Below are 72089 nucleotides of genomic sequence, written 5' to 3'. Positions count from 1 at the left end.
AGTGTGAGGCGTGCAGGAGGCAGCTGATCAATGATTCTCTCTCATCATTTATGTCTCTCTCTCTCTCCCTCTTCCTTTCTCTCTGAAATCAATAAAAAATATTTTTTAAAAATAAAACAAATTGATTCAGAAAGGTTAAAAATTTAAGAAAGGGAAAAGGTATACTAGTCAAATGCAAATAAACAAAGCAGAGGTTGCAATCTTAATTATCAGACAAGTTAAAACCTCAGAATGAAAGGCATTAATTAACTGTCAAGGTCCTTAAAAACAAGGAAAGACTGAGCAACTATCCGAGATTGGAGGAGATATGATGACTAAATGCAATGTGGGATCCTGGGTTGGAGACTGGAACAGAAAAAAAGAAAAGGTAAAATCTGAATAAAGTCTGGTGTTTAGTTAATAGCAATGTACCAAAATTAACCTCTTAGTTTTGAAGTTATATATTTACATAAGGGGCAACTAGGTGAAGGATATATCTTTGCAACTGTTCTGTAAATCTAAAATTATTCCAAAATAAATAGCTTTTTATAAAAAAGGCATTAATGGAGGCAAAAAACGCCATGATTCACAATGAGAATATAAAGTTATGACCATTAAAAATTGTTTTTATTGATTTCAGAGAGGAAGGGAGAGGGAGAGAGAGATAGAAACATCAATGATGAGAATCACTGATCAGCTGCCTCCTGCATGCCCCACACTGGGGATCGAGCCTGCAACCCGGGCATGTGCCCTGACCAGGAATTGAACTGTGACCTCCTGGTTCATAGCTTGATGCTCAACCACTGAGCCACGCCAGCCAGGCATGACCATTTTTGTACCAAATAACAGTGACTTCCACAAAGTTGAAATGTCAAAAGGTACAAGGAGGGATTGAGCAGAAAAGAAAAAAAGAGAGAGAGAGCTCATGGACACAAACAACAGTGTGGTGATTGAAGGGGTGAGGGGAGTGAGTGGAGGTAGAAGAGGGCATAGAGGGGACAAATGGTGATGGAAAAAATAAAATAAAATAAAAAAGGTACAAGTAGAAATACAGAGTAGTTTGAAACACACTACAAGCAGGATAAATTTAAGTCACCTTTCTCATTCCAGGACAGGTCAAGTCAACAACAACAAACTACTAAGAATATAGAAAACCTAAACAACAAAATCAATATTAGGCCAAAAGAAAATCTCAGAAAATTCCCAAAAGTGGAACTAATACAATGTTCTTTGAAATGACTGAACAAAACTAGGAATCAGTGTAAAATGGATCTTCCATCTGAGTATGTTAAAAAGTCTCTATCAAACAACTCTTGGGTCAAAGGGGAAACTCAAACCAAAATTGCCGAATTTCATGGGAACCTTTTTTCTGCCAAGGGCCATTTGGATATTTATAACATTCTCAGGCTATACAAAATTCTCAACTTAAAAATTAGCCTGGAGAGACCAAGATGGCGGCATAAGGTATACACCTGTACGTGCGGCTTCTCACAACCACACCAAAACTACAACTAAAAGACAAAATGTCTATCACCCAGAACCACGGGAAAGCTGGCTGAGTAGAAGTTCTACAACTAGAAGGAAAGAGAAAAGAGCATTGAGACCGGGCAGGACGCGCACAGGCACGGAAACTCAGAGGTACGGAGGTGTGCGAATCAGTCTGGCAACTGGGTATGCTGTTTTTTTTTCAATCCGAAGGGAGACACAAGCTCCCACTGCTCTGAACTCCAGTCAGTCCAGGACCCAGACTCCTACGGGGAGAAGCGGGACTGTCTGGCATCAGGTAGGAAAGTGAGGGTGGCTTTCTTGCAGATGTGCGCGTGGGAATCATTGTTTACTGCGCTGGGGTGCGGGACGCGGGGACACAGAAACGCAGAGAAGCAGAGAGGGCTGACTGGCAGCCATCGCTGTTTGCCACGCCCTATTGATTCCCTGAGACCCTTAAAAATTGTTTTACTACAACAAGACTGTGCACTCAGCCCACAAAGGGGTGCACCCAATTTACAAACCCACCCAAACTGTGCGCAGTGGCTTTTGCATATGAATGGCCTGCCCTGTCACAGCATAACCTAACAAACTGCAGCTGGGTCAGCTCCAAAACTTCCAAACCCCCAGCAAAGAGGAGAAATCTGCAGATCTTGCTGTAGTTCCTGCTGGGTGGCCTCAGACAGTAGCTGACCTGCACCTCCTTGGAGATTCAGGAGCCAGTGTACCTAGTGGTCAGTGTGAGACGACACCAGATTTCAACTCCTCACATCCATAAGTGACACACTCAAGAGGCAGGCTCAGTGAGCACAAAAGCCCCACTGAAGCAAGTCCTGCCCCATAAGGGTGTCTCCAGCACAGCAGTTCTTCCATTATAGACACAGTGGGTCCTCACAGCCAATTGGCCTGGAGGTCAATTCCTCCCAGTGTACCAACAGCAATCAAGGCTTAACTACAACAAGACTGTGCACTCAGCCCACAAAGGGGTGCACCAAGAGTGTCCGTGTCCACCTCAGGTGATTGGGGAGGCTGTACCACTGGGCCCTATAGGTCACCTAGCACACAAAGCCACTCCATCATCAAAGGGAAGCAGCCAAAATGCGGAGACAAAGAAACATGTCACGAATGAAAGAAATGGAGGAAAGCAAACTACTGGATATAGAGCTCAAAACCACAGTTATAAGGTTACTCAAGAATCTTCTAGAAACCTCCGAGGAACTTAGTGAGACCTTTAAGGATCCTAATGAGAATGCCAAAAAAATGGAAAAGGACCAGTCAGAAATTAAGCATACACTGTCTGAAATAAAGAATAATATACAGAAATTCAACAGTAGACCAAAGGACCCCAAGAATCAAACCAAAGATTTGAAATATGAGGAAGTAAAAAACACCCAATCAGAAAAACAAAAAGAAAAAGGAATCCAAAAATATGGAGATAGTGTAAGGAGCCTCTGGGACAACTTCAAGCATACCAACATCCGAATTATGGGGATGCTAGAAGAAGAGAGAGAGCAAAATATTGAAAACCTATTAGAAGAAATAATGACAGAAAACTTTCCCTACCTGGTGAAAAAAATAGACTTACAAGTCCAGGAAGTGCAGAGAACACCAAATAAGAGAAATCCAAAGAGGACCACACCAAGACACATCATAATTAAAATGCCAAGGGCAAAAGACGAAGAGAGAATCTTGAAAGCAGCAAGAGAAAAACAGTTAGTTACCTACAAGCGAGTACCCATACAACTGTCAGCTGATTCCTAAACAGAAACTATGCAGGCCAGAAGGGAGTGGCAAGAAATATTAAAAGTGATGAACAGCAAGAACCTACAACCAAGATTACTCTACCCAGCAAAGCTATCATTTAGAATTGAAGGTCAGATAAAGAGCTTCACAGATAAAAAGCTAAAGGATTTCATCACCACCAAACCAGGATTATATGAAATGCTGAAGGGTATTCTTTAAAAAGAGGAAGAAGAAGAAAAAGGTAAAGATAAAAATTATGAACAACAAAGTGACAACAAATACATATCTATCAACAAGTGAATCTAAAAATCAAGTGAATACAAAATCTGACAAACAGAATAAACTGGTGAATGTAATAGAATCAGGGGCATAGAAAGGAAGTGGACTGACAATTCTCCGGGGGGGGGGGGGGGGAAGGGAGTATGAGGGGTGCAGGAAGAGATTGGACAAAAATCTTACACCTATGGATGAGGATAGTGGCGGGAGTTAAGGGCATAGGATGGGAGGGGGGAATCGGGTAGAGGGGAGCTATGGGGGGAAAAAAGAGGAACATCTGTAATAATCTGAACAATAAAGATATATTTTTAAAACATTAGCCTGCACCCTGCTGGTGTGACTCTGTGGTTGAGTGTCAACCTATGAACCAGGAGGTCACGGTTCGATTCCCAGTCAGGGCACATGCCTGGGTTGAGGCTTGATTCTCAGTGGGAGGCATGCAGGAGACAGCTGATCAATGATTCTCTCTCATCATTGATGTTTCTATTTCTCTCTCCCTCTCCTTGAAACCAATTAAAACATATTTTTAAAAAATGAATAAAATACAAACGTTTAAAGAAAAAAAGGAGAAAAGTTCATATAGACCAATTTCCAAGGAAGAAACAGAAATAGTTATAAAGAGCTACTTCCTCCCTAACGCACCATACCATGGATGCTTTCACAGGGGAAAGAACTAAAAAGTAGATAATCTGGATGCTATTTCTACTTTCCTAAGCCTAGATAAAGTAGGAACACTTTCAAATTCTTTTTATGAAATAAGTATAACATTGATACCAAGATCTGACAAAGATCCCACAAGAAAAAGAAAGCGATATAGACCAATCTTCACTTGTGAGTATTAATGCAAAATCCCACATAAAATATTAGCAAACAGAATCCATGACTGTGTGGGTTTATTACAAGAATGCAAGAAGCATTCAATATTGAAACAAATATAAAATAATATTGAATGTCAACTGTAATAAAAAATAAAAAATATAAAATCCCCTTAAAAGCATCATTCAATAGTAGGAATCTATATATATAAAAGCCCAGCGACCAAACGGCGGAACAACCAGAACTACCAGTCACTATGACGTGCAATGACCACCAGGGGGCAGACAATGCAGGAGCTGCCCCCTGGTGTTCAATGTGCTCCCACAGAGGGAGCGCTGCTTGGCTGACCAGGATGAGCGGCTCTCCCACAGCTGGAGCAACCACTCAGAGGGCAGGGCCACAGCTGCTCGGCTGACAGTGATGAGTGGCGCTCCCACAGCAGGCAAATCCCTACAGGCCATGCCCCCACCCAGTACACAAATCCGTGCACCAGGCCTCTAGTCTATATATATAAAAGCCTAAGCAACCTTTACAACCGGTCAACCTAATGACCAGTCGCTATGACATGCACTGAACACCAGGGGGCAGATGCTCAATGCAGGAGTTGTCCCCTGGTGGTCAGTGCGCTCCCACAGCCAATCTCCCACAATATTTCCCCCTGGCCGGCCAGCCCTGATTGGCCCCAATCGCTGGCCAGGCCGGGGGAACCCCACCTGTGCACAATTTCATGCACTGGGGCTATAGTCTATTAATAAAACCTAACATATCATTAAGTCTAAAAAAATCTTATTTTCAGAGATGCAAAAGAATCACTTGACAAAATTCAACACCTGTTATTTATTTTTTAAAATGTATTTTATTGATTTTTTACAGAGAGAAAGGGAGATGGATAGAGAGTTAAACACATCGATGGGAGAGAAACATCGATCAGCTGCCTCCTGCACACCTCCCATTGGGGATGTGCCTGCAACCAAGGTACATGCCCTTGAATGGAATTGAACCCTGGACCTTTCAGTCCACAGGCCGATGCTCTATCCACTGAGCCAAACCAGTTAGGGCAACACCTGTTATTTTTAAAGTGCAAAAGAAAAATATATGGTTTGTCCCTTGATATAATTATGCATGTATGTGCATGTTTTCACATGTCTCCAAATCCAGTTATCCAGCATTTAACTTAACCAGGAAACACTAGCAGCATTTAACTTAACCAGGAAACACTACATGCTAAAACAGATACCAGGTAAGGATATATCCCCTCTCCACTACAATTTAACATTCATATTGGAGGTAGCAAGCATTGTCACTAGAAAGGACAAAGAAATTAGAAGTATACAACTGTAATGGAGGAGGTAAAGCTATCATTATTTATTTTATTTTATTTTTTTAGAGAGAATGGAAGGGAGGGAGAGAGTCACAGAGAGAGAGAGAAAAAAACACATCGATTTGATTGCCTCCTGCACATCCCTTGACCAGGCCTGAGGATTGAGCCTGCCAAGGTATGTGCCCTTGACCAGAATTGAACCTTCAGTCCTTGGGCCAATGCTCTATCCACTGAACCAAACCGGCTAGGGCTATCATTATTTGTAGATAAGATTGTATAGCCAGAAAACCCAAGCAAACCAATTGAAAAGTTACTGTAAACAATTCAGTAAGGTAGCAGGATATAAAGTCCTATATAATAAAAGGCTAATATGCAAATTGACTGAACGGTGGAATGACTGGTCACTATGATGCACACTGACCACCAGGGGGCAGGCGCTCAACACAGGAGCTGCCCCTTGGTGGTCAGTGTGTTCCCACAGGGGGAGCACTGCTCAGCCAGAAGCTGGGCTCACAGTGGGTGAGTGCGGCAACTGTGGTAGGAGCCTCTCCTGCCTCTGCAGCAGTGCTAAGCCAGCAATCGGACATCCCCCAAGGGCTCCTGGACTGTGAGAGGGTGCAGGCTGGGATGAGGGAGCCTCCACACCCTCCGAGTGCATGATTTTGTGCACCAGGCCTCTAGTTAATATATAAGACTTGTGGAAGAGAAGGTTCCATTTATTAGAGCCACAAAAAATATAAAATGCTATCTTCGTCTCCTGGGGCTGCTGTAACAGAATACCATAGACTGGGTGGCTTATAAACAACCTAAATTTGTTTCTCAGAGTTCTAGGGGCTAGGAAGTCCAAGATCAAGGTGTCGGCAGATCCACTGTCTGTTGAGAGCCTGCTTCTGGTTCACAGACTGCCTTCTTCTAGCTGTGTTCTCACATGGTGGAAAGGGCTAGAGAGCTCTCTGGGAACTCTTCTGTAAGGGCACTAATCCCACTCATGAAGGCTTCACCCTCAATACCTAATCCCCTTACAAAAGGCCCACCAATTACTATCACATTGGAGATTAGATTTCAACATATGAATTTTGGGGGCACACACATTCAGTTTATAACAAACTAGAGGCCCGGTGCACGAAATTCATGCACCGGGGGAGAGGTCCCTCAGCCCGGCCTGCAATGATGCCAGCATCCCTCGCCCCGGCCTCTGGCCAGAGGCCCCTTCCCTCCTTCCGCACAGCCTCCGGGAAGATGCTTGTCCCGGGGCCTCCTCAGGGCCCTGGCCCACGACACCTGACAGCTCGGGTGCTCGGGGGCTCGGGCTCCCAGGTCCTGCTTCCCTGCTGGCATGTTGCGCATCAGTTACCGCGGGAGCTGTGCCTCAGGAGCTGCCCCCCTCGGACCGTACTACTTGCACGCGGGGGGGGGGGGGGCGGAGGGGGACAGCCACAGTGGCAGTGCTTTGATGTCTGTAGTGCACCTGCCAGACCCCCCTTCCGCGGTACCATGCTGGTCGTGTCCTCACTGAGGGCAGGGGGCTTCCAGTCTGTGACTGGGGCTGCCGGGCTGCAACTGGGGGCTACCGGCAGAGGACCCCGGCACCCATAGGGCTCTGTCAGCGTCAGGAACTGGGAAGATCCATTTTTCTGGCTCCATCAGCATCAGGAACTGGGAAGATCCATTTTTCTGGGTCCTCCCCCGCTCCAAGCAGCCGGGGCCCCTCCTCTCCCTCCGCGGCCGAGGAGCGGACACTGGGCTCGCATTGCCAGGGCGCTGCCGCCAGCGTCTGCCCCAGCTGCTATGGGCGCCTCCATCTTTGTCACAGACTGATGGTTATTTTGCATATTACTCTTTTATTAGATAGGATACCTAGAAACCAACTTAACAAGAAATGTCCAAAATCTGTATAAGAAAACATTTATAAAACTCTGAAGGGACAAATGGAAAGGCATTTCACATTCTTTTTTTAAGGGATTATAAACTTATTAGGTCATCTGGAAAACCAAATGGGCTGAGCCTCAAAATAGTGCCTGCCACTTCACATTCTTAAGTAGGAAGACTCAAGATTATGAAGACGTCAAAATAATTTATAAATTTAATATAAGCTCATTAAAAATATCACTTTTTTCTTTTCTGAAACTAGACAAGCTGAAGTCAAGTTCAAATGGAAACATAACAAGTAAGCACGGCCAGAATATTTCTGAAAAGAAAGAACAATGATGGGGGACTATTGCCACAATATGCTATGTATCAAAACAAAACAAAACAAAACACAGAAAACGAATATTTATGTAACTTATCGAGTCAATGGGTCACCTGGGAGGGTCTACAATCTGGATCAGGCTCTGTTGATCCCAAGTGGCTAGCTCATGAGTTGGTGGCCTGGCTGGAGGTTGGCTGCTATAGGACGCCTTGGCTGGGAGGACGAGGCTCACTTCTACATGTGTCTCCCATCCCTCCAGCAGGCTAGCCTGGGTATGTTCTCATAGCAGTGGCAGGGGTCCAAGAGAGGAAGCAGAATATGCAAGAGCTTTTTCAAGTCTCTGCTTATAGTTTGATACTATTTTGTTGGTTAAAGCAAGTTATATGGTCAAACTCAGAGTCAGTATGGGAAGGAATTACCAAAGGGTACAGATACCGACACACGTGAAAAATTAGGGTCATTTTGGCTGGGTAAAACTTTATAAACTCTTTTAAAATATATATATATCTTATTGATTTTTACAGAGAGGAAGGGAGAGGGATAGAGAGTTAGAAACATCGATCAGCTGCCTCCTGCACACCCCCCACTGGGGATGTGCCTGCAACCAAGGTACATGCCCTTGACCAGAATCGAACCTGGGACCCTTCAATCTGCAGGCCGACGCTCTATCCACTAGCCAAACCAGTTAGGACAAAACTTTAAACTCTTAGTAAAGATCACAGCCCTAGTTGGTTTGGCTCAGTGGATAGAGCGTCGGCCTTCGGACTAAAGAGTCCTGGGTTTGATTCTGTCAAAGGTACATGCCCAGGTTGTGGGCTCGATCCCCAGTAGGGGGCGTGCAGGAGGCAGCTGATCAATGATTCTCTGTCATCACTGATGTTTCTGTCTCTCTCTCCCTTTTCCTTCCTCTCTAAAATCAACAAAAATATATTTAAAAAGAAAACACACACACACACACACACACACAAAAATAAAAAAAGAAAAGAAAACACAGATAGAAGGTTAACTGAACAAATGAATAGCTATTCCATGCCCTTGGATGGGATGAGTTAATATTTTGATGATGTTAAATCCCCCAAATTAATCTATAAATTCAGTGCAATCCTAACCAATGTTCCAGTTGGATTTTTTAAGAGATTGAAAATTTTTCTCAAATTTATGTGGAGATGTCACTAAGACAAGCCTAAAAGAAGACTAATGAGGAGTGACTTGCCCTATACAGACAATCCGGTGGTGAAGGCCTGGGGGGGGGGCGCGGGGGGCAGGATCTGGGTGGAGGGGGCAATGGGGAAAGGGGGGACACATTTGTAATATTCTCAGCAATAAAGATTTAAATAAAATAAAATTGAGGTAGAAAAAGTGGACCAAATAAACTGAGGAATGGTCAGAGGTATGAGGCAAACAAGGAAAGTGATATCACAGAAGACAAAAGAAGATGTTACAGAGAACATAATCAAGAATGGCAGATATACTGAGGTCCAGTAAGATGAGAATGAAAAGGGAATTCCATGGCTGCTAACATCACAAAAGGAGGGACATCTATACACTATGAGCCTCCTGATGAGAGAACACACCAAAACCTATGAAGTTGTCATGAAAACAAAACAAAAACCTGAATCTGATCAAGCCTCTAGATCAGGGGTGGGGAACGCCCGGCCCGAGGGTGTTGAAATCGTTTAGTCTGGCCCTGCCAAGGCATTAGGGGTGAGTTAATTAAATGTTTTACCAAATATAGCAGGCTAACGTTTAAAATATATTTTTATTAATTTCAGAGAAGAAGGGAGAGGGAGAGGGAGAAACATCAATGATGAGAGAGAATCATTGATCGGTTGCCTCCTAGCAGGCTAACTTAAAAAAATATATATTTTTTCTTGATTTTTTACAGAGAGGAAGGGAGAGGGATAGAGAGTTAGAAACATCGATGAGAGAGAAACATCGATCAGCTGCTTCCTGAACACCCCCTACTGGGCATGTGCCTGCAACCAAGGTACATGCCCTTGACCAGAATCATACCTGGGACCCTTCAGTCCACAGGCCGATGCTCTATCCACTGAACCAAACCGGTTAGGGCCTAGCAGGCTAATTTTTAAGTGGATAATTTTGTATGGCCTGATAATGGTGTTATAAATATCCAAATGGCCCTTGGCAGAAAAAAGGTTCCCCACCCTAGATACTATCTTACAGGTTCCCTACCCTAGATACTATACTGCTCTAGATACTATCTTACAACTAATACATATATGTAGGACCAAGGAACTTTTAAAACTATAACAGAAAGATGAAAAATCCAGACAGTAGAAAACTTTGCAGGACAATGTGTTTTTCCCCCCATAAATAAACTGATCAGGTGGGGAGGGAGGGAGGGAGATTTAGAGATTAAAAGAGACATAAAAGACATAGCAACTAATCTCTCTGTATAGCCCTTATCTTTGGATTTTGTTTAAAAGTGTTAAAAAAAAGTATGACATTTGAACCACACACACACACAAACACACACACAAAGATACATTACAAAGTAAAAACAAGGTGGTGTAAGTGCAAGAACACAAGCAGACCTATGTGTGTGTGTGTTTCGTAATCCTATATAATAAAAGCCTAATATGCTGAGTGTCCGACCGTTCGACCGGTTACTATGATGTGCACTGACCACCAGGGGGCAGATGCTCCGACCAGTAGGTTAGCTTGCTGCTGGGGTCAGGCCAATCGGATTGGGCTAGAGGGGCCGGACACACCCTGGAGCCCTCCCCCAGTCCCTCCCAACCCCGATCGTGCACCGGTGGGGTTCCTCAGCCTGGCCTGTGCCCTCTTGCAATCTGGGACCCCTCGGGGGATGTCAGAGAGCCAGTTTCAGCCCCATCCCCGCAGGCCAGGCCAAGGGACCCCACCAGTGCACGAATCTGTGCATCAGGCCTCTAGTATATGATGAAGTGTTATGGCAAATCAACAAAAAAGGAAGTACTGTTTAGTATTTGTTGGTAGGAAATGTGGCTCAGTGTGTGGAAACCATAAAATTGTATCCTTACCTATCACCACATATGAGAGTGGATTCTAGATGGATTAAAACCAAAAGATGAAAGATAAACTCTGAAGTTAATAGATAAAAGTAGGCAAACATCTTTGTGACCCAGGAAGAGGGAACTACTTTTTATTATTTATTTATTTTTAAAAATATATATTTTTATTGATTTCTGAGAGGAAGGGAGAAGGAGAGATAGAAACATCAATGATGAGAGAGAATCATTGATTGGCTGCCTTCTGCACACCCTCCACTGGAAATCGAGCCTGCAACCGGGGCATGTGCCCTTGACTGGAATGGAACCTGGGACCCTTCAGTCCGCAGGCTGATACTCTATCCACTGAGCCAAACCAGCTAGGGCCGTAGTTGGAAAACTGCGGCTCGCGAGCCACATGCGGCTCTTTGGCCCCTTGAGTGTGGCTCTTCCACAAAATACCACGGCCTGGGCGAGTCTACTTTGAAGAAGTGGCGTTAGAAGAAGTTTAAGTTTAAAAATTTGGCTCTCAAACGAAATTTCAATCGTTGTACTGTTGATATTTGGCTCTGTTGATTAATGAGTTTGCCGACCATGGAGCTAGGGCATAGGGAACTACTTTTTAAATAAAATTGCCCAAACCAGAAACCATAGATCAAACATTTTATAAATTTGAATATAATAAAATTAACAATTTTCTTTTTCTTAATTTCTTTTCAAAGAAGTGTATCATGGGTAAAGTTAAAAGAGGGAGAGAATATTCACAATGTCTGAAACTGATGGAACTAATAGCTGAACTATATAAGGAACTCTAGCAAATCAACAGGAAAGAGGGACCCCAATAGAAAAAAATGGGCCAACTATACAATCAGGCAATTTATACAGCGGTGTTTAACATGCATATGAAGAGATGCTCAAAAATTCATTAGTAATTAGAGAAATGCAAACTAAAACAAAGTATCACTTTATATCTGTTAGACTGGCAAAAACTAGAAATCTGGAAGATGTCAAGTGTTAGTGAGGATGTAGAGATACAGGAATCCTCGTACACTGATGGTAAAACTGGACTGGTGTAGCCATCTCAGAGAACCATCTAGCAGTATTAGTGTTCTTAGTCAGACTAAGTATGTGTACACTTTTTAAAAAACGTATTTTTATTGATTTCAGAGAGGAAAGGAGAGGGAGAGAGATATAGAAACATCAATGATGAGAGAGAATCATTGATCAGATGCCTCCTGCACACCCCTACTGGGGATCGAGCCCACAACCCAGGCATGAGCCCTTGACCAGAATCAAACCTGGGACCCTTCAGTCCATAGGCCAAACCGACTAGGGATGTACATACTTTATGATGCAATAATTTTCTTCCTGGCGATATGTGCCAAAGGAAATTCTCATATAGGCCACTAAGGGGACACGAACAAGACTTTGCATCACAGTATTATTTGTGGTATCTGGGAGCTAGAAGTAATCCTGCTGTCGGTCATTATGGGAATATTCAGGGAAAATGTGGTGAAGGCAGTGTGGTTAGCATGAGCAGTCAGGAGCAATAGATTAGATGTATACATAGCAATGTGGACAGACTTTGAAAACACATGGCTGAATGAAAAAAGTGAGAAACATAATGAGATACCATTTATATAAAATACAATTGCACACACACAAAGCATCCTTCAGCGTGGGACAACCTGATGTTATGTGCCTCCTGAGGTGATACAGTATGAAGTAAATAATATCCCCCATGTATTGTTATTGCTGAAAATATTTCATCTGAATTTAATCGTGTGGAAAGAACAGATAAATCCAGAATGGGGGACAGTTCACAAGAAACTTGTCAAAAATATCAGTGTAGCCTTAGCCAGTGTTGCTCAGTGGATAGAGCATCGGCCCTCGCACTGAAGGGTCCTGGGTTTGATTCTGGTCAAGGGCATGTACCTTGGTTGCAGGCTTGATCTCCAGCAGGGGGGTTCAGGGGGCAGCTGATAGAAGTTTCTCTCTCATCGATGTTTCCAACTCTCTATCTCTCTCCCTTCCTCTCTGGAAAAATCAATTTTATTTGAAAAAAAATCAGTGTAATATAAAACACACAAAAAATACAGGGGTATTGTTCTAGACTGAAAAGGTTAAAGCAATACAACCACCACATATAATGCATAAACCTCGATTAGATCATTGGATTAAAAATAAGAGCAGGTTTAAAAACATTTTGGGTAAAACTGGAAAATTTGAATACAGGGCATTTTTTTATTGTATTATTGAATGATTGCATTTTCTTAGGTGTAGTAATGTTATTGTGGTTATGTAGGAGAATGTCCTTATTCTAATAGATGTGTGCTGAAGAATTTAGGGGTGAAGTGTTATACTGCCTGCAACTTTCAATTGATTCATTAAAAAGGAAATGTATACATACACATATCAATAGAAGTAGAGCAAATTTTGCAAAATATTAAGGGTAAATGGGCTTTCATTGTACTATTCTTTCAGCTGTTCTGAATTTTGAAAAATTGAAAAAGAAAGATTTGGGGGAAATCCTTGCACATAAAACATCCGTGCATATTTTGCAAGAACACATATACACACAAGAGAAGCATACTATACTTTAGAATTTTTGTGTACATTAGGGAAATAAGAGTGGAAAGTAGAGATGAAAATGAATTAAACAAATAGCAAAAACCTCCCTAAAGTAATAGATATTCATTGAATATGTGAAAACACAGGAAGGCACAATGAAAAAAAACTAAATTCACTGATATTCTCATTTTCTCTGTCAGTAGTTCTTAAAATGTAGCACCTGGACTAGCAGCAGCAGCACCATCACCATTACCATCACCATCACCATTACCATCACCATCACCATCACCATCACCACTTGGGAACTTGTTAGAAATGCAAATTCCTGAGCCCTATACCAGACTTACCGAAACACAACTCTGGCCCTGGGGTCCAGCAATTGGTATTTTCACAAGCCCAATGATTCTGCTACTGGCCAAAGTTTGAGGACCAGCGATCTAGATTTAACCACTGTTAATTTCGTTGTAGATCCTTGTAGTCTTCCTGAAAATATTATGAAATCTTTTAGGCATGCAAATAAGTATAGAGAAGAATATAAGACACACCCATGTACCTACTACCCAGATAAACTATTAGACAAACTGTTTCTTTGTTTTCTACCCCAGAGGTAATCACCATTCTGTATTTGGTATTTACTTCCCTTGTTTTAAAAACATTTATAGTTTTATGTAATCTATAAACAACAGTGCATTGTTTTCTAGATTTTAAAAATCTACATGAATAAATGGTCTCATACTTCATGTATCCTATTACAACTTGTATTTTATTTCAGCATTGTGTTTTTGAAATTTATCTGGGTTGATACATGCAACTCTGGCTCCTTTTTCACTGCTGTATAGTATTCCATTATAGGCTGTACAAGTATTTACTTTTTCATTCTCCTGTTGAACTTTTAGATACATATATTTTCTCTATTACAAACAGCTCTGCAATGAATATTCTTGCACATGCCTCCTTGTGCATAAGAATTTCTCTAGGATGTAAAAGTCTAGGGGAGGGATATACATTTATATACACACACACACACACATGTACATCTATGATAGTGGAATTGCTGGGTCCCAGGGCCATCTTTAACTACTCTGGATACTTCCTAATTGTTTTCCAAAGTATAGTAAAACCAATTTTCACTTCTATCAAATATTTCATTATAATTTTTTCCCGTATAGTTTGTTCATTTGAAACTTTGTTTAAAAAGTCCATACCTGGGCTCTGGCCGGGTAGCTCATTTGGTTAGAGTGTTGTCCAGATACACCAAGGTTGCAGGTTCCATCCCGGGTCAGGGCACATACAAGAATCAACCAACGAATGCATAAATAAGTGGAACAACAAATCGATGTTTCTTTCTCTCCCTCTCTCCCTCTAAAATCAATTAAAAAAAAGCCTATACCTGTCTTAGGTTACAAAAATATTTCCCACCCTCTTATGGGGAAATAAGTAGGTATCCAGTTTTATTTTTCTCCTTATGGTGAGCCAAATTTCCCAATGCTATCTACCAAAATGTCCATTCCCCATTGATTTGCGGTATAGGCCTAAAATTTCACCCATTTAACAAACATTTGCCCAAGCCTGCTTATACAAGTCTTGTGCTGGGTCTTGTTCAGTGTTCAAAGATATATGGCCCATAGCCTGTGGAGGTATATCCAAGTAAACAATAACAGTAGTAAGTGATATGTGAGACAGTGTCCTGGGTTTCTAACTCAGCTGGGGAAGTTCTTAGAAGTGACAAGGGTTAGGTATTAAAGAAACAGCAAAGATTTGCTAATGCTGGGGTAAAGGTGAAGGTGACCAGGGCTGGTTTGGGGGTCCAGAGGAGTTTTGCGTGTGTCTAGGGTGAGATTAGAATCCTTCCATGATGTAGGGCAGGGGTGGGGAACGTCCAGCTTGCAGGCCCTACGCCCTATAAGGCCCTCAAAATCATTTGGTCTGGCCCTGCCAAGGCATTAGGGGTGAGTTAATTAAATGTTTGACCAAATATAGCAGGCTAATTATTAAGTTGATAATTTTGTATGGCCCAAGAATGATGTTATAAATATCCAAATGGCCCTTGGCAGGAAAAAGGTTCCCCACCCCTGCTAGGGGCAGTGAGTCCTGTGTGTGTAAGGAGTAGGACTAGGCAGAGGGTGACATTTTCTGCCTGTATTTGGTGGAGGTGGAGGAACATACTCTCAGGGTAGAGGGGCTTGGCCCCACCCCCAAGTTTAGGCTAGAGGAAGAGGAGGGGCTGCAATTCAATGGTCAGAAGACATTTTCAGACTGATATTTACGTTTTCTAGGGGGGGGGGAGACCTCATTCTCCAGCCAGGTCAGGAGCACCTCTAGTTTCTGGAGACACCCTAACCTGCCCCCCACTCGAGATATAAATTAATGAATTCTGCAGACACGGCTCCTGGGTCTGAGGGAAGCGGGGGAAGGAGAGGAAGAGGGCAAACGGGTGGGAGAAGCTTCCAGTTGTTTGGCTCTTGGGCCTGGCCATGGATCTTAGCTTTTGCAGGGAGAGCTGGCAATGGCTGCCAACGGGCCTGTCCGGGCCCTACAAGCCTGGAAGTTTGCTGCAAAGAGCTAACCAAGTCGCTCCAGGTGGGGGATACTCGGCAAGACATGTGACTCAGGCGGCCATTTTCTCACACCCTGCCCGTCGCCATCTTCCACTGTAGACAAAGGTACGGCTCCCCACCCTCGTCGGATGCAGCCCTGGTTCTCGCCTGGCCTTCACGTTTCGGGGAACACGCGTCTTTGACGCCTCGGCTGAGGACCGCGGGGAAAATCTGGGCTTCCAAGTTGGTTAGGTGACCACACCGGTCGCGCCGCCGCTAGCCCCACCCGCCATCCCCTTCCGCATCCCCCTCCTCCCCTGGGCCTGTTTCCTTTCCTTTCGGGGCAGCCGGAGGGCGGGGCCATCGCGGCTGCGGGGGAAGGGACGGGCGGGCGCGAGCTGTCAATCCGAAGCCCCGCCCCTCGCGGCGCACGGCGGGCGGAGCTGGAGGCGGGAGCCTGGGAACCGGAAGTCGGAACCCAGCGGCGCGAGCGCAGCGTCTGGGCCAACTGCGTTGTCTTTCCAGCCTCTCCTCGCAGCTCCCCGCCGGAAGTGGAGGTAAGGGACGACTCTCTTTTTTTTCCGCGCTGAGCACGCGCCCAGCCGGCCGCGCGGTAAGGGTTGGCTCTGTGAGGTGAAGCAAGAGGTGCCCTCCACCCGGGAATAGAGAGGTAAAGAGCCGGCTCCCTTCCAGGGTAAAGGGCCCGGATGAGGTCCGGGATCGCTGTGCACGTGGACATGCGCCCAATGCACTCACGCGGAGCAGAGGAGCACGGCCCCACCCCGTTTAGACAGCTGTAGACCCGGTACACACTGTGTAGACTCTAAAAACCTTTTTAATGTCGCGACCCACAGGTTGAGAACCGCTGCTGTAGAGCCTAAGACCATCGGAAAACAGATCTTTACATTACGATCCATTAACAGTAGCACAATTACAGTTCTGAAGTAGCAACGAAAATAACTTTATGGTTGGGGGTCACCACACATGAGGAACTGTATTAAAGGGTCGTGGCATTAGAAAGGTTGAGAACCGCTGGTAGAGGCATAGACCCCGTTTGTGGGGAAAAGCGTAGAGGGACCTCCTCCCTTCATGATAGTGAGGCTGCATTCCGCACTCTCCGGGTGTAGACAGGTGTCTGCCTCCCTGCCCTAAGGTGTGGCGACATCGACCTCACCCCTGTAGAGACCTCACGGGCCTGACCGGCGCTGACCTCTATGGGCACTAAGGCACACAGATCCGCCTCAACGCACCTCTTCTCTTAGGACAGGGACTTTGATATATTGCCCCCCCCCCCCGCCCGATCACCAGTCAAGTGGAACTTAATATACCCAGGGGGAGAACAGTCCTTCCCTTCGTGTCAAGACCTAGAGACCCCCTAGCCTCGCTCCAGTGTAGCTAATTGATGGAAGCCCGCCCCCACTCCTGCAGAGATTGTAGCTCACCCCTTCCCAAGTGATGCGAGGCACAAGTCTCAGCCTAAGGGGGAACCTAACCGTGCAGATTTCCTCCTCCTAGGCTAGCGTGAGTACCCATTGTGGAAAATTCAGACCACTCTTGAAGGAGGTGCCGATTGACTGAATTTGTGAGGACCCCAAAAATGCCCCACAGCAAACTGCAATAGGCCTTAACCCACAAAGAGACTGTCAGATCTGTCTCTCGTGGGGCTCCCAGTGGGGAGGGGTTTAGATTTGTTCTCCTTTTGAGGTAGACAGAGATCACCCCCCCCAAGGATTTAGAATCATCAAATGTAGCAAAAAGAGCCTCCAAGGGAACAGAGCTCCCCTTCTCTGCAGTGTTGAGAGGCAATGACACCAACTGATGGATCACCCACAGTTCCTGCATATGGGCTCCCCACTTACCCAAGGTAGAGGAGCATAATGTCTCTCCATCCAGGGTGAAGACACAGGACCACCCAAGTTTAAAACACAGGAACACCCCCTGCTCCCCAAGAGTAAGGGCCAGTGCATTGAATTTATAGCTGGGTTGCCACCCCCCTGCTGGGAAACAGATGTCCTATTCCCTTCAATGTTAGTACACTGATAAATAGATCTTCCCCATTCCACCTCCCATAGAAGGGTCTGGAATAGCCCACAGCAGGCAAGGTGCAGACCCCACTCATGCAAAGCAGCATAAGTCCCCCCCTTTGTTAGTGTGGCACTAATGTTACCTTGTAGTCAAGACAGGCATTTCAGTCCCATCCCATAGACCATCGCAGGGCAAAGAGGCCCAGGACCACTCTTTGTACAACTTAGAGATGATCAGACCCACCCTTCTCCCCCAGGCAGCAGAGATACACACAGCCACGGTACCAGTTTCCCCAGTTCCTCTGCACCCATTGTCCCCCCCCCCCCCCCAGTCACCAAGAAACAGACCCCAACCACACATGCAGGCACAGGTTTTCTCCCCTCCCCCAAGGTTTTGCATTGACCTCAGTCCACATACATAAAAAAACCCTATTCTGGGGCCCCTTTTCCTGGGATTTGTCTTTACCAACCTGTTTAGAGTAGATGAGACACAGAACCCTGTACTTGGGAAAAGAAGTACTAAAAAAAACCTAATGTAGAACTAGATTGTTCTTACAACTCCTTCTCTCAGTGTAGAGATGCTTAGTGCTGCTCCCTTACCTACAGGGTGGAGAAGTAAGGACCAAGGGCCCCATCCGACGCATTGTGGCATTGACTCCACCCAGAAAGAGAGGTTTAGACCGAGCTTCCTTTGGGTAGTGTGACCCTGCCTTCCCTGTGTGGACTCAGCCATACCAGGCCCCAGCTTCAGTATAGTCCCTTCTCCTAGTTCCTTATGAATTGTGAAGGCTTCCTTATGTTCTTTAACGTTTGTTTTTTTGTTTTTTTTAAAATATATTTTATTGATTTTTCACAGAGAGGAAGGGAGAGGAATAGAGAGCTAGAAACATCGATGAGAGAGAGACATCGACCAGCTGCCTCCTGCACCCCCCCCACTGGGGGACGTGCCCGCAACCAATGTACATGCCCTTGACCAGAATCGAACCTGGGACCTTCCAGTCCACAGACTGACGCTCTATCCACTGAGCCAAACCGGTTTCGGCATGTTCTTTAACGTTTTATTTTGCCTTTTGGGGGGGGGGGCTCAGAGGAGGCTTATGGCATTGTGGTTCCCCACTCCTGTCTTCAGATTGGTTCTGCTTCCATTCTGACAGGAAGAAAGCCTGCAGATTTGAACCTATCTCCTAAGCTGCTCATCATGATGAAACTTAGACACAGTGAGTTTCTTTGATCACCCCTCTCAATTCTAAATTATAGTGAATATTCATAATGTTTCATGGCAACTTTAAAAAATTGCCCATAATGTACCAGATCAGTCTGAATGTCTTTTATATATGGTACTAGAGGCCCGGTGCATAAGATTCGTGCACTGGGGGGATTCCCTCAGCCCAGCCTGTGCCCTCTCGAAGTCCGGAAGCCCTCCAGGGATGTCCCACTGACACTGAGGCCCGCTCCCCTTAGGCAGTCGGACATCCTTAGTGCTGCTGCAGCTGCGCTCACCAGCTGTGAGCCCGCTTCCCAGGTCCTGCATTGAGCATCTGCCCCCTGATGGTCAGTGCATTTCACAGCGACCGGTCTTTCTGTTTTTTGTTCGATTTGCAAAAATTTCATACACGGCGGGGGCGGGGGGGGTGTGTGTCCCTCAGCCCAGCCTGCACCCTCTCCAATCTGGGACCCCCTAAGGGATGTCTGACAGGAAGAAAGCCTGAAGATTTGAACCTATCTCCTAAGCTGCCCTGTGGTATTGGGCCTAAATCAGCAGTCGGACATCCCTCTCACAATCCGGGACTGCTGGCTCCTAACTGCTCGCCTGCCTGCCTGCCTGCCTGATTGCCCCTAACTGCTTCTGCCTGCCAGCCTGATCACCCCCTAACCGTTCACCTGCCGACCTGATTAACACCTAACTGCTCCCTTGCTGGCTCAATCGCCCCCAACTGCCCTCCCCTGCCGGCCTGATGGCCCCCAACTGCCCACCCCTGCCGGCCTGGTTCCCCCCAACTGCCCTCCCCTGCCGGCCTGATTGCCCCCAACTGCCCTCCCCTGCTGGCCTGGTCTTGCCCCCAACTGCCCTCCTCTGCAGGCCTGATCTCACCCCCATCTGCCCGCCTCTGCTGGCCAATTTGGTTCTGATTGGTCGGTTTCTATGCCAGTCAGTATCTCTGGGCCTATCAACAGGGCCTGATCAGAAAGACAGGGTTAATCAGCAGCCCCGGTGGAGGCCTGGAGAGAAATGGAGGCGCAGCTGCTGGCCAGGCCCGGAGAGAAAGAGAGAGAGGCAAGTGCTGATCAACAGCTGCCACAGAGGCTATGGATCAGACCTTGCTTCTCTCTTCAGGCCTCTCTCTGGGCCTGATTCGCAGCCCCCTCAGCAGTCAGTGCTGGATCACTGTGCCTGCAGCCAAAGCAGTCAGTGCTGGCTCGCCATGGCAACCCAGCACTGACTGCAGGACTGACTTCTGGTTGGTCGAGCCCCCAGTCGTTGTGGATGTGACAGACCCAGGATTTTTATATATTAGGATCATTGTTGTCTCTCAACTTCCTTGTGAGGTAAGGCTCCCCTTATCTCCCATTCCCATTTTACAGATGAGAAACAGTCTCAGCAAAGTTAAGTGACTTGATCTGAGTTGAATAGCAGTAAATACTGTATCACACTGTCTGGAACCCTAACATTTTCCTTTTTAAGTTGTCCCTTTAACCCTTTGCACTCGCTTGCTTTTTTCTCGATTCCTTTATTCTACTCGGGATTTAATTTTTTAAATACCCCAGATTTTACAAAGCACGGCAGTAGAATAAAAAACTGGAGTTTCTTTTCATACAAACTTATTTATTTGGATTTTTTTATATTTCAAATTATTGATACATTCAAAGAGTATAAAAAGAGCTGCTACCGATGCTAACCGTGTCGAGTCACACTCGACATCCGAGTGCAAAAGGTTAAGTTGGTACCATATATTGTACCTGTGGCTAAGAGAATGGACTCTGGAGCCAGACTGAGTTTGAATCTTAGCTCTTCCACTTACTAGTGGTCTTAGGCAAGATACTTAACTTCAGTCTCTTTATTTACACAATGGGATAATAATAGTATTTACCTAATAGCATAATAGTATCTACCTAGCCCTGGCCGGTATGGCTCAATTGGTTGGACCGTTATCCCCTACACCAGTGATGGCGAACCTATGACACGCGTGTCAGCACTGACACGCGTAGCCATTTCTGATGACACGTGGCCGCATGCCGAGGATGAAACATTTGCTGCTCCTGAGGATGAAACATTTGCGACTAGAGTCTTGGAGTTAGTTTTTTCCTCAAAGTGACACACTACCCGAGTTATGCTCAGTTTTTTGGCCAAGTTTGACACACCAAGCTCAAAAGGTTGCCCATCACTGCCCTACACTAAAAGGTGGCGGATTTGATTTCTGGTTAGGGCACATACCCAGATTGCATGTTCAATTCCCCATCACGGTGCATACGGGAGGCAAGTGATCGATGTTTTTCTCTCTTTCCCTGGCCCCCTTTCTCTTTCAAATCAATAAAAACATACCCTCAGGTGAGGATTAAAAAAATAGTATCTCCCTGATAGTGTTTTTATGAGGATTTAATGATTTAAAATAGGTAAGAGACTTAGAACAGTGTCTGGCACTGTGGATAGCACACTGGATAGACTGGATGAGAATTGTACCACCCCAGGAGCCCCGTATTCTGTGAATGGTGGCCCTGCCTATGTGGGGCTTGATGAAAAGAAAAGTCAATACATTTACTTTATGTAATCATAAAAAGTGTATGTTAATACCAAAAGCAAATAATAATTTTTTTCAAGTAACAGGAGAAAAATGAACAAAGTCAACTATATTTAAGAACATCAAATACCAGGTTATAATAAAATTATTGGTAGTGATAAAGAAGATCATAATTAGATAGTTAAAGAGTATATGCATACAAAAGAACCCTGGCAGTTTAAAACAATGAGGAAGTAGTATATGGGAATACTATGTGGAAAGACTAGTGTATGGAAAAACTATTAGATGGAAAGATCTCCAGGACTTAAGTGAAAAAGCAAGTTGCTGACAAGAGTGTGTTACCTTTTTGGGAGAAAATAGGGGGAAATAAGAATATACACTGAGTGACCAGATTATTATGATCTCTGAACACATAATAATCTGGCCACTCAGTGTGTGTGTGTGTGTGTGTGTGTGTGTGTGTGTGTGTGTATACACTAGTGGCCCGGTGCATGAAATTTGTGCACATTAAAAGGGGATTAATTAGAGGAAATAATTTAATATTGCTATTTGCCGTTTCTTTATAATAGAAGTGTCAGAGATGAAAAAAAATTAGTAAGATGTATATGAAAACCTTCCTCCTGTCAGAGTCTGGAGCGCACCACGGGACCCAGAGTCAAGTCCCTGCCCACCCACATGCGCCTCAAAATCGTGTGAGATCCAGACCTGGCCGCCCCCCCCCTCCCCATTGGGCTAGATCCAGACCCGGCCAGTCCCACCATTGTCAAGCCCCGCCGGGCAGGGGACGTAGCCTCAGGTCCACTGGCCCGGTGCCAGGACGGGGGGCGTGGCCTGAGGCCCCCCAGCCCAGACTGGGGCGGGGGGCGTGCCTTGAGGTCCCCCATCAAGCCCCGCCAGGTGGGGGACACGGCCTGAGATTCCCGGTCAAGCCCCGCCAGGCGGGGGGTGCAGCCTCAAGTCCCCGGCCTGGCACTGGGAGGGGGGCACAGCCTCAGGTCCCCCGTCAAGCCCCACCGGCAGGGGGATGCAGCCTGAGGTCCCCTGTCAAGCCCCACCTGGTGGGGGGCATGGCCTGAGGTCCCCAGGCCTGGCGCTGGGGCGGGAGGAGCAGCCTGAGGTCCCCTAACCCAGCACCAGGACGGGAAGAGCACCTTGAGGTCCCCCGTCAAGCTCTGCCAGGTGGGTGACGTGGCCTGAGGTCCCCTGTCAAGCCCTGCTTGGTGGGGGTTGTGGCCTGAGCTCCCCTGGCCTGGCGCTGGGGGGGGGGGAGCAGCCTGAGGTCCCCTAGGCCAGCACCAGGACGGGAAGCGCACCTTGAGGTCCCCTGTCAAGCCCTGCCAGGTGGGGTGTGTGGCCTGAGGTCCCCTGTCAATCCCCACAGGGGCGGGGGAGGGTGTAGCCTCAGGTGCCTGCTGATTGCTCATTAAGGCTCCTTAGGGGAACTTGGCCTCAGCTGTGGGTGCAGCCATCTTTGTGACGGAGTGATGGTCAATTAGCATATTCCCACTTTATTGGATAGGATACACACACACACACACACACACACACACACACACATATTAGAGGCCCAGTGCATGAATTCATGCATGGGTGGGGTCTGGACAGCCTGGCCAGGGGGAGGGAACATGGGTGGTTGGCTGGCCTGCCTGCTGGTTGAACTCCTGGTTGATGGGACAATTTGCATATTGGCCTTTTATTATATAGGATATACACTGAGTGGCCAGATTATTATGCCTTTAGAGATCATAATAATATGGCCACTCAGTGTATATTTGCATTTGCATAAAGAAACTGAATGATGCATGATAAACTCATGCAGTGGTTTCTCTTTTTAAAATATTTTTTATTGATTTTTTTTTTTAGAGAAAGAGAGGAAGGGAGAGGGATAGAGAGATAGAAACAAAGATGAGAGAAACAGCAAAGGTTGGCTGCCTCCTGCATATCCTCTACTGGGGTTGGAGCCTGCAACCCAGGCATGTGCCTTGACTGGGAATCGAACTGGTAACCTCTTGGTTCATGGGTCGATGCTCAACCACTGAGCCACGCCAGCCAGGCAGTGGTTTCTTTTTGTTGTTAATCCTCACTGGAGGATATTTTTTTCCATTGATTTTTAGAGAGAGTGGAAGGGGGGGAGAGACAGAGAGAGAAACATTAATGTGAGAGAGACACATCAATTGGTTGCCTTCCGCACATTCCATGACGGGCCAGGGATCCGAGCCTGCAACTGAGGTATGTGCCCTTGACTGGAACCGAATCCTCAACCCTTCAGTCAACAGGCCAACATTCTAACCACTGAGCAAAACCGGCTAGGGCCGTGGTCGGCAAACTGCGGCTCGCGAGCCACATGTGGCTCTTTGGCCCCTTGAGTGTGGCTCTTCCACAAAATACCACGGCCTGGGCGGGTCTATTTTGAAGAAGTGGCGTTAGAAGTTTTAAGTTTAAAAAATTGGGCTCTCAAAAGAAATTTCAGTTGTTGTACTGTCGATATTTGGCTCTGTTGACTAATGAGCTTGCCGACCACTGGCCTAGGGCATACAGTGGTTTCTTATTACAGTGAGGGGACTACAGTGGCTAGGGCCAAATATGGGAGGAAGACCTCTCAAAGTGCACCTTCTTATTTTGGAACGTTATGACCTGTTTAAGAGCAATCATACACATTTATATTAGTGGGGGAAACGGTGAACATTATGTTGAATAGAAAAACTTCCCATGTGCACACAACACAAAGGCTTTCAGTGGTGAATTGCAACTAAAGTATGTAATGAGTAACTGGGACGATTACAGTGGTAGATGGGGCAATGCTGGGTGGTGTAGCCAGAGCTACCTGGATCCAAATGGAAATCATAGTGATTAAATCTGGGAACGTTATTGAGGAGCCCTACAAAGAGTGTTCAAATACGGTTTCAATTGTTGTACATTTTTTGTGTTTATGTTTTGTTTTTGTTGGACGTTTTTGAATGGTTAAGAAAAAGGAAGGTGCACCCAGCCTGGCTGGCTCAGTGGTTGAGCATCGACCTATGAACCAGGAGGTCACAGTTCGATTCCTGGTCAAGGCATATGCCGGGTTGCAGGCTCCAATCCCAGTAGGGGGCGTGCAGGAGACAGCTGATCAATGATTCTCTCTCATCATTGATGTTTCTTCCCCCCCCCCTTTCCTTTCTGATATCAATAAAAATATATTTTAAAAAGAAAAAGGAAGGTGTGTTTTATCACTGAAAAGATTTATACCGATCAGTGAATGGTGGCACAGATATACACTGAGTGGCCAGATTATTATGATCTCTGAACGCATAATAATCTGGCCACTCAGTGTGCGCGCGCACGCGCGCGCGCGTGTGTGTGTGTGTGTGTGTGTGTGTGTGTATGTGTGTATATATATGTATATATATATATATATATATATGTATGTGTGTATATATATATATATATATATATATATATATATATATATTACAGGTCCGGTGCATGAATTCGTGCATGGGTGTCTGGCCAGGGGGGAGGGGCATGGGTGGTTGGCCGGCCTGCCTGCTGGTCGAACTCTTGTTCGAGGGGACAATTTGCATATTAGCCTTTTATTATATAGAATATACACTGAGTGGCCAGATTATTATGCGTTCAGAGATCATAATAATCTGGCCCCTCAGTATATAATCCATTATAATGACAGACTGTGAATGTAAGCTGCACAGGGAAGGAAGGGGGTGGCTGAAGAATAAGGAACAGAATAGAGGCTGAACAAAGGAGCTTGAGGAGAGTGGAGAGGGGTGTGTGAGACTGCTTTCTGAAGTACAGGCAGTTAGAGATGATGATCATAGATGTCACCATAGTGGGTGAGCAGGTGGGTGCAGGTTCCTGGAGGTGAGAATGTTGAGGAAGTGGGAAACCGGAGTGTTGGAAGGGGCCCAGAAATTGCCAAAGTTACCCAGGTTGATGGTGGCAGGAGTTGGGTTGAAAGTAATGCTGAGCCCTGTGCTTCCATAAATGAGGAAAAGTGACAGGCATAGCAACAGTCTAAAGAGCAGGATTTTCCTCCCTCTTTATTTTTCTTGTTAAAAATTATTTTTATTGCCCTAGCCCCATGGTCGGCAAACTGCGGCTCGCGAGCCACATGCGGCTCTTTGGCCCCTTGAGTGTGGCTCTCGCACAAAATACCACGGCCTGGGCGAGTCTATTTTGAAGAAGTGGCATTAGAAGAAGTTTTAAGTTTAAAAAATTTGGCTCTCAAAAGAAATTTCAATCGTTGTCCTGTTGATATTTGGCTCTGTTGACTAATGAGTTTGCTGACCACTGCCCTAGCCAGTTTGGCTCAGTGGATAGAGCATTAGCCTGTGGACTGAAGGGTCCTGGGTTCCATTTCGGTGGGGGGCACATGCCTGGGTTGTAGACTCAATCCCAAGTGGGGGGCGTGCCCAAGGCAGCCGATCAGTGATTTTCATCATTGATGTTTCTTTTTTAAAAAAAAAATATATTTTATTGATTTTTTTACAGAGAGGAAGGGAGAGGGATAGAGAGTTAGAAACATCGATGAGAGAGAAACATCGATCAGCTGCCTCCTGCACACTCCTCACTGGGTATGTGCCCGCAACCAAGGTACATGCCCTTGACCGGAATCGAACCTGGGACCCTTCAGTCCGCAGGCCGATGCTCCATCCACTGAGCCAAACCGGTTAGGGGCCATCACTGATGTTTCTAATCTCTCTCTCCCTCTCCCTGAAATCAATAAGAATATTGATCTGGTTCATAGCTCTATGCTCCGCCACTGAGCCACGCCAGCTGGGCTATTTTTCTTTTTTAACAAGAGGGAGAAATAGTTTTGGTTTGGCAATGATGAGTCCAGAGAACATCTCTACCTACTGGCGCCAAGGTATTCATTCAAGTGCCAGAGAAAACGCTAGCCGCCTTTCCAGAGGCCTGCAGGTGAAGCAGTGTCCTCACAGGTGTCTCCACTCAGGCAAGAGGTTTGGGAATTGTTCCCGAGGAGAGATGGAAGAATTAGGGGTGCTGAGCTCCCCTATGGGAGCTTCAGAGGGCATTGTGGGAAATTTTAAGCAGAGGCAGAGGGAGGATGGTGGTGGAGTCGGTGCCAGGCTGGGTGTCCAGGGATATAGCAGGGCGAGCGTGTGGGGGATGATGGGTGAATGGAGAGCTCTGCCTTAGAATATTGATGGATGTCACAGCTGGTGAGTGGAGACACTGAGGCTCCGAGAGATTTGAGAAAATTCTTCAAGGTCATACAGTATAGCTAGGCGATTATGGAGCCAGAATAGGAAACTACGTGTGGCTGGCAACAAAATGGAAGCTGTTTTCTCTCTCAGGCCGTTAAAACCCCCCCCCCCCCCCCCACACACACACAGATTAACAGTGACTCCTGGGTGTTGCAGTGCTGCAAGTGATGGCGGCACCCTTCCCCACGGCTCTTCTTCCCCATTCTCTCCTCCCTCTTCCTGAAGCAGATGTTTTTCCCCTCTCTACGTGATGTATTTTCTTTCAATGTGTGCCTGTATCCAGTGCAAGATCCAGGGAAGTCAGGCAGATGGAAATTGTTGAGTAAAATGGCCAGACCTGGTTCATTCCAGACCTCACATTCTTTGCATTGCGACATGAGTACTTTGGAAGGAAAGGAGTCGCAGGGGTCTGTTTTTTGTTTATTTGTTTATTTTGTTTTGTTTTGTTACTGGGAAATTCGACCCGTTCACATTCTGATAACTAATGTGCTTGGTCTGATTTCTACCATCTTATTATATGTTTTCTGTTTATTTCTTCTTATTCCCTTATTTATTTACTTTGAAAAAATTGATCAAGTCTAAAAAAAAAATCCTCCACCAGTAATTAAAGTTATGTTGGTAGTTGCATTTATTGATAGCAAACATAATTAAACTCAAATTTCTGTATCACTTTACCCAAGTTAAATAATGACTCTGTTTATCTTACTCTTTCAAAGTGAGACTTTCAGCATGCTTTTGTGCTTTTGCTTTTCCAACCCCTGTAGCTTGGTTACTGGATTTTGTGGAAATAATTTGGTATTTCAGTTCTGAGCTATTTTCTTATGATATGCTTCCTGGATTTAAAAAATCCTTTCGTAATATGTATCATAGTTCTTAGCTGCATTACTAGCATTTTAAAAGAGATTTAATGACTTAACGAATATCTTGCATATAAGGGGGGACTAGGTTTCCTGCCCACCATTATTTGTTTCCATTAGCTTGAGGTCTTTGTGTGTGTGCGTGTGTTTTTAATCCTCACCTGAGGAGTGAGGATATTTTTTCCATTGATTTTTAGAGAGTGGAAAGGAGGGGAGAGAGAGAAACATCTGTGTGAGAACGAGACACATCAATTGGTTGCCTCCCGCTTGCGCTCTGACTGGGGCCTGGGATTGAACCTGCGACCAAGGGATGTGCCCTTGACCTAGAGTCAAACCCAAGACTCTTCAGTCCTCGGGCTGATGCTCTAACCACTGAGCACCAGCCAGGGCAGCTTGATATCTCTATTCTGATTAAATTTTTAGCTGGTGTACTTCCTCGAGTAGTTTTACCAGAAAGGGAATAGAGGTGGTGTCCTATCCACATAGCTCAATTGGGAGCACTGTCCCAATATGCCACGGTTGTGGATTTGATCCCCAGTCAGGGAACCTTACAAGAATCAAGCAATGAATGCAGAAGTAAGTGGAACAACAAGTCAATCTTTCGTCCTCCCCCTCCCCCCCTCCCCTTTCCCTCACCCCTACTTTCTCTCTCTAAAATAAATAAATAAAATAATTAAAAAAAACGAAAGGGAATAGAAGTGGTAATCTCCACACATCTATTTTTCTTTTAAACTTCAGAGTAATCTATTGGTCAGGTGTAGGAATTTAGCTTGGAACACAGTCCCTTGTCTCATAACTTGTAACGGTTATTCTTCTGTCTTCAGTGTCCAGAGTTGTAGATTTGAGAAGGCTGTCCACTGCTCGGGTCTTTGTTGGAAACTTGTTCTGTTTGGAAGTTTATAAGATTTTCTCTTTACCCCTGGAGTTCAGAAATTTCACCAGGATCTGCCCAGGATATCTTTTGTGTTAATCTTGGCGCTACTTGAGCCTTTCGAATCTGAAACCTCAAACCTGTTTTCAATTAAAGGAACTTTTTATCTATTATTTTTATAAAACGCGTGGATTTTTTCATTAGAAAATACCACATGTTAAAATGTTTTTGTAGTTTTTAGAGAGAAAAGGAGAGGGATACATAGAAACATCAATGAGAAACATAAGATCAGATGCCTTCTGCACGCCCCCTACTGGGGATTGAACCTTGTGCCTTGATAAGGAATTGAATACACTGTCCTGGTATCACAGTGCTTGTGTTTAAGTAACCATTATTTTACTTAATAATACCCCAAAAATGTTTCCTTTAAGTGGAAAGGTATGTATGTAAAAGACAAAATATAGTATATATAATACTTGATTCTATTAGTGGTTACAGGCATCCACTCGGGGTCTTGGAACGAATACCTTGCAGATAAGGGGAGGACTACTATAGTGTTTAAATTCTCTTGTTTCCACCCTAGCTGGTTTGGCTCAGTGGATAGAGCATTGGCCTGCGGACTGAAGGGTCCTAGGTTCGATTCCGGTCAAGGACACATGCTTGGGTTTGCGGCCTCGATCCCTGGTGGGGGGCGTGCAGGAGGCAGCCGATCAATGGTTCTCTCTCATCATTGATATTTATTTTTTTAAAAATATATTTTATTGATTTTTTTACAGAGAGGAAAGGAGAGGGATAGAGAGTTAGAAACATCAATGAGAGAGAAACATCGATTCAGCTGCCTCCTGCACACTCCCTACTGGGGATGTGCACTGGGGATGTGCCCGCAATCAAGGTACATGCCCATGACCGGAATCGAACCTGGGACCCTTGAGTCCGCAGGCCGACGCTCTATCCACTGAGCCAAACCGGTCAGGGCTCATCATTGATGTTTCTATCTCTCCCTTCCTCTCTGAAATCCATAAAAATACATTTTTAAAAAATTCTCTTGTTTTCTACATTAACTGCTTCAGTGCAAACCACTTGGGATGGGGGTGCCCGTGGTGGTAATCTCAAGCTGCTCCTATATTTGTGCCCTGAACTTCCAGAATCACCCCCTCTAGGAATTCCTTTAGCCCTCTTACAGGTGGTGAGAGTTAAGGAAAGTCATTCTTCCTTAAGACAGTGGTCGGCAAACTGCGGCTCGCGAGCCACATGCAGCTCTTTGGCCCCTTGAGTGTGGCTCTTCCACAAAATACCCCGTGCGGGCGCGCACGTACAGTGCGATTGAAACTTGGTGGCCCATTCGCAGAAGTCGGTTTTCAGCTCTCCAAAGAAATTTCAATCGTTGTACTGTTGATGTTTGGCTCTGTTGACTAATGAGTTTGCCGACCACTGGTAAGAGCTCAGCTGTGAATGGGATGACAGGTGGGACTTTGACTGTGGAGAGGCGTCTTAAATCCCTGGGCTTTGTTAAGGTGGGATTGAGGCAGGTGAGCTCTCCTTCTTGTATCCAGGGGGGGGCTGCACTTTAGCCGAATAGGGAAAGTCCCTTTGGAGGCAATGGCCTGAGCAGGGTTGGCAGGAAGGGGCATGTGCCGAGGGCACCTATCCTAGCTTAAGCAGCTGGGACTCCTCAGATCACCTTCCCATGCTGCCAGCCCCCCACCTCAGCCTGGTGCTGAAATTGTGGAGCCCTAGCCAGTCTCGCTCAGCAGTTAGAGCATTGGCAGGCAGACTGAAGGGTCCCGGGTTCAATTCCGGTCAAGGGCATGTACCACCATTGCAGGCTGGATCCCCGGCCCTGGTCGAGGCGTGTGTGGGAGGCAACTAATCGATGTGTCTCTCTCACATTGATGTTTTTTCCCTCTATCTCTCTCTCTTCCACTCTCTCTAAAAATCAATGGAAAAGTATCCTCAGGTGAGGATTAACTTAAAAAAAAATTTTTTTTTTTTTTTGTTGAGTTTCCTCCTGCCAGAAGTTGCGGGAGAGAGAGAGGAGTTACAAGGAGATATTCAGCTCACTCTCTTCACAGGATTCCTTAACAATTGTTTCAGTTTGCATTGAAATGATGCCCTGAGCATTATATTCAGTCGTTTTTCTAACAATGTTGATGCCATCTCCCTGTCTGTCCTGTTCTGGGCCTAGACCCGTGGTCGGCAAACTGCGGCTCATGAGCCACATGGGGCTCTTTGGCCCCTTGAGTGTGGCTCTTCCATAAAATACCACGGCCTGGGCGAGTCTATTTTGAAGAAGTGGCATTAGAAGATTAAGTTTAAAAAATTTGGCTCTCAAAAGAAATTTCAGTCGTTGTCCTGTTGATATTTGGCTCTGTGGACTAATGAGTTTGTCGACCACTGGGCTAGACAAACATGATGTCAGAGGCGTCCTTAGGTGTCAATGCGACTGGACCTTAATTAAGGTTTCAAAAAATGTTGTGTAGGTGAGTGATGGCTCTTTTTTTTTTTTTTGTAGAAAATAAGAAGCCAGGTAAAGGTTCCAAAGGCTGCAAGAAGGTAAGTTGGCCCAACCCTCAGGTAAGATGTGCCCACTGTTGGGTACGGCTAGGAACAGGTTACCTGCCCTAGAAGAGGCCCATAAAACCCAGTAGAGATGGTGCGTTACTCTAGACCAGGCGTCCTCAAACTACGGCCCGCGGGCCACATGCGGGTGTTTTTGCCGTTTTGTTTTTTTACTTCAAAATAAGATATGTGCAGTGTGCATAGGAATTGGTTCATAATTTTTTTTAAACTATAGTCGGGCCCTCCAACGGTCTGAGTGACAGTGAGCTGGCCCCCTGTTTAAAAAGTTTGAGGACCCCTGCTCTAGACAGAGTATAACACATCGGACTCGGCTTTCCTTCTCTCTCTGGGTGGCTGCAGCAGAGAATCAGCAGCATTTATTAAGTTTACACCACAAGCCACACGCTGCTTAGTGCCTGATTTATTTTGGTAGGGATTGCCATGGTCCCATTTTTTAGATGAAGAAACTGAGCTCAGTGAGAAAGTTCCTAGGTTCGGGGTACTCATGGGTAGGAGAAAGGCCGAAACATAATGGCTCCAGCTCCTGGATCTCCTGGCCCTGCTAGGAAAGATATGGACAAGTCAGACTTGGGCCAAAGCAGTGGTTGTCAGATTGTAGCAGATGGTGGAAGTTCTCACACTCTATTTTTTAAAAAGTATTTTTATTGATATCAGAGAAGAAGGAAGAGGGAAACAGAGAGATAGAAACATCAGTGATGAGAGAGAATCATTGACCAGTTGCTTCCTGCACACCTCCTACTGAGGATGGAGCCCGCAACCCCGGCATGTGCCCTGACTGGGAATCAAACTGACCTCCTGGTTCCTTGGTCGATGCTCAACCACTGAGCCACGCTGGCCAGGCTATGTGTACTTTTTGAGGGACAAAGGAAACCCTAGGAATTTGCCGGGGTCAGGGTGCCAGTCTGGGCACTGAGCCAAACCAGCCAGGCAAAGTTCTCACACTTTGGACATGTTTAACCAGCTTAATCTGTTTAACACAGATTACTGGGCCCCCACCCCTGAGTTTCTGATTCATGGGTCTGTCGTGGCTTCCGAAAATTTGTATTTCTAACAGGTTGCCAAGTGATGCTGCTACTGGTCTAAGGACCACACTTGGAGAACTACTTAGCTTTTCCCTTTACCTTTACTTGGGAAACCTTCCGAGTTGCACCTCCCTTTCCTGGGGTTCTTCAGTCAGTTTCTGCCTGGCTAGTGGAGGGAGGGTCTCTCTTTAGCAAGATGGGCATACCTTTGGGGAAAGCCCCCTTTTCCCCCCCTTCTTCCTTTCCCTTGGCAACAACACTTTTAAGAAGCTCTAACCCCTCCCTGGAGGGTGATTTCCATGGGTTCATTAGCTCTGTTTGATTTTTTTTTTCCCCCTCTCGTGTGGTGACCATCCTGTAAAGCAGAATGGGAAGAAAGCAGCCTTCAAGTTGGTCTCCACTCCCCAGTTAGTTCACTCCAATGATCATGCCAACCGGGAGGCTGAATTAAAGAAGAAGAGGGTAAGCCCTGTACCATGGGGGAGAGAGGGCTTGCCTGGACTGCCAGGTCCTCAGGAGTGGTGAATGGAAGGGCAAAGGCCAGAATGGTTAGGGTTGTAGAGGCTGTTATGGAAGGTGGAAGGGAGGATGTTGCTTTGATATTTGACTTAGTGTTTCCATTTGCTTACCTCCCAGTCCATTGCTGTCTGGCTTGTGTTCCCACAGCTCCATTGAAATCTTTACCAGCCTCACCAGTGCACTCTCTGATGGAGAGTTTTTTTTTTAAAAAAATATATTTTACTAGAGGCCCGGTGCACGAAATTCGTGCACGGGGGTGAGGGGGGGGGTGTCCCTCAGCCCAGCCTGCACCCTCTCCAATCTGGGACCCCTCACCTGCCTGCCTTCCTGATTGCCCCTAACAGCTTCTGCCTGCCAGCCTGATCACCCCCTAACCACTCCCATGCCAGCCTATTTGCCCCCAACTTTCTTCCTCTGCCGGCCTGGTCACCCCTAACTGCCCTCCCCTTCAGGGTTGATCGCCTCCAACTGCCCTCCCTTGCAGGCCTGGTCCCTCTCAACTGCCCTCCCTTGCAGGCCTGGTGCCTCCCAACTGCCCTCCCCTGCTTGCCTGATCTCCCACAACTGCCCTCCCTTGCAGGCCTGGTCCCTCCAAACTGCCCTCCCCTGCTGGCCATCTTGTGGTGGCCATCTTGTGTCCACATAGGGGCAGGATCTTTGACCACATGGGGGCAGCCATATTGTGTGTTGGAGTGATGGTCAATCTGTATATTACTCTTTTATTAGATAGGATTGATTTTTTTACAGAGAGGAAGGGAGAGGGATAGAGAGTTAGAAACATCGATGAGAGAGAAACATCGATCAGCTGCCTCCTGCACACTCCCCACTGGGGATGTGCCCGCAACCAAGGTACATGCCCTTGACCGGAATCGAACCTGGGACCCTTCAGTCTGCAGGCTGACACTCTATCCACTGAGCCAAACCGGTCAGGGCTCTGATGGAGAGTTTTCATATAATTTGATCTGAATGCTCTGCATTTGAGACCTGCTTTCCTTGAAATACTCTCACTTTGACTTTTTTGTCATCTTACTCTCCTAGATGTCCTCCTTCCTCTCTGCCAGTGTCTGCCTGCTCTCTAAATGCTGGGGCATCCCACAACTTTGTCCCCTTCTCCCTCTGTTCTTAAGGTGTTCCCTCTGCCAGGAACACATTCTCTCTCAGCTTCCCATGCCCTTATACACTGAGTGGCCAGATTATTATGATCTCTGAACATATAATAATATGGCCACTCAGTGTATACATATGTATATTAAGAGGCCTGGTGCATGAATTTGTGCATGGGTGGGGTCCAGCCAGCCTGGCCAGGGGGAGGGGACATGGGTGGTTGGCCGGCCTGCCTGCTGGTCGAACTCCTGGTCGAGGGGACAATTTGCATATTAGCCTTTTATTATATAGGATATACAGTGAGTGGCCAGATTATTATGTGTTCAGAGATCATAATAATCTGGCCACTCAGTGTATATTTATTGATTTCAGAGAGGAAAGGAGAAAGAGAGAGAGAGCGAGAGAAACATCAATGATGAGAGAGAATCATTGATCGGCTGCCTCCTGCAGGCCCCACACCGGGGATCGAGCCCACAAACTGGGCATGTGCCCTGACCGGGAATGAACTGTGACCTCCTGGTTCACAGGTTGATAGTCAACCACTGAGCCACACTGGCTGGGCCCCTTGTCCTTCTTTTATTGTTCTCTGCCCCACTTTCCCTTCCTGCAGTGCTCTGTTTTTTTCTTTCTCCCAAACCCCTTATATTCTGCTGTAATATCTGCTTTCGCCCTGTATCCTTGCTCCTTCCACCTCTGCCACGCCACACTGTTTCCTCCCGCTGTCACCCGTTCCCTGTTCCTCTCCGTCTCCCGTCCTTCCCTCAGGCTGCAGACCTGGTCAGCTGAGGTCCTGGTGTGTGTTCCCTTGTTAGATTGAGGAGATGAGGGAGAAGCAGCAGGCTGCCCGGGAGCAAGAGAGACACAGACGCAGGACCATGGAGAGCTACTGTCAGGATGTCCAGCGACGCCAGGAGGAGTTTGAGTCCAAGGTAAGAGAGCAGTTTTGCCCCTGGGTGGTACGGGGGCGAGTTTGCTCAAGAGCATGTTTTGCTGTTGCTCTGTGAAAGGGAGAGAAAGGGAGTGAGATGGTTGGAAGGGAAGTAGGCAATCGGTGGAGAAAGGATGGGAAAACAGTGAGGACAGAGGGAGGTAAAGAGCCATTTTGAGCCTTGTGTGTGACTGGACAACCCTGGATATGTCCTTTCTCCCAAGCTGGAACCCAAAGACAGGGAGGGGGGGGGGGTTGGGAGGACTAAGGCAGGGGTGGGGAACTTCTGGCCCGCAGGACATAAAAGGCCCGCGAAATCATTTGGTCTGGCCCTGCCAAGGCATTAGGGGTGAGTTACTTAAATGTTTGACTAACTATAGCAGGCTAATTTTTACACGCCCATGTGCACACTCAGGCCTCTCTCTGGTGCTAGAACACACACATACACATAGGTACCACGTGAGCCCGTCTGTTCTTTCACTTCCCAGCTTTGGTGGCTGGGACTCACGTGGTTCCCATGGTCTCCAATGCCCTGGCTCTCTCTCGCTGTTTCCTCCCATGGACCATTCTATTCTTTTTTCCTTTAGGAGGAAGCTTTGCAGGAATTAAATATGTTTCCTCAGCTGGATGATGAGGCCACAAGGAAGGCCTATTACAAGGAGTTCCGTAAGGTATGGGGACTCTTTTTGGCCTTTCAGGGAGGGTACCAATCCAGTCCCATCTCCTCTCCGTTGCTGTTTTCCCTGACTGAGATGGAGGCCTTTTCATTCACGGGCCTCTGCGATTGCTACCCAGTCCTCCGCCTGCCTCCATCCCTCGCCTTCTGCCCTGCAGGTAGTGGAATACTCTGATGTGATTCTGGAAGTTCTGGATGCCAGGGACCCGTTGGGCTGCCGCTGCTTCCAGATGGAGGAGACTGTCCTGCGGGCAGAGGGCAACAAGAAGCTGGTCCTGGTCTTGAACAAGATTGGTGGGTATTGAGGAGCATTGGGTGAGGCATGGCAGGGGGCAGGCCTTCTTGAAAGACCAGCTCTGACCAGATCCTGAGATGCAACAACTCAGTGGTATTCCTAACAGTTGTGCAACATAGGAATTCTTGTTCCAGTCTTTCTAGGCAGGAATCTGAGAGGTGAAATCATTTGTCTAAAGCAGGGGTGGGGAACGTCTGGCCTGCGGGCTGTATAAGGCCCAAGAAATCATTTGGTCTGACCCAGTCAAGGCATTAGGGGTGAGTTAATTAAATGTTTGACCAAATACAGCAGGCTAATTTTTAAGTTGATAATTTCGTATGGCCCGAGAATGATGTTGTAAATATTTAAATGGCCCTTGGCAGAAAAAAGGTTCCCCACCCCTGGTCTAAAGACACACAGTGCAGCAGAAGCTGGGAATGGTGTGCAAGCCTGGCTGCCTTTGATTCCTCCATTCTTGCTATTTTAAGCCTTATCTGTGACTGGCCATCCCTGAAGAGTGTCTTCTCCAAGCTGGAACCCAGAGACTAGGGCACAATAGCACATGGACTCAGGAGTCACTTGGGTCTGGCTCTCATCTCAGTTGTGCTGTTTTGTCCTGGATCTTGGACCAGTCATATCACCTAAGAGCAGGCGTCCTCAAACTACGGCCCGCGGGCCACATGTGGGTGTTTTTGCCGTTTTGTTTTTTTACTTCAAAATAAGATATGTGCAGTGTGCATAGGAATTGGTTCATAGTTTTTTTTTAAACTATAGTCCGGCCCTCCAACGGTCTGAGTGACAGTGAGCTGGCCCCCTGTTTAAAAAGTTTGAGGACCCCTAACCTAAGAGCTTCCATTTCTCTAGCTTTAAAATGAGCTGTGATTGTCCCAACTCCCAGGGTTGTTGTGAGAATGAATAATAAAGTGCTTGGCATATGTGTGGTCAGTACCTCACAAATGGTAGCCATTTTTTGTCCACGTTAATCTTTAAAAAAAAAAAAAATCTATTTTATTGATTTTTTTACAGAGAAGAAGGGAGAGGGATAGAGAGTTAGAAACATCAATGAGAGAGAAACATCAATCAGCTGCCTCTTGCACCCCCCCCCCCCCCCACTGGGGATGTACCCACAACCAAGGTACATGCCCTTGACCGGAATCGAACCTGGGACCCTTCAGTCCGCAGGCCGACGCTCTATCCACTGAGCCAAACCGGTTAGGGCTGTCCACGTTATTGTTGACATTTGGTCCAAATTAGAATGATCCAGAGAGGGGATTGGAAACATAATCTTGGGGAGACCTCTGGCACCCTGGGCACCTTGGCTTAGAAGAAGGGCACCTGGGACCAAAGAGCTAGTTTTCCCATTCTCCCTGAGAGGTCCCCTCAGGGAGGGCCAACTGCTCCCCTAGAATACGGTGTCCTTTCTAACTCTAACTTAGGGAGTAGCAGGGCCAGGGAGCTCTCTTTGTCAGGAGGTGGGCCTAGCCATGGGTATGGGTAGATGCATCTTCGGAGTGAGCTGTCGAAGTTATGTTCTTCTTCTTCTATCTGTTTCTGTTTCCCCCAGACCTGGTCCCCAAGGAGATTATAGAAAAGTGGCTGGATTACCTTCGGAATGAGCTGCCAACTGTGGCTTTCAAGGCCAGCACCCAGCATCAGGTCAAAAACCTGGTAAGCGGGGGCAAGGGGCTTCTAGACTCTTTCCGGATAGCCTGGGCCAGGGATGACTTGGACTGGGTCTCCAACTCTTTGGTAATTGAACTAGGCCTTCAGCTTTGAGCTTTTTGCTGTACTGGATGACTTAATCTTCATTTCATTTCTTCCTATATTATTGCTCTTTAGGAAGCATTTTTTTTCCAGATGTAAGGGTAATACCTATTGGAAAATACAGTTAGAGAATTGTTCCATTTTAAAATACATGCCTTTGTTTGTTTTTCTCTTTAAAACATCACACTACTTTCTAATTCTGTGGTTCTCAACCTTTCTAATGCCGCGACCCTTTAATACAGTTCCTCATGTTGTGGTGACCCCCAACCATAAAATTATTTTCGTTGCTACTTCATAACTGTAATTTTGCTACTGTTATGAATCGTAATGTAAATATCTGTGTTTTCCGATGGCCTTAGGCGACCCTGCTAGCGGTTCTCAACCTGTGGGTCGCGACATTAGAAAGGTTGAGAACCGCTGCTGTAGAGCCTAAGACCATCGGAAAACACAGATATTTACATTACGATTCATTAACAGTAGCAAAATTACAGTTATGAAGTAGCAACGAAAATAATTTTATGGTTGGGGGTCACCACAACATGAGGAACTGTATTAAAGGGTCGCGGCATTAGAAAGGTTGAGAACTACTGTTCTAATTAGATCATTAACACAGAAATACATTTTCACCCTAAAATATTAAAGTATACAGAAACATTGGTTGCTTCTAGGGAAAGAAACTGGTGCTGGGGACATTTTTTTCAATTTTGCACCAGCATAAAACTTATTTATTAAAAAATAAAGTAGAAAAAAATAAAAACAATTGCATATAAAGCTTGATTACCCTTTCACCAATACCCTTAATTCCAGTCTCCTTTATCCACTTATAACCAGAAATAACCATCATTGTGAGTATGGAAGGATCCAGATGTTTTTCTGTACTTTGTATATACACAGGGAAGTGCATATAAAGAGAAAATTGTGTTTGTGGGTATCATGTCTTATCCTGTGGCTTGCTTTTTTTCCCCTCTTGGATATCTTTTTACTGAGATTTATCTTCTGATGCTAAGTAAAATTAGTTTCCAATTTTTTATTGTTCTAACCAGTACTTCAACACACTCCCTTGCACATGTTTGTGTACATTAGGTATTGAGAGGTAGAGTAGCTGTGTCATAGGCTTTATGCATTTTATATTTTCCTAGACACAGACAAATTGCACACCTCCCCCCCCCCAAGTGGCTGTACCATTTATCTTTCCACCATATGGGTAATGAATGTGTGACAGGGCCTATTTCCCTCCACCTCTGCCAACATTTGATATCATTAAACGTTTTCATCTTTGCTAATCTGGAAGACATGATAATTTCATTTAAAAATTTTTTGACCTTTTTGATGGCAGAAATGGGGTAAGAATCCTTTGCTATCAGCTTTCTTTCATTTGTATTTCCTTTAAGGATACATCGCATTAATCTGCTTTTTGTTGATGGAGAGTTAGGTTAATTTCTATTTTGCAATAGTGTGGTGGGTAAGTAAGGAAAGAGGAAGAGATGGAAGGGTATTCTGGGTAGAAGAGGTGGCATCAGGAGTAAAGAGATAGAGGCTGGCTCGGCCAGTGTGGCTCAGTTGGTTCAGCATTGACCCATGAGCCAAGAGGTCGAGAGTCGCTTCCCAGTCAGGGTACATGCCCGGGTTGCAGGCTCAGTCCCCAGTGAGGGGTGTGTAGGAGGCAGCCGATGAATGGTGTTTCTCTCTCGTCTTTGTTTCCATCTCTCCATCCTTTTCCCTTCCTCTCTTTCTAAAAATCAATAAAAGCATATTTTAAAAAAAGAGAGGCTGGAATGGCCTTGTCCTGTGTGAGGAATCAAGGGAAGGTGGGTTGTATGTGGGCCAGGCATTATCTTTCCCCTTTGCAGGCAGGGATGGCAGCAAGCAGGATGTGCTAGGCACACACCTGTGAGAGGAAGAGTTGAAAGTCCAGTCTGGCCTGTCTCGAGGCTAGGATGCCCTACTGTCCCTGCTGAGGGACGCAGGAGCTGTGTGTAGGCAGAGACAGGGACAAAGAAGACTGGAGATTCAAAGACAGTGGAAAACCAGAACCCCTCGGGTCTCCAAGGGGGGCCGAGAAACGGCAGGGTTGGAGCCTGTGTGAGAAGTCTCCCACTTTGGCCTGAGGGTCTCCTTGATCACAGGCAGGCCCTGAAAGTTGAAACTCGGGGCTCAAATCACATCTCCCTGCTGATGCCTCTGCTGTATGATCCCTCATTTTCTAGAACCGCTGCAGTGTGCCCGTGGAGCAGGCCTCTGAGTCACTGCTGAAGAGCAAAGCCTGCTTTGGAGCTGAAAACCTCATGAGGGTTCTGGGGAACTATTGCCGCCTCGGTGAAGTGCGCACCCATATCCGCGTGGGCGTTGTGGGTAAGGCGCCTGGGGAGCGGTCACAGGGCTCAGGCTCTTGGGGGCTTCATTGCCGGGAAAGGATCCTGGGAACTTTGTGTCACCTTTTTGAGGGGAAGGGTTTTGCGCTTTGTAATTTGGATTGGTGGGAACACTTACTCAGAATCATCACCATGCGCTGCATTTTATTTTTTAAAATATGTTTTTATTGATTTTAGAGAGAGGAACGGAGAGGGATACAGAGATAGAAACATCCACGAGAAACATAGATTGGCTGCTTCCTGCACGCCCCCTACTGGGGATCAAGCGGCAGTGCAGGTATGTGCTCTGAGCGAGGCTGGGCCAATTATGTTCAAGGCCAGCTCAGAATGTTTAAAATGTATATTTTATTGATTTTTTACAGAGAGAAAGGGAGAGGGATAGAGTTAGAAACATCAATGAGAGAGAAACATTGATCAGCCGCCTCCTGCACACCTCCTACTGGGGATGTGCCCACAACCAAGGTATCGATCCCAACCGGAATCGAACCTGGGACCTTTCAGTCCGCAGGCTGACACTCTATACACTGAGCCAAACCAGCTAGGAGGTATGTGCTTTGATTGGGAATCGAATCCAGGACCTCTTGGTCCATGGGTTGCGATGCTCAGTCACTGAGCCATGCAGCCAGGCCACGTGCTGCATTTTAGAACCGTGCACCAAATGCATAGGGCTAGGCTTGGAGTTGGTACCCTCTTATCCTACCAGAGCTGTGGGAAGGAGTGGTGAGCATCTCTCTTTCACAGATAAGAACACTGAGGCCCAGCGATGGGAAGGAGACTTGAGGGTCTCAGCTCTGTGTGAGACAAGGCAGAGCTCAGGCTCAAACCTGGGCCTGTCTGGATCCCAGAGCACCGAGGGGAGGATGGTGGGCTTGGAAGAGGGGAGTTGAGAGAGGCAGAGGTGGAGCAGCAGGGAGAGGAAGTGGAGCCAGCAGAGAAAGACATGGACAGAGCTGGACACTGAGAAAAGGGTAGAGATACACATACCTGAATAGACAGAAAAGGAACTGCAAAGCCAAGGGCTGGGGTTGGTGGGCAGTGGAGTGGGGAGACAGATTTAAATGATAGAGGCACGCGGAGAGACTGATATGTGATCAGAAAGAAATACCAAATGGGCATAGAGACAGACATGCACGGAGTCCTGCAGAGAGAAACAAGAGGACTAGAGGCACCCATGTATATGGAGAGGCAGACCCGTATACATACTCAAAGAAAGGATGAGAGAAATGAGCACAGGGCTAGAGAGACACATTTAGAGAGACACATAGAAATAAGCAGGAACAAATATGGAGACACAGAGGAACACACACACACACACACACACACACACACACACACACACACAGAGTGGCCAGATATGCGTTCAGAGATCATAATAATCTGGCCACTCAGTGTATATGCATAGAGCAGTAGGGACGGGGGAAGGAGAGAGGTAGTTTGGGAGACACAGACTGGGAGAGAGAAAAGGGGACACAGTGAAACATGTACAGAGGTGCCCACTGGGGGAAGGAACGTGAGCTGAGTTGACATGGATGGAATTACAAAGAGGCAGAACTGGGGGGGGGGGTGGTGAACAAAAGAAAGAACAATGGCTAGAATGAGAGACAGTGAGACAAACTGGCAAAGAAATATGCTTAGATACAGATGTGGTAGAAAGACTGAGGAAAGTAAAAACATGGCAAAAGCAGTAGTATTTAGAATGAGAACAATCAACATATACATACATGCATGTGCTCGTGCACACACACACACACACACACAGGCACATCTGTGAAAGAGCAATAGACATAGTCCGTTCAGTGTGGCTCAGTGGTTGAGCGATAACCTATGAACCAGGAGGTCACGGTTTGATTCCTGCTCAGGGCATATGCCAGATTGCAGGCTCGATCGCCAGTGGGGGGCGTGCAGGAGGCAGTCGATCAATAATTCTCTCTCATCATTGAAGTTTCTATCTCCCTCTCCCTTCCTCTCTGAAATCAATAAAAATATATATTTTTGAAAAAAGAGCAGTAGATACGTAACGCCTAGGACACAGAAGGAAAATGGCGATAATGAGAGACCCAGGGAGGGAGAAAGACAAAGATATCCCCAAACCCAGAGGTGCTCATAGATGCCCAAACAGAAAAACACAAGCAGACAGCTGCTCAGAGAGAGGGACACCTGGAGATGAGTCCCCCATCCCGGTTAGTTACACAGCAGGACAGACGGTTGTCTGTTTTATGGACGCTTCCCGATATCCCTCTCTGTTGGATCATGTCGCAGAGGCCTTGCAGTGAGCACCTTTCCCAGGCTGGTTGTAGGTGGGAGGTGACTGCCACATCGAGAGAGAGGGGCATATCTACCCAGTGTGCTTACAAATGGAGGGCAGGGGCAAAAAGGCCATGCAGGGAATGGGTCAGGGCCTGGGGGTGGGAAGGCAAAAGGCCAGGCTCTTGATTTTGGCTTCCTCGTGGCCTGGTCACTGTCCCTACCTGGGCCTCCCCCATACAGGGTGGCCCAAATGTTCCTAAGGGCCCCTGCTGCCCTGAGCCACCTGCTGCTCTTCTGTAGGCCTTCCAAATGTTGGCAAGAGCAGCCTGATCAACAGTCTGAAACGCAGCCGTGCTTGCAGTGTGGGAGCCGTGCCTGGGATCACCAAGTAAGCACCTGCCTGCTCTCCCACTCCCATTGACTCACCATTCCCTCTACTCTCACTCCTTCAGCCCCTGCCCCTTTCCTTATCTCAGAGCAGCCTCTGCTTCTTCCCTGGGCATGGGAGTCTCAGGAACAGCCTGCATGTACCTGGTACACCCTAGGTGTGGTCTAGGCTCCCAGCTGGGTGTCCCCTCTCACCCCTATTAGCTCCTTGAAGCCTACCACCAGCCCTGCAGGGATTGGGCTATGAATCAGCAGCTTAGCTTCCTAGATGAAGCATCTGAGGCTCAGAGAGTCAAAAGCTGACCACGGTCCTGCAGCTCAGTCCCCAACGGCAGAGGCTCGACTAGATCAGTCCCAGCTCTGTAGGACCCCGAATCCCTGGCCCTACATCTCTCCAGCTTCATCTGTGCGCCATCTGCCCCTCACCCCTTCTCTCAGCTGTGTGCCTGGAGCCTACAGGATGCCTTACACATCTGGCCTCATCAGGGTCCTGCATCTTCTCCTCTCCTCTCCTGCCCAGGTTCATGCAGGAGGTCCACCTGGACAAGTTCATCAGGCTGCTGGATGCCCCAGGCATTGTCCCAGGACCCAACTCGGAGGTGGGCACCATCCTGCGCAACTGCATCCACGTGCAGAAGCTGGCGGACCCCGTGACCCCGGTGGAGACCATCCTGCAACGCTGCAACCTGGAGGAGGTGCGCAGGGCTCTTGCTTAGCCCTACCCCCGTGGTCGGCAAACTGCGGCTCGCGAGCCACATGCGGCTCTTTGGCCCCTGGAGTGTGGCTCTCCCACAAAATACCACGGCCTGGGCGAGTCTATTTTGAAGAAGTGGCGTTAGAAGAAGTTTAAGTTTAAAAAATTTGGCTCTCCAAAGAAATTTCAATCGTTGTACTGTTGATATTTGGCTCTGTTGACTAATGAGTTTGCCGACCACTGCCCTACCCTATTCCAAGGACCCTTCATTCTGTTTTCTGATTTCTCCTCTTCCTCTCGTCACCAGATTTCCAACTATTACGGCGTCTCTGGCTTCCAGACCACTGAGCACTTTCTGATGGCGGTGGCCCAGCGCTTGGGTAAAAAGAAGAAGGGAGGCATCTATAACCAGGAGGAGGCAGCCAAAGCTGTCCTGTCTGACTGGGTGAGGTGAGGACCGGGTAGGGGTCGGGGTGAGGCTCCACAAAGGGGACTGGGCTGTAGGACCCTGGGTCAGTGATTATCTAGCAACTCAACGTCTTGTTCAGAAGCCACCGGCTGGGTTTGCTCATTGTCCCTCACTGTTTCTGACTCGGGAACTCATTCTTTCTGTGATGGGTCAGTTGTTTTCTCAGTGACATCACCACCGATTTCCTCCAACCTCCCAATGTAGTGGGAAGATCAGCTTCTACACACTTCCACCCGCCACGCACACTCTGCCCACCCATCTTAGTGCTGAGATTGTTAAGGAGATGACCGAAGTCTTCGACATTGAGGACACCGAGCAGGCCAACGAAGACACCATGGAATGTAAGTGAGGGCGAGGGGACCGGCCTGCCCCCACTTGGTCTTGCCCTAGTGGAGCCACAGGGACTTAACAACAAATTCCAGGTTTGATCTCCCCCTTTCCTGGCTTTGAGAAAATTAGTTAACCAGCTCCAAGTTTAATGCTTTTCACCCACAAGGTGGAGAGTTCTCATCTGGGCCATGGGGCTGGTTGTGACTCTTGGTAGATAGTAATAAAATCAGCAAAGTACTGTACACCGTGAGGTGTTCAGGAAATGTAAGCTTCCTTTCCCCGTCTCTTGGGACCTGGCGTGGATGGAGACACTTCTCTCAAAAACCCCTCCTCTCATGCCCTAGGCCAGTGATGGCGAACCTATGACACGCGTGTCAGCACTGACACGCGTAGCCATTTCTGATGACACGCGGCCGCTGAGGTTTATTAAATACAATTATATATAACAATTATACATTTATGTTATTTAAACTATAAATATCGCGAAATAATGTTTTTTCCTCAAAGTGACACACTACCCGAGTTATGCTCATTTTGGCGAAGTTTGACACACCAAGCTCAAAAGGTTGCCCATCACTGCCCTAGGCTTTGCCTCAGCCACGGCATGTCCATTCCTAGATTTTCATTCTCACCTCCATTGGTGGGTGAGGCATCTGAGTCACAGAAGGGTGATATTTGCTGAATGATGCATAGTCAGTGGGAGGCAGAGGTGGCATTCAAAGCAGCTCTCCTCTGCTATTGTCGAAGACTCTCCCACCTCAGAGTGGTTAAAAGAAGGGGCCACCTGGATTCAAATCCAAATTTTGTTTCTTGTTAGCTGTGTGATGTTGCACATGTTCCTTAACTTCTCCATGTCTCAGTGACATCATTCGTAAGACGGACTATAGCATCCACCTGTTATTTAATACATAAAAACACTGAGAACAGTGACTGGCCTGTATATAGTGCTTTCTCTTTTTTATATATGTTTTTATTGATTTTAGAGCGGATGGGAGAGGGAGAGAGAGAAACATCAATGATGATGAAAATCATTAATTGGCTGCCTCCTGCACACCACCTACTGGGGATGGAGCCCACATCCTGGGCATCAAACCATGACCTTCTGGTTCGTAGGTCCATGCTCAACCACTGAGCCACACCAGCCAGGCTATAGTACTTTTTTGCTAACTATGAGCTATTATGGAGCCACGTGGTTTTCCAAAACTCTGGAAGGAAGTTTGTTTTCTTGAGATACTACCATCTGAAGCCCTGGCTATGGCTCCTCCTCCCTTCTCTACCCTACCCTAGAAAGGTACCCAGTGCTCTCTGGATCAGTCTGTGGACACTCTGGGTAGTAGAGAAAGCCCTGGCTGGCCTGCCTTCTAGTTCTCTGTTTTTCTTGAGGACCAGTAGTCCTTCTCTGGGCCTTTTGGTGTCCTTGGATTCCAAATGAGGATAAGAGAACTTGCCTGCTGTAGAGTTTATTTCCCATGTGGCTTCAGGCAAGTCAGCCCCCTTTCTGAACATTACTTTCCTCTTGTATCACGTGGGCAGTTGGGAGAAATTCCCGCTTTCATTCTTAGGATGATGCTTGGCCCTAGCTGCATGTGAGGGCAACAGGGGCTCCGTCACTGAGAATGCACTGGACAAAGATGGAGGGCTGGGAAATTGAGAAGAGGGGGAGGTTCCCAGTGAGAGTTTTCTACTACAGGAGTTGGCCCTAGTGTTGGATCTTGAAGAGTGAATAGGGATTATAGGCTCAGGGAAGGGGATGGAAAGGAAGTTTAGAAGCAGGTGTGAGGGTGGTATGGGCCCAGTCAATGGGTACATTTGTGGTTTGCAGGGGAGGCCAGCTTCAGGCAGGCGAGTGCCCTACTGCAAAACCCATGCCTTTAATCTTTTGTCCTGGGGGCTGCCAGCAGGAATGAAAGAGCCTTCCCTCCCAACTCCCCTGGGCGGTGTCCACATATCTTATCCACTGAGGCCTGACCAGGAGGCTAGCAGCAGGGAGGAGCCAGGGCCCTGACAGTGCTGTTGCTTGTGTTAAAGGTTTGGCCAATGGAGAATCTGATCAGCTCTTGGGTGACATGGACCCGCTTCAAACGGAGATCAAATGGCTCCATTCTCCGATGATGAAAATAGTAGATGCCTTGGAAAATAAAACCACCGTGTATAAGGTACTTGCCCCTTTTCTTTATGGCAACCCTCTTCTCTACCCATGGCTCTGGTAAGTGGTCAGTCCCTTTTGCCTGGCCCCCATGACGTCTGCCTATAATGGGGGGGAGATGCGGGTTGTTCTTAAAAGTTGGTTATTTTTTTATGGTCAAGGAGTTTTGTTTCCCCCCATTTTGTTTATTTAAAATCTTTTTTCTGCCCTGGCTGATTTGGCTCAGTGGGTAGAGCGTTGGCCTGCGGACTAAAGGGTCCCAGGTTCGATTCTAGTCAAGGGCACATGCCTGGGTTGCGGGCTCGATCCCCAGTGTGGTGTGTGCAGGACGCAGCCTATCAATGATTCTCATCATTGATGTTTTTTTTTTTTTATAATATATTTTTACTAGAAGCCTGGTGCACGAAATTTGTGCACTGTGTGTGTGGGGGGCGTCTCTCAGCCCACCCTTTCCCCTCTCATAGTCTGGGAGCCCTCAAGGGATGTCCTACTGATGGCTTAGGCCCACTCTCTGCGGGCCTAAGCCGTCAGTAGGCCTCCCTCTGCAGGAGGCAATCTGGCTGATCAGGGGAAGGCGCCGCCCCCATCACCCCGCTACTGCTGCCACTGCCGGCTGCCACAGCTGCCAAGGTGTTTTCATCAACATGGACTCCAGTCCCTTCACCACAAAAAAATGACAACTTTCTTTAGGCATTTTCAAGATGTCTCTTTCATAGGATATGACATTTCTTTATTTCTTTTTTTTATCCTCACCTGAGGATATTTTATTCCATTGATTTTTAGAGAGCATGGAAGAGAGAGGGAAAGACAGAGGGAAACATCAATGTGAGAGGGACACTTCGATTGGTTGCTTCCTGCATGAGCCCTGACCTGGGCCCCGGCCAGGGAGGAGCCTGCAACCTAGGTATGCCCTTGACCAGAATCAAACCTGGACCCTGCAGTCGGCAGCCCAAGGCTCTCCCTCTCCTTTTCCCTCTCCCGCTCCCGCTCCCTCCCCTCTCCCTCCGGTCCACTCTCTCTAAAAAGCAGTGAAAAAATATCCTCTGCTGAGTATTAAAATCAAAACAAAACACAGAATAACAGGCCTCCTCCTTGGAGATGCTGAATATACAGGCCTGAAAGAGAATTCTTGGCTCTTTGAAGATCCCTACCATGAATTTTATTAACAATATTTGGAAAATTAGCCTAAGCCACACCAATGATTCAAGTTTGTGTTTTTCTGTGTTTCAGTGAAGAATCAAATGATCTTTTATTGTGTCAAAACAAAATTTTGCATGTGTTAAATACATAATTCTTATTCAAATACATAATAGCAGATGCAAAAGTTCTATTTAACTCAGTGAAGGGACTGGCAGGATGATAATGCAATTCCAAATGTGATTTTCAAAGATGAAAGCCTGAAGTAAAACTGCTAAATTAGATACAATCTGGCTAATGTCCTATAGGACAATAAAACCATCACTTTTTGAATTGCTGTGTCTTCTAGACAGAAATTAGTTACATCTTTAAAAGCCTAAAAATTCTTTTCATCTTCTCACTTTGCTGATCATTATGTGTAACTTTCCAGGGCTGTAAAATGTCAAAATATATGGAACTTATTTAAGTAAATGGTGTGTCAGAGTTATGTGTTTCATAGAAAAGGAAATGATCATTCTCTGGGCCTCTAATGCCCCAATTATACTGAAAGGACTTGCTGTCAACGTTTTACTCCGGGCCTGTGCTGGGCCACGGCCTGTGCTTGCCTCCTGGGGCTGGCGATAGTCCCTGGAGGCTGTGGGTTTGGCTTGGCGCGGCCGCCCTCGCCTCCCGGGCCCGGCAATGGTCCCTGGAGGCTGCGGGCTTGGCTTGGCATGGCCACCCTTGCCTTCCAGGCCTGGCGATGGCCCCAGGAGGCTGCGGGCGGCTGTGGGCGGGGCCAGCGATGGTTCCAGGAGGCTGCTTGGTGCCCGTTCCTGGGACCCAGGCCACTTGGTGCCGCCCCGCCCCCAGCTGCTGGGTGCCTGCATATGCAAATTAACCCACCATCTTTGTTGGGTTAATTTGCATACTCCTGATTGGCTGGTGGTTGTCGTGGAGGTACAGTCAATTTGCATATTTCTCTTTTATTAGTGTAGATTGATTGCAGAGAGGAAGTGAGAGGGAGAGATAGAAACATCAATGAGAGAGAATCATTGGATCGGCTGCCTCCTGCACACCCCCCACTGGGGATTGAGCCCACAACCCAGGCATGTGCCCTGACCAGAATTGAACTTGGGACCCTTCAGTCCATAGGCCAACGCTCTATCCACTGAGCCAAACCAGCTAGGGCACATCATTGATGTTTGTTTCTCTCTCTCCCTCTCCCTTCCTCTCTGAAATCAATAAATAAAATATATTTTTTAAAAATCTTTTTTCTTATTTTTTTTGACTAGGTAGTACATGTACATGGTATAAAATTTAAAAGGAACTAAAAGGTCTACAGGGAGAAGTAAATCTCTCTCCTGCTTCTATCTCCCAGCCACTCTGTCACCTCCTTGGAGGCATTCACCATTAGCAGACTTGAGTGTCCTTTCAGAGCTATTTCAGCTTCATACACACACGTATATACATACAAGCAGGTACAGAGATCTGTTTTAATTCATATAGTAGTATGTTATTCATATTGCTTTCCACTTTGCTTATTTCACTTACAAATTCATCTTGTAGATTGTCCCACATGATTACTTCATAGAGCTATCATTTATTTATTTTTAATCCTCACCTGAGGATATGTTTTTATTGATTTCTTTTAGAGAGAGGAAGGGGAGGAGAGAGGAAGGGAAGAAGGGGGATATGAAGAGGGAGAGGGAGGGAAGGAGGGATAGAGAGTGAGAGAGAGACATTGATGTGACAGAGAAACATCAATCAGTTGCCTCCCATATGCACCATGACCAATCGGGGATTGAACCCTCAACCTAGGTATGTGCCCTGACTGGAATGGAACCCGCCACCTTTAGTTGTACAGGACTATACTCCAACCAGCTGAGCCATACCAGCCAGGGCCAAGAGCTGTGCTTTATTTTGGATGGCTACATAATATCTGGAAGGGTTTCTTAAGCACCATGGTCAGGTTTGTATATTAGAACATTACTCTGGCAGGTGGGGTAAAAATCAGATTAGAAAGCAAGGGCCCAGGGTGGAGGCAGGGAGTCCAGGAAGGAAGCTGTCACCTGGACTCTTTAAGAGATGATGAGGCCTGCACTAGGGCAGTGGCAGGATTTTACACCATTCCCATCCTCACTTAGTTTCAAAGGTTCCCCTGATGCTTACAGGAAAATTAGTATCAAGTTGTGTGTTTAAACCTATCAGACCTGAGGCCCTGAACCTAACTGTCCCCTATACCTGGGCTCCTGAGCATTAAAGAGAAAAAATCAACATGATATAGAAAAATGTTAGTTACATGCAAACAAGTGGTTAGAATAAGATGGAACTTGGAGACATTGTAGAAAATAGGTCTAGGCAAAGTACCGAAAATTAGGAGTCACCAGAGATTCAGAAATTACTGAAAAATCGGTACAGCGGTCTGGTAGGGGTAAGGCCATCCCCTGATAATGTTTTCCACTGAGCCCATAAGCCCCATAGCATACCATTTTCCCTCAGGGACTTATAGTAGTTCCCCATTCTTTACTATAACCTCCAGGCTCAGGCTCAGGACCCTGAGCAGGGCCACTCTATTGCCTGACTCTGGGAGATGCCATTTAGGTGTGCTGTACTGTGAATGGTGTCCCCCACCCCCACAACCCCAGAGTCACACAGTGTGCTTGGTAGCCTGGCCTTTTCCCCATTGTAGTGTAGCAGGTAGTCATACATGCCCTTGTTTTTCCTAGCATTGTTGTAAGGAATAAATGGGTTAATAGGTGTGTGTACATGTATACATATACATATATCTGTTGTACACATACACATAATATATATGCTTAGAATGGTACCTGTCTGACACATAGTGAGCTTTCTGTCATTAGCTTTTACTACCCACATGTATCTTCTTTTACTTTAGTTTATTATGAAATAACTAGAGGCCCGTTGCACGAAGAGATTCGTGCAATAGGCCTTCCTTCCCTTGGCTTCCAGCACCGGTTTTCCTCTGGCACCCGGGACCCAGGCCTTTTCTCAGGCCGGAGTCTGCCATTTTCGTCTTCGTTGCAGACTTCAGAGTCTGTAGTCTTCGTCTTTGCTGCAGCTGGAGTGCTGCTCCTGTAGATCCCTTTGCGCCCCCCCGCCCCATAGTGGGCTTCCTGCCCTGCCCGGCCACTCCATGCTTGGGGCAGCTGGGGGGCCACCATCTTTGGCCTTCTGATTTGCATATTTTCTCCTGATTGGCTGGTGGGTGTAGCAGAGTGATGGTCAATTTGCAGGTTTCTTTTTTATTAGTGTAGATTCTTTATTGTTGAAACTATTACATATGTCCCCCTTTTCACCCACTGACCCCCTCCAGGCCTCCCCCCAACATGTATCTTCAATTCAAGCCAACAGACACCCTTTTGGGTGTTCAGTTATACGCTGTGCTTTTCCAGTGTTCAGTCTGGAATGACTCCTATCAGAAGTGTGTTGACCACCACCATTTCCTCAACCTCTGTCATTTACACTGTGTCTCTGGTGGGCACTTACCACACTGTCTTGCATGGTTGGTTGTAACCTTTTTAGTCTGATTGTTTCCCAAAGATGGGACTGCATCTGGCTCATTTCTCCAGCATGTCCCTACACAGCTGGGCACAAAATAGGTATCAGGAAATATTTGTTACATTGTCTAAGACCTTGAAGGGTCACTTGAGCAAAGAATCATTGTAATACAATTGTCACTGATCAAGTACCTCTACCTTTTCATTTTCTCCTTGTGAAAGCCATGCAAGCTACTCATTATCCACCCCCATTTGACAGGTGATCAGGCTGTGGCTGAGAGGTTAACTAAGCACCTGTTCGTCAGTGGTGGAGCCAGACTTGGAGCTTAGTTCTGCGTGTCTCCGGGCTCCTTGTTCTTACCCTGCCTCTTCTGCAGAAGTCTTTGCAGGCCCTTTGGGGATCCAGAACTCACTGCTGTCCTCTGTCTCACCAGAATGGAGAGTTCACTGGATATTGCATGAATTCGAATGGTCATCAGAAGGCGTGGGCTAAGCGCAATGCGGACTCCTACCCCAGGAACATCTGCCCAGTGGACCGTCGCCCAATGGTACAGAAGATCATGGAGACAGACCCCCTGCAGCAGGGCCAGGCTCTGGCATGCGCTCTGAAGAATAAGAAGAAGATGCAGAAGCGTACAGGTGGGGACACCTGACCATCCCCCTGTGACCAAAAAGGGCTCACCTGGAGCCTTGATTAGGGGCTCCTAAGTGAGCACCCCCATGTATCCAGCCCTACGCAAGGGTTAGGGGCAGGGATGGGTTAGGAGGCTCACCTATAGGCACAGTGGTTCTCAAACTCTAGCTCATATTAGAACTGCCAGGGGCTTGTTAAAACAGATTTCTGGGGACCCGTCTCTAGAGTTACTAATTGAATAGGTTGGCCATGGGGACTGAGAATTGTGATTCTTACTGCTTCCAAGATGCTTTTAGTACTCGTCTGGGGACCACACTTGGAGAACACTGGCCTAGTTTGTGTATCAAATAACCACCATTTATTTATCAGTTTTGCTTTCTATGTATTAGGAAGCTTATAGGCTATATATAATGGTTACTTTATTAATAGGCATTGTTCTCAAAATCCAAAAGGCATAAAAGGATATACAATAAAATGTCTCTCTTACCAATCCCCTAGTCAGCCAGGCCTCCTCCCAGCGGCCACCAGTTAATTTTTTAAAAAATATATTTTACTGATTTTGTACAGAGTGGAAGGGAGAGGGATAGAGAGCTAGAAACATTGATGAGAGAGAAACATTGATCATTTGCTTCCTGCACACCCCCCACTGGGGATGTGCCCACAACCAAGGCACACGCCCCTGACTGGAATCGAACCTGGGACCTTTCAGTCCGCAGACTGAAGCTCTATCCACGGAGCCAAACCGGTCAGGGCTACCAGTTAATTAAAAAAAAAATGTTTTATTGATTTTAGAGCGAGAGGAAAAGACAGGGAGAAAGAGAGATAGAAACATCAAAGAGAGAGACATTGATTGGTTGCCTCCTGCATGCCCACTATTGGGGATCAAGCCCATACCCCAGGCCTGTGCTCTGATTGGGAATTGAACTGGTGACCTCTTGTTACATGGGTCCACGCTCAACCCCTGAGCCACACCAGCCGGGCCCAGTTAATTCCTTGTATCTCGTTCCTGAGATAGGTACACAGGCAACCATCTATATATTCTTTATTCTCTTTTTCTATACAAATACTTCATTTTCCATTTAATGCATATTAGAGATATTTCCATGTCAACTCACAAAAGAACTTCTTCATTTTAGTGGTGGACTGTTGTGTGGCTGGCCCATTTTTGTCTTCATGCTATGCCAACCTTCACTAACCCATTGTAAAAGTCTTACCCACATTTGGTAAGTGAGGAAACTGAGCCCCAGAGACATTAAGTGACACACTCAAGGCAAGACAACTAGTATTTAATGGCGCCAAAATGAAAACCTAGGATTCATTGACCCCATAAGCTCTGTTCTTTTTTTTTTAAAATATATTTTATTGATTTTTTTACAGAGAGGAACAGAGAGGGATAGAGAGTTAGAAACATCGATGAGAGAGAAACATCGATCAGCTGCCTCTTGCACACCCCCTACTGGGGATGTGCCCGCAACCAAGGTACATGCCCTTGACAGGAATCGAACCTGGGACCCTTGAGTCCGCAGGCCGATGCTCTATCCACTGAGCCAAACCGGTTTCGGCAAAGCTCTGTTCTTTGAACTAGACTGTGTTCCTACCCATTCACTCTTGGCCTGGTTCCACACTGAGGCCTGGGAATCCAGAGATGGATTGCCCTGGAACTCCTGGTCTTATTGGGGAGTGAGGAGGAAACAAGAAAACAGACATTGGCAACACAGAGTGATCACTATGAAGACAGCCAGTGTGGAGGTGGTACTGGGGTAGGGGTGGTTAGAGAAGGCTTTCCAGAGGAACAATAGGGTGTGATGAGGATGGGAGGTGAGAATCATGCTCAGTGTACCTAGTGTCCCTTTGCTGTGAGAACTTTGAGGGTGATGACAGAGTGCTAGTAAGTTCAACACAGAAAAAGGAAATGGATATTTTCATACTGGGAAGGAATAAAAATGCTTGGAGCCCAGTGAGTCTGACATTCTAAGATGGAAGATGTGTTGGAGCGATCATTTCACACGTAGACAAGCGGGTCTGCCTCAGAGGTTGAGCAATGGCTGCTAGCAGCCCACCAGGTGTTTTGTGTAGTGTTAGGGGGTAAGTGAGCCAGTTTTGGAGTTGGGTGCAGACCAAGGTCAATGCAGGCTAGCTCCTGCAGGCCTCCTGTTGGCAAGCCAGCCACCAAATGACTGCCTGTATTTCTCCATCTGCAGATAAACTCGCCAGTAAGCTGTCCGATTCCATGATGTCTGCCCTCGACCTCTCTGGCAACACTGATGACAGTGCTGGTGACTGACCAGCTGATCTCATCCCCTCCACTCTCCAAGAACCAGTTCCAGTGCGATGGGGGATACAGATGAAAAAAAATGGTTTGCTTCTCCCGAAGCACACGCACATGAAAGGAATCCCTCCACCATACCTCCCCCACATTGTTCCCTCCATTCTCCAGGGAAGAAAAAGGGTCCCAAGTGGCTGGAAATGGCCAGCCCAATGCACTTTATTTAACTCCCATCATAGTTGACTAGAGAAGTAAATGATCATGACATCTGATGCTAACAGTTTATCCCCCACCCTATAGTTGGGCTGCTTGAGGATGGAGGGGGACCAACCCCTCGCCAAATTCTCTTGGACAGCTAAGCATGCAACTAGAGGCTAGGCTGCTGGTAGACCTGGTGGTCCCTGGATGGTGATGATTTCTTTACCAGTCCACAACAGAACTCGGCTACAAGACATTTCCCGCAATGGGCTGCAGGCCACGCATCTTTCACCCAAATCCACAGATCCTCACCTGGGTTGCAATGGGAGTAGAGTGAACAGCAATGAGCCTTCTGTGTCTGGAAGGCTCTGGGGATAGGACAGAGGAAGGGGACAACACACAAGCCTGGCTGGTGCTGAAGCGTAAGTGCCACCTTGTTCATACAAAGGGAAAACAAGGCACCTGTTGGGAAGGCAGTTAGGTGTGTTAGGGGCAAACCTCACCTAGAGCAGTGGTCGGCAAACTCATTAGTCAACAGAGCCAAATATCAATAGTACAACGATTGAAATTTCTTTTGAGAGCCAAATTTTTTAAACTTAAACTTCTTCTAATGCCACTTCTTCAAAATAGACTCGCCCAGGCCGTGGTATTTTGTGGAAGAGCCACACTCAAGGGGCCAAAGAGCCGCATGTGGCTCGCGAGCCTCAGTTTGCTGACCACGGCCTTAGGGCATTTCTGGGCAGAGTGAGTTGGAGGAATCCCTTGGACTGATGCATTCTGGGTGAGCCCTGCGCTTGTATGACCACGGCTCATCCAGCACCGGCATTTGAATTCTGTCATTCAAAAGGGTTCTAGTACCATTTATTCACAGGCTGCATCCTCAAGACAGGTGTCAATCGGGGGTGCACCATTCAAGTCCTTTTCTGGTGTCCAAAGTCATTATACCCCATCCTATATAATAAAAGGATAATATGCAAACTGACCAAACAGCAGAACGACTGGTCACTATGACATGCACTGACCACCAGGGGGAACACACTCAATGCAGGAACTGCCCCCTGGTGGTCAGTGCGCTCCCACAGGGGGAGTGCCACTCAGCCAGAAGCCAAGCTCACAGCTGGCAAGCACAGCGGCAGTGGGAGTAGCCTCTCCCACCTCCGCAGTAGCGCTAAGAATGTCCAACTGACAGCTTAGGCCTGTCAGACATCCCCCGAGGGCTCCCAGACTGCTAGAGGGTGCAAACCAGGTTGAGGGACCTCCCCCCCCCAAAGTGCACGAATTTCATGCACCAGGCCTCTAGTTAAAATATAATAAGCCACCTCCTTTGGGGACAGACAAGGACAGAGAAGCCGAAGCAGTATCAGGGGCCCTCATACAGGGACTTGGTGGATGATGGCAGCAGAAACACCATCTTTACTCTGTGTGTTGGGTTAAGCACATGACTTCAGTTCCCAGCCATCTACCTGAGATTGGACACTTGAAGGGAATGGGCATTATATTGCTTCAGTCTTTGCCCCGTTCCCTCCCCCCCACCTCAAACTTACCATCTCTGGACCCAGAGCCATATCTTAGCCTTGCCTCTCATGCTGTCACCCCAAAATTTACCTATTCAAATCCTAGGGACCATAGGAAGGATTGGCAAGCCCTTGGCTGCAGGCTGATTAACAGGGAAGCGTGGGCCGCTCCTGAGTCCTGGGGCAGCCAGGGCAGAGGATTATGTACTGCTTGAGCACAAACCCCCAAGCCCTGGAAACCTGTTCACCTCCATCAACCCTCAATACCGCTCTGCCAGGAAGGGATTAGTCTCCCCATGTAGGAAAAATAAACAGGCTCCTGTAGTTGTCAGGACACCCAAGACATTAAGTGGTAGTGCCCATTGGAACCCAGGTGTGATAACCTTCAGCAGGCCATGTTCTCTGCATTGTTCTGCCTCCTTAGCATCCATTAAGCACCTGCTGTGTGCCAGCCTCTGATCTCAACCCTTTAAATGTATTCTTTTTTGGTTTAAAAAAAATAGGGTCCTTCTATCATTTCACTGAGTCTTGGATGAGGTACAGTTTATTTCACACTGTCTTGTTATCAAACTCTCCTGGTAGATGTGTGTTACAATGAAAAATTGGGGTGTCAGGACAGCTAAGGCCATTTTATAACCATATGGCATTTCATAATTTAGCTTTTAAAATATTTTCTAGTACTCCTAGGAGATGCTGGTTACTAAGTACTAGAAATTGGCAGTATCTTGACTAAGAAACAGCATGGGAACAGAAATTGGCCCAAATCAGAACTATAATCATTGTTGAGGTAAGAATATGGGACTCCTGATTCTCTACAGCATATCAAGTTTTTTTTAAAAACATTTCTTGAGTTTCCCCCCCCTCTTATCTTTAGAATCCTATATAATAAAAGGCTAATATGCAAATCAGCTGGCGGAACAACTGGTCTCTATGACACACACTGACCACCAGGGGGCAGGTGCTCAATGCAGGAGCTGCCCCCTGGTGGATAGTGCACTCCCACAGGGGGAGTGCTGCTCAGCCAGAAGCTGGGCTCACGACTGGCGAGTGCAGCAGCGGTGGCTGGAGCCTCTCCTGCCTTTGCGCCAGCGCTAAAGATGTCCTACTGTCCTACTGATGGCTCCTGGCCTGTGAGAGGGCACAGGCCGGGCTGAGGGACCCCCTCCCCCCCAAGTGCATGATTTTCGTGCACTGGGCCTCTAGTATATATATAATTTACATTCAATAAATGAATTGCCAGCATAAAAATAGTCACAGGGATGTAAAGTACAGCACAGGGAATATAGTCAATAATGTGATAACTTATGTATGGTGTCAGATGGGTACGAGGCTTATAAGGGTGATCATTTCATAAGTTGTATAAATGTCTAATCATGATGTTATACACCTGAAACTAATCTAATATGTCAACTGTAATGGAAAAATAAAATTTAAAAAATATTTAGAAGTTTACTCTTTATAAGTTCTGTGAGTTCGAACAATGTACACAGTAGTGAACTAGCATCACAATTGAGATATGCAATAGTTACATCACCCCCAAAACTTTCAGGCCCCTTTGTAGTCAACCCCCACTCTCACCCTCAGACCCTGGGAACCACTTATCTGTTTTCTATCCCTATAGTTTTGCTTTAGCATGAATGTCATGTAAAAAGAATCATATAGCATGTAGGCTGATTTTATCTATAGGTTTTACTTTTTTTTTTCTTGTTTTAAATCAAGAGGTAAAATAAGTAAATCATAGAAGAAATGGGCTTAGGAAACGAAGTTATAGAGGCAAAGAAAGAGCCCTCGTAGTTTAGAAGTGAGGAAGGTAAAGGTGAGAGGGGTGGGCAGCAAGGAGGGGGAGGGAAAGGTGCGGGCGTGCTCCCTGGAGGGAGAGCACACTGGATCCTCCCTCCTAAGGGTTTAAGGGTGGAGATTTTAGGGGAGGTCCCAGGGGAAGATCTCAGTAGAACATTCGGCAGCTTTCCAGGTGTGTCCTTTCGAAGGTCAAGGTCTCCATGGATTGATTGGTCTGTACCAAGGGTGCAGCTGGTCCTGAGGCAGCCATGGTGTCGCTTGTCTGGTTTGCTGCTTTTCTGGGCCTGAAGCTTTGGAATGTCAGGGTAATTTCTGTTTTCCAGACCCCTCCAAGATAGGCATTGGCTCTGTGGAGACAACAAATCCACTCGTTGTTATTCAGGTTTTACATTTTCATTTTAAAAATTTTACATAGAATAAAATTCGCTCTGGTGTACAGGTCAATAAGTTTTGACAACACAAGGTATAGAACAGTTCCACTACCCTCTGACCACCGCCAAATTCATTCCTGCTGCTTTATAGTAAAAGCCTCCCTACCCCTAACTCCTGGCAGCCCTGATTTGTTCTTTGCCCTTACAGTTTTGTCTTGTGGAGAATGTCATGTAAGTGGAATTATACAGTCTACAGCCTTCTGATACTGGCTTTTTTTCATTAAGCATAATACATTTGAGGTTCATCCACGTTTCTGAGTTGTACTTTATTGTATGGATGTACCACTATTTGTATATCCATTCTTCAGTGGAAGTCACATTGGATTGCTTCCAGTTTTGAATGATGACAAATAAAGCTGCTGCAAACATCTGCATGCGAATCTTTTGTGTTTTCATCTCTCTAGAGTAAATACATGCAGTTGGATTGCTGGGCTATATGATAAGTATATGTTTAACATTCTCAGAAACTACTAAACTGTTTCCTTTTTTTAAAAAAATATATTTTATTGATTTTTTTTACAGAGAGGAAGAGAGAGGGATAGAGAGTTAGAAACATCGATGAGAGAGAAACATCGATCAGCTGCCTCTTGGGGATGTGCCCGCAACCAAGGTACATGCCCTTGACCGGAATCAAACCTGGGACCTTTCAGTCCGCAGGCCGACGCTCTATCCACTGAGCCAAACCAGTTTCGGCACTAAACTGTTTCTTAAAGGAGCTCTACCATTTGGCATTCCCATCAGTATGTGAACATTCCACTTGCTCCACATCTTTTGCAGCTCTTGGCATTGTCAGATTTTTGACATGAACTATTCTAGTAGGATGCAGTGTTATCTCATTGTGTGTGTGTTTTAAAATTCTCACCCAAGGATATTAAAAAAATTTTTTTTAATTGATTTCAGAGAGGAAGGGAGAGAGATAGGAACATCAATGATGAGAAAGAATCACTGTTAGGCTTTCTTCTGCACACCCTATACTGGGGATCAAGCCTGAAACCCTGTCATGTACCCTGACTGGGAATCAAACCGTGACTTCCTCGTTCATAGGTTGATGCTCAACAACAGAGCCATGCTGACCGGGCACCCAAGGATATTTTTTCCATTGATTTTTTAAACAGAGTGGAAGGGATGGAGGAGGGAGGGAGGGAGGAAGGGAGGGAGGGAGAGAGGAGAGAGAGAGAGAGAGAGAGAGAGAAACAATGTGAGAGAGACACATCAATTGGTTGCCTCCTGCTCACGTCCAGACCAGGGCTGGAGATGGAATCTGCAACCGAGGTTCATGGCCTTGACTGAGAATTGAACCTGAGACCCTTTGGTCCATGGGCCGATGCTCCAAACACTGAGCAACGGGCCAGGGCTCATTGTGGTTTTGATTTGCATTTCCCTTCTGACTAGCGATTTGAGCATATTTTCATGTGCTTATTTGTCACCTGTATATCTTTGAGTAATGTCTTTTTAAAAAAAACATTATTGCCCTAGCTGGTTTGGCTCGGTGGATAGAGTGTCGGCCTGCGGACTGAAGGGTCCCAGGTTCGATTCTGGTCAAGGGCACATGCCCTGGTTTCGGGCTTGATTCCAAGTGGGGGGCATGCAGGAGACAGCCAATCAATGATTCTCTCTCATCGTGGATGTTTCTATTTCTCTCTCCCTCTTCCTTTCTCTCTGAGATCAATAAAAATATATTTAAAAAAATAAAAAACCCTTTATTGTTGAGATTATTACAGATGTCCCTCTTTTTCTCCCCCATTGTCCCCCTTCACCCAGTTCCCGCCCCACCCCAGGCCTTTGCCACCCTAATGTCTTTGTCCATTGGTAATGCATATATGCATATAAGATCTTTGTTTAATCTCTTCCTGGCCCCCCCACCCCCCTTCCCTCTGAGAATCGTCAGTCTGTTCCATTTACATGCCTCTGATTCTATTTTATTCACCAGTTTATTCTGTTCATTACATTTCTTATCCATTTATTTTGATTTTTAGATTCAATTGTTGATAGGTATGTATTTGTTGCCCTTTTGTTGTTCATATTTTTTATCTTTTTCTTCCTCTTAACGAATATCCTTCAACATTTCATATAATACTGGTTTGGTGGTGATGAACTCCTTTTAGCTTTTTCTTGTCTATGAAGCTCTTTATCTGACCTTCAATTCTAAATCATAGCTTTGCTGGATAGAGTAATTTTGGTTGTAGGTCCTTGCTATCCATCACTTTGAATATTTCTTGTCACTCCCTTCTGGCCTGCCTAGTTTCTGTTGAGAAATCAGCTTACAGTTGTATGGGCATTCCCTTGTAGGTAACTCACTGCTTTTCTCTTGCTTTTAAGATTCTCTTTGTCTTTAGCCTTTGGCATTTTAATTATGATGTGTCTTGGTGTGGTCCTCTTTAGGTTCTTGTTAGGGACTCTCTGTGCTTCCTGGACTTGTAAGTCTATTTCTTTCACCAGGTAGGGGAAGTTTTCTGTCATTATTTCTTCAAATAGGTTTTTAATATTTTGCTCTCTCTCTTCTAGCACCCCTATAATGTGAATGCTGGTACACTTGAAGTTGTTCCAGAGGCTCCTTACATTATCTTAATTTTTTTTATTGTTTTTAATTTTTGCTCTACTGGTTGGGTGTTTTTTTGCTTTTTCATATTTCAAATCGTTGATTTCTCAGAATCCTCTACTTTGAACCCCTGTATATTATTCTTTATTTCAGTCAATGTATGCTTTATTTCTGACTGGTCCTTTTCCATCTTTTTGGAGGTTTCTAGAAGATTCTTGAGTAACATTATAACTGTGGTTTTGAACTCTATATCCAGTAGTTTGCTTTCTTCCTTTTCTTTCATTTGTGACATGTTTCTTTGTCTCTGCATTTTGGCTGCTTCCCTGTGTTTGTTTCTATGTATTGGGTAGAGCTGCTAAGTCTCTTTGAGTTGGTAGAGTGGCCTTGTGTAGTAGGTATCCCCTATAGGGCCCAGTAGCTCAGCCTCCCCAGTCACCTGAGCTGGGAGCTCTAGGTGCCCCCCTTTGTGGGCTGTGTGCATAGTCTTGTTGTAGTTGAGACTTGATTGCTGTTGGTGTCACTGGGAGGAATTGACCCCCAGGCCAATTGGCTATGAGGACCAGCTGCGACTACAGTGGGAGAGCTGCTATACAGGAGACACCCGTATGGAGCAGGACTGGCTTCAGTGGGGCTTTGGTGCTCACTGAGTCTGCCCCTTGAGTGTGTCCCTTATGGATGTGAAGAGCTGTAATCTGGTATGGTCTCACACTGACCACTGGGTACGCTGGCTCTTGGGTCTCCAGGGAGGTGCAAAGTCAGCCACTGCCTGGGGCCACCCAGCAGGAGCTACAGAGAAACCTGCAGATTCCTCCTCTTTGTATCTGGTTTGGAAGTGCCCAGATGAGGCCCAGCTATGAAGCAAGGCCGATTGGTGCAGGTGCCAGGTGTTGGGCCTTTTATTGATAGGTTGGGGCTCCTTAACCCAGCTGCAGCTTGTTTGAGTGATTTTAGCCTGAGCAAGGTCAGGCCATTCATATGTAAAAGCTGCTGCACACAGCTTGGGTGGGGTTGTAAATTGGATGAGGTGGGGTCTTAGGGACTCACCAGGGTGGAGCAAACAGGAATGGCTGCCAGTCAACCCTGCACCGGAGAGGTCCCAGCATAGGAACAGTGATCCCTGCAAGTACCTCCATCTGGAAGAAAGCTGCCCACCCCCCATTCCTGCCCTGATGCCAGATAAACCAGTTCCTCCTCACCTTGATGTCTGTGTTCCACAGAGCCTCACCCTAATGCTGGAGTTCAGAGGAAGGGGAACCTTGTAAGTTCAGTTTGTGTGCTGGCCTTTTAAGAAGAACAGCTGGGTATCCAGCAGCCTCTGTGTCACTGAGCCCCAATCTGCACTGGTTTTTACAGCCTGTAGTTCTTACTGCCTGTAGGGACTTCTTTTCCTAGCTCTGGGATCATGGGCTGGGCTTCTGGTGTGGGGCTGGGACCCCTTGCTCCTCCAGATGGCCTCCACAGAGATGATCTCCCTCCTCGATCTCCAGTGGGGGCCATGCAGGAGGCAGCCGATCCATGATTCGCTCTCATCATGGATGTTTCCATCTCTCTCCCCCTCTCCCTTACTCTCTGAAATCAATAAAAAAATATATTTTTAAAAAAGTGGCCCACATGGGTGCCAGACCAGCCTGTTCAGTGCCTCTGCACCTCCTACCAGTCTCAGTGTGTTTTCTTCTTTATTTATCTAGTTGTAGGGCTTCCATTCAGCCAGCTTTTCAGCATTTCTGGATGATAGTTGTTCTGTATTTCAGTTGTAATTTTTATGTGGTTGTGGGAGGCAGTGAGTACAGGCTTTTACCTACGCAACCATCTTCAAATCTCAAGTAATGTATTTTTGCCCATTTTTAAGTTGGGTTGTTTGATTTTTTAAAAAAATATATATTTTATTGATTCTTTACAGAGAGGAAGGGAGAGGGATAGAGAGCTAGAAACATCGATGAGAGAGAAACATCGATTAGCTGCCTCCTGCACACCCCCTACTGGGGTTGTGCCCGCAACCAAGATACATGCCCTTGACCGGAATCGAACCTGGGACCTTTCAGTCTGCAGGCTGACACTCTATCCACTGAGCCAAACCGGTTTTGGCGGGTTGTTTGATTTTTGTTGTTTAGTTGAAGTTCTTCATATATTCTGCATATTACTAGTAACTCTTTATCAGATACATGATTTGTAAACATTTTCTCCCATTTGTGGGTTGCTTTTTCATTCAGTTGATTTTGTCCTTTAATGAACAATTTTTGATTTTGATGTAGTCCAATTTTTTCTTTTGTTATCTGTACTTTTTCTGTCATATCCAAGAAATCATTGCCAAATTCAATGTCATGAAGCTTTTGCCCTTTTTTTTTTCCTAAGAGTTTTATACATAGTTTTAGCTCTTACATTTAGGTCTGTGATCTATTTTGGGTTAATTTTTATATATGGTGTAAGGTAAGCGTTCAGCTTCATTCTTTTGCATATGGATATTCAGCTTTCACAACACTATTTGTTGATCTAATAGTGTCTTCTGAAGAGAAAAAATATTTAAAATTTTGATAAAGTTTAACTTATCATCTTATTCTTTTATGAATCATGCTTTTGGTGTCCTATCTATTGAATCTTTACCTATCATAAGAGTACCGGTTTGGCTCAGTGGATAGAGCGTTGGCCTTCGGACTCAAGGGTCCCAGGTTCGATTCCTGTCAAGGGCATGTACCTTGGTTGCGGGCACATCCCCAGTAGGGAGTGTGCAAGAGGCAGCTGATCGATGTTTCTCTCTCATCGATGTTTCTAACTCTCTATCCCTTTCTCTTCCTCTCTGTAAAAAATCAATAAAATATATTAAAAAAAAGAGTACAAAGGTTTTCTATGTTTCCTTTTATGAGTTTTTATAGTTTTGGGCTTTACATTTAGGTCTTTGGGTTAATTTTTGTATATTGCACAAGGTATGGATCAATGTTCTTTTTTTTAGCATTTATTTACCCAATTGTTCTAGTAGTATGAGTTGAGAAGGCCGTCCTTTCTCTAGTACAGTGGTCGGCAAACTGCGGCTGGCTCGCGAGCCGCGGTTTGCCGCTCTGTTGACTAATGAGTTTGCCGACCACTGGGATAGGGGCCTAATAACAAGGAACAACAACAGCCTGTAATTATTGGAATTGAGAGTCTAGGTCAGTGGTCGGCAAACTTGTTAGTCAACAGAGCGGCAAACCGCGGCTCGCGAGCTGCATGTGGCTTGCGAGTCGCAGTTTGCTGACCACTGCTCTAGTACATTGCCTTTGTGCTTTTGTAAAAAACCAGTTGTCAATATATGTGTGAGTTTATTTCTGGAATCTCTGTGCTGTTCCATTGATGTATTTGTCTATCTTTATGCCAATACCACAATGTTTTATTTTATTTCGATTACAGTTTACATTCAATATTATTTTGTATTACTTTCAGGTATGCAGTATAATAGACAATCATACTTTACAAAGTGTTCCCCCCAATATTTCCAGTACTGTCCTGGCACAATATATAGTTATTATAATATTGTTAACTATATTCCCTATGCTATACTTTACATCCCCATGACTGTATACCACAATGTTTTGATTATTGTAACTTCATAATTTTTGAAACCAGATAGTCTTAGTCCTTCAATTTTCTTCTTTTTCAGAGTTGTTTCACCTCTTTGGGGGTCTTTTGCATTTCCACGTGAATTTTAGAATCAGCTTGTCTATTTCTATGAAGGAGCTTGTTGGGATTTTGACTAAGATTGCATTGAATTTATAGACCAGTGCATGGGGAGAATTGATATCTTAACAATATTGAGTCTTTGACTCATGAACAAGATATATTTCTCCATTTATTTAGGCCTTCTTTAATTTTTTTCAGCAATTTTTATAAAGGTCTTTCACATTTTTCATATTTATCTCTAAATATTTTATATTGTGAATGCTATTATAAATGGTATTTTAAAACTTTCAATGTCTAGCCCTGGCCAGTATGGCTCAGTTGGTTGAGTGTTGTCCCATGCACTAAAAGGTCGCTGGTTCGATTCCTGGTTAGGGCACATGCCCAGATTACAGGTTTGGTCTCTGGGGTCGGGGTGCGTATGGGAGGCAACTGATTGATGTTTCTCTTTCTTCCTCTCCGTTCCACTCTCTCTAAAATAGATAAAAAACATTAAAAATTTCAATTTCTGATCATTCACTGCTAGTGTATAAAAATACAATTGATTTCTGTATATGAATATTATATTCTGAAACCTTGATAAATTTATTTCTATTAGCTTTTTTTTGTAGTTTTAATTGAACTTTCTACATAGATAATAATGTCATTCCACTCTCTCCTGGCTTGTAGGGTTTTTACTGAGACATCTGATGATAATCATGATATTTTCTTTATAGTTTGCTGTCTTACTCCCCCTACCCCCTGACCCTGATGACTTGAGAATTCTTGTTTATCATAAAATCTGACAATTTTAATATGATGTGTCTTGGAGAAGGTCTTTTTGCCTTGAGATAATTAGGTGTTCTGTTAGCTTCTTATATTAGAACGTCCAGCTCCTTTCCTAGGTTTGGGAAGTTCTCATCAATTATTTGCATGAATAGACTCTCTGTTCCTTTCTCCCTCTTTTCTCCTTCTGGGATACCCATTATTCTTATATTGCTCTTTGTAATAGGGTTGATAGTTCCCATAGCATTCTTTCCTTTAAAAAAGTTCTTAGCGCTCTCTCTTCTTCTATTTGAATCATTTCTAGTTTTCTATCTTTGAGCTTGCTAATTCTCTCTTCCATCCAGTCTGCTCTATTTTCAATGCTCTATAGTGTGTTGTTTATCTTATTTGTTGAGTTCTTCAGCTCCAGAATTTATGGTTGGTTCTTTTTAAAATAGTTTCAATATGTTTTGTAAAGTGTTCCTTTTGTTCATTAATTTGATTCCTGAGCTCATTGAACTGTCTTTCTGAGTTTTCTTATATCTCATTGAATTTCTTCATAACTCAAATTTTGAATTCGCTGTTATTTAAATCACAGTCTTTCATGACTCTGAGTTTGGTTTCTGGAGACTTTTCCTTTCTGGGTTATCATGTTACCTTGGTTATACATGGTAATTGATGGATTGTTTCTTTGCCTGTGCATTTGAGGTACTGAACTCTTTTCTTGTTTACAGTTTTGCTCTTATATCAGTGGGTTGATAAGAGGTGACCTTCTTTTGTTTTCCAGCAGATGGTGCTATAGTGCAAGATTTTGTCTTACTTATGCTGGTTACACCCCTAGGGTCATGGTGGTGAGGATGTTTTTGAAATTGCTGCATACCCTGGGGTGGGTGTCCTTGCTGTGTCTGGGTTGCCTTGATCTTGGGTCACCACCACCATGATAGGGGGGTGTGGTGCGTGGGGAAGTCAGGTTTGTGAGCCTGAAACACTGCCTCCTTGTTACTAATGGCTTGCTGGTACTGTTATGCTTTTTGATGCAGCTATGCTGCTTCTACAGGTTTCTGCTGCAATGTAGGTGGGGAAAGGGAGCCAGCTTCTCAGGAATAGAGGCTGATTTTACCCTTCTTACCTTCCACCAAGCTAGAGTGTTAAGGCAACAGCCTAACGCCTCCAGTTACTACCTTGTTAGCTTGGGCTGCTCCAGATGCTGAAATGCATCTGGACATCATCCCCTTCCTTCCCCCCATTCTGCTTCTTCTACTCATTCAGATATCCCTATCTTCAAATGTACCAATGCATGTATCTCTCATTCATGTTTATGTGTTGAACAGAGAAACCTTTGTTGGATTATCTTTGTTCAACTTGTAAATTTAAAGGGAGATACAAAGAGAGGTCTTCTGAATCTACCATGATGCTGATGTCACCTAAATTTTATTTTTAAAATTAGATTATCAGATATAGAAATCCTCAATGAAATATTAGCAAATCAAATCCAACAATGTATAAAAGGAATTATATACCATGACTAAGTGGGAATTATCTCAATCAGGTAAGCTGTTGCAACATTTGAAAATCAACAAGTGAAACCCATTACTTCAACTACCTAAAAAAGAAATATCACATGATCGTATCAAAGGGTGCAGAAAAAGCATTTGACAAAATTCAACACTGATTCATGACAAAAACTTAGCAAACCAGGAATATAGGGGGTCTTTCTCAAATTGATAAAGACTACCTATGAAAAATTTACAGCTAGTTAATGCTGAGAATCTTGAAGCTTTCCCATTAAGATCAGCTACAAGGCAAGGATGTTCTCTTTTACCACTCCTTTTATTTGTGGCTGAAATATCATGACTCAGAGAACATTAATTGAATTTTCTCTCTAGCCACCTTGTGGCCCTTTCCTGCTAGTGCAATAAGAAGGTATGCAGTGTCCAAATTGCCTTAACTGTCACAACATAGAAGGAAGTCATCTACATATTGGATTAAAGTGGAGTCTCCTGGAAATTATTTTTTTATTGATTTTTTTAGAAAGAGGAAGGGAGAGGGGGAGAGAGAGAGAGAAACTTCCATGTGGGAGCAAAACACCGATTGGCTGCCTCCTGCAAGCCCCTTAATGGGGATTGAGCCCGAAACCCAGGAATCCAACTGGCATCCTTTCAGTGCATGGGACGATGCCCCACCAACTCAGCCACACTGACCAGGGCTCTCCTGGTAATTTTAAATTGCCTCAAATTGGCATTTGGGGTGCACAAGAAGTAGCTAAATGCCTTGGTAAATCCTTGGGGCATAACAGTCCAGGTATATTGCTGGTTATCCCAGGTGTAGGCAAATAAGTATTGAGATTACCTACAAAGGGGAATATTAAAAAAGTCAACTACAAAGAGATGACTGTGAAATATTGGATGTTGGAAGGGACAGCAGACAGGATAGCATTAGGATTAGGCACCAAGGGAAATCTGGATTTGACAATTTTGTTGCTGGATCTTAACCTGATTTCCTTTGCTTTTTAGATGGTCAAGATGGGATTATTGCATGGACTAGTGGTGGGGACTAGAAGGCTTTGTTTTATGAAACGAATTATTTAGCAGAGCCTCTCAAATCCTTCTGGCTTTAATGATATTGAGGAATCCTGGGGAGAATCATGGAAGGATCTACTTTTACCTTAAAGGGTTCTGCCTCCCATATGCATCTAATATCTGTGGAGTTTTTTGTCCATAAACAAGAGGGAATTCTATTTAATAGTTGATTTAAATCTTCAGTGAAATAGAAATTAGGTTGAAGGGAGTACAGGAACTCAGGGAAGTCAGACAACATTACATAGATGTGAAAGGGGGGAGTCAGAGGCTTGTGGAAGGAGTCCTTCAGGGCAACAGTGAATTTTAATGCCCCAATTTATGAGGAGATCCCTTCCTAACAGGTTTATGAAAGTGGTAAAACTGAGAAGGAATCTGTGTTGCATTTTAAGAGGTCCTGTAGACATTTTAAGGAGCTGTAATAGAGGCAAATCATGAAGTGTATTACCAAAACCCACCACTGGCAAAGTTTGGTGACTCCAAGGAAGTATAGCGGGAAACAAGGAGGTGTTAAGAATAGAATGTGTTGCCAATGGTTGAGCATCGACCTGTGAACTAGGAGATCAGGGTTTGATTCCTGGTCAAGGGCACATGCCCGGGTTGCAGGCTCAATCCCCAGTGGGGGGCGTGCAGGAGGCAGCCGATTAATGATTCTCTCTCATCATTGATGTTACTATCTCTCTCTTCCCTCCCTCCCTCCCTCCCTCCCTCCCTCCCTCCCTCCCTCCCTCCCTCCTTCCCTCCCTCTCCCCCTCTCCCTTTCTCTCTGAAATAAAAAAAATAAAGGAGAGCTTGGAGGAGAATATGAGGATGCTATGGAGGATGTTAGCGGGTTCACTGGGTCATAAGAATTTTTCTGAAGACATTGTTTAAGAACCTCAATAGCTTGAATGAGGTTTGAATTATTAGCGGCTTTTTGGCTTTTTCATACCAAAAGAATAGAGCAGACCATTGTGCATCTGAGATTTTTCTTCCTTTTTGCTCTAGCACTCCCTGTAGGTGGACTAATTTGGGCCAATGTAGCTCAAGAGAGTTTTTAGTAGCTCTGGCTGAGTAGCTCAGTTGGTTAGAGTGTTGTGGGTTCAATCCCCACTCAATGAATGCATAAATAAATAGAACAACAAGTTGATGTTTCTCTTCTATCCTCTCTCTCTAAAAATCAATAAAAAATAGAGTTTTCAGTGAAGTTTTGCCAGTGAGAACAAGAATGGACAGTATTAGGGCCTTGATGGGGACGCATATAGTCAACGATAGAAAAGCTCCCATGTTCTTGAGTAATGGCAGCTTTATACTTACAGAGAATCCGGAGATTCTAACCGAGGCTCTGTTCCTTACAGAGACTAGCCTCTTACAAATAGACTCTAACCCAGCTACTTAGAAACAGCTACTTTCTTAGCATTCTAACCCAGCTTGTTACAAACAGAGAGACTTAGGACTCTAACTGGCCTCTGCTTCACTGGCATTGTAAACCCGGTTTCTAGAGTACTCGTATATGCAGAATCTCAAGAGTAACAATAAATCCTCATTGTCCTTCAGTGGACATTTATCTGGAGCACTGGATTTTGGTTGGTGTCAGACTCACCACTGGAAACCCAAATGAGCAAGCAGACTGGAGACAATGTGGTGGGAGATGGGAGGCCTGGTTGCCTCATCTGAGGGTCTGATGGTGGTTGTGATTCAGATCCGAGTTGTGGCAACAAAAACTTAATGAGAACCAGAGCCAGACAGAAGTTAAAGCAGTGAAGATAGATTTTATTCAATAAGTTATTGCCATATGGGAAGAGAGACTCCAGTAGAGAACTGGGCTCAATTCTGAATACAACCAGAACAAGTGGGGATTTATATATAACTAAGTAGCAAGTTGGGGGATGCATTGGTGGATAGAAAATTACTAAGAGGAAACATCAAGTCTTGGAGGATTCTGGGTGAACTGACCTAATAGGATTCTTTTTAAAAAATATATATATTTTATTGATTTATTTACAGAGAGGAAGGGAGAGGGATAGAGAGTTAGAAACATCGATGAGAGAGAAACATCGACCAGCTGCCTCCTGCACACCCCCTACTGGGGATGTGCCCGCAACCAAGGTACATGCCCTTGCCCGGAATCGAACCTGGGACCTTTCAGTCTGCAGGCCGACGCTCTGTCCACTGAGCCAAACCAGTTAGGGCCTAACAGGATTCTTACTGAAGGCAGGCCAGTGTGTTCAGTTATCACTTGTGGGATAGTGGGGATAAGGAGTTGGTCAGATATTAAGGGTGGGGAATTAACACTAAAGTGACCCATCAGGATTCTTGTTAAAACTGGATTCTACAAGGAATTACATGGATGGGCCTTGTTGGAGAGGGAGTTCAGGGAGTCTGACTGAAGTTTCGTTGAGCAAAGAATCTTTGTTAGTCAATGTGAGTTTTCAGCTCCTTTGGGTAAATACCAAAGAATGTGATTGCTGGCTCATATGGTAAGAGTATGTTTAGTTTTTGTTGTTGTTGTTTTTTTTTGATCCTGAGCTGAGGATATTTTTTTCCATTGGTTTCTAGAGAGAGTGGAAGGGAGGGAGGGAGAGAGAGAGAGAGAGAGAGAGAGAGAGAGAGAGAGAGAGATTGGTTGCCTCCTGCACGCGCCCCTACTGGGGCTGGGGAACCTGCAACCAAGGTAAGTGCCCTTGACCTGGAATTGAACCCGTGACCCTTCGGTCCATGGGCCAATGCTCCAACTACTGAGCTACTGGCCAAGGTTGTGTAGTTTTTTTAAATTTATTTTATTGTTGAGAGTATTACAGATGTCTCCCATTCCTCCCCTTTTGCCCCCCTCCACTCATCTCCAGTTTCGTAAGAAATAGCTCAACTATCTTTCAAAGTGGCTGCACCATTTGCATTCCTACAAGTAATGACTGGGAGTTCCTGTTACTCCACATTCTCGCCAGCATTTGAGGTCACCTCACAATGTTTTAAAATGTTGTCTGGCCTTTGAAGTCCTAAAGTCTGGAATGGGATGTTTCGCCACTCACTCATTTAGTCTGAGATGACCTTTTCCTCTCATTTGGCAAACTCTTACATACCTTTCAGGTTCTGTCTCCTCCTGAAATCCTGCCTGATACATTCCTCTGAGTTCCTAGAGCAAGCATGTTAAACTCGTGGCCTGCGGGCCGCATGCCTTGTTTATTTGGCCCGTGTTAGCCTTTGAGTTTGACATGCTTGTCCTAGAGCCTTCTTTTGCCTGTATTGTTGTCTCATCCATCAAACTGGGGGTGGGGCTGGTTATATGAGGCCACACACATTTACTGACAAGATCTTTGGTGCCAGAACCTATAGGGTTAATTAGGCTTGGTACATACCAGCTATCGTTGCTGCAGAAGTAAATGAGTATAAAATCCTTTGCACAGTGCCTGGGACAGTGTAAGTGCTTAATAAATATTAGCTATAATCATTATCATCACTACCATCATCAATATCTTTCCACATCAGTTTATAAAGATATAGTGCATTAAAAAGAAATCCTCACCCGAGGATATTTTCCCCATTGATTTTCAAAGAGAGTAGAAGGGAGGGAGGAGGTGGGGGAGAGAGAGAAACAAGAGGTGAGAGACACATGGATTTGTTGCCTCCCTGACCAGGGCCAGGATCAAACCTACAACAGAGGTATGTGTCCTTGACTAGGAATCGAACCCACAACCCTTCAGTCCTAGGGCCAATGCTCTAACCATTGAGCCAAACCAACCAGGATGAGTTATAGCCCATTTTTTAACTAATAAAATCACCCTCCTAGTGATGTTTTCAATTTTTCATTACTGCAAACAGACTAGCAAGGCTTATACTTGTTCATACATGCTTCCTTGCAATTTTTTTTACCCTCTCTAGATCAAAGGTTCTGGAAGTGTGCGTTCCCCCAACCAATTAGCATCAGCATTACCCCAAACTTGTTAGAAATGCAAACTCTCAGGGCCCCATTCCAAACCTACTGAATGAGAAACTCTGTGTGTGGGTTGCAACAACCAAATTTTTAACAAGCCCCCTAGGTGATTCTCATGCATTGTTCTAGGAGTCCTGGATGTATATATAGAAATGGGATGGCTGAGCCAATAGGATATATGCATTTAAAAATTTTAATAGACACCGTCAACCAGCTGTCCAAAAAAGGGCACAAACTTTTACTAATATATTAGGGTTCCACTGTGACTAGCATTATAAAGCACGCTGAAATATCCCTCTCCCATCGCAGACCCCATCTCATCCAACACACCCCTCCTGCCCGGCTAGATTGCATCAGCCTTCCGCTGGCCCCGCCCCGGTGTACGTGCTCGCTGTGTAACCGTGGACGAATAAGACGCACACGGGGCGGGGCTTCAATTCCCACGCTCGAAGGCGGGAGGCGGAGTCAGAAAGGGGCGGTGTCTATCTCGGGAGTAGGTGGGACAAAAGCGGAGCTTTGGGGTTCGAAGCTTTTCTTGGGTTTTGCTATCTCAGAACCACGAGTTTGCCTCCATTTGTCTCTTACGAGTCGTGTGTTGCCACTTTTTACAACATTGGAAAAGGGAAAAGAGAGAACTCCGGAGCCCGAAGCCCCGCCCTACTTGTTGCAGAGGCGCTCCAATTGGCCAGTGGTGGGGGCGCATGCGAACCAGTGAGAATGACATAATCTTGCAGATCAGAGCGGGAAGGAGGCTTTGGGGGAGGGAGGAGCTTGGGTGAGTGTAGAATGTGGGATAGATCTGGGCCCATTCCGGACTGAAGCGCCTACTAAGAGATGGAGAGTCCCAGAAGAGGGCAGAGGGAGGAGTCTAGGACGCGCTGGGAACTTAGCCTGGGCTTGGGCACCCCAGAATGGAGATCGCTGCCTAGAAAGAAGTTAGGGCCACCCCAGGGCAGGTAGTCAGGTGGCCGCCAGGGGGTGATCGTGCCCACAGTCTGGCCCGTAAATTTTGAAACCGTTTATTTTTGTACATCTTTCCTCTTTTGTCCTAACCTAC

At 45.8% G+C, this 72089-nt stretch overlaps 1 protein-coding gene across 1 annotated transcript; it reads left to right on the top strand.

The window, feature by feature from the left end:
- The first annotated feature begins 16367 nt into the window (after nt 1-16367).
- Nucleotides 16368-54481, top strand: GNL3L (G protein nucleolar 3 like). Its single transcript, XM_079765033.1, has 16 exons — nt 16368-16466; nt 19088-19150; nt 31136-31176; nt 32592-32687; nt 34661-34777; nt 35364-35447; nt 35611-35746; nt 37291-37394; nt 39698-39842; nt 42410-42497; nt 43017-43191; nt 43498-43640; nt 43864-44000; nt 46018-46145; nt 51207-51411; nt 53608-54481. Exons 2-16 carry the CDS (start codon nt 19132-19134, stop codon nt 53688-53690), a joined length of 1701 nt encoding a protein of 566 aa, XP_079621159.1. The 5' UTR covers nt 16368-16466; nt 19088-19131; the 3' UTR covers nt 53691-54481.
- The last annotated feature ends 17608 nt before the right edge of the window (nt 54482-72089 follow it).

Source organism: Cnephaeus nilssonii (genome assembly GCF_951640355.1).
Source record: "Cnephaeus nilssonii genome assembly, chromosome: X".
Lineage (NCBI taxonomy): Eukaryota > Metazoa > Chordata > Mammalia > Chiroptera > Vespertilionidae > Cnephaeus > Cnephaeus nilssonii.
The sequence above is the reverse complement of the archived record's forward strand: the minus strand, read 5'-3'. Positions and strand labels throughout refer to the sequence as shown.

What these genes read in the sequence shown, in the direction of transcription:
- GNL3L (XM_079765033.1), top strand. An exon ending in CAACGAAGACACCATGGAAT is followed by an intron (nt 44,001 to 46,017) that starts GTAAGTGAGGGC and finishes CTTGTGTTAAAG; the next exon opens with GTTTGGCCAATGGAGAATCT. An exon ending in GAAGATGCAGAAGCGTACAG is followed by an intron (nt 51,412 to 53,607) that starts GTGGGGACACCT and finishes CTCCATCTGCAG; the next exon opens with ATAAACTCGCCAGTAAGCTG.